Consider the following 64,985-nt stretch of genomic DNA (forward strand, 5'->3'; position numbering starts at 1 on the left):
TCAGACGCGGTTTTGCGTCATAATGACTTCTTCTTATTGTGATGTTTTTAATCGACTCTCCTCGACGGCACCCATTCACTGCAGAGCATCCATCGCTGAGACACAGAAACACACTCATCCTGAGGTCGAGTGCACTTTTTGGGTGAATTATTTCTTAGCAAACAGGTATTTTATGGGGTGTGGTCAGAACAAGTCACGTTTGTCACATTTTTGGCAACACGACACACACACAGAGGACAGAAAGACATCATGTGATCCGCAGAAGCCTTGATGTTTCGCTTCAAACTGAACACGTACAGATGCTAACGCACAAACAAACAGACAGCCTGATTGATATTTATTGGTGTTTGGATGTCTGCAAACGTGTGGCCTGTAAATGATGTGCTCTTAGGCCGCTGCGATGCAGTTGCTATGGCAACCGTGATGGAAATAGCCGTGCATCTCCACAGGAGCGGAGCGCGGGGTTATTATTGTGGAGCGGGGGGCTGGGGAGCGTCATGTGACCCCAGCTGTTATAAAATCAACCGTAACCGATTGAGCGGTCGGCGCAAGCGGAGCGTCTCCGGTACCGACCCATCCGACCGGTCGCCACGCTGCCCAGCCAATCAGAGCGGTCCACTACATATGCCTTCAAAGAGTTAATCAGCAGCATCTGTGAGCACACTAGTCCAAGTACACTACACTAGCACACTACACAAGTGTGTTTGGAGAGATAATTGAGTGCAGATGCGGCTTTATGTTCCCATCCAGACCCCTAAACCCAGACACGTGATCAGATCGATCAACTTCTGCGCGGTTTCGCCGTTTTCTCCGCCGCCGTTAGTGTGCAGTGTGCTGCGTCGCGTCAGACGCGTGTGCGTGATGGATGCGGCGCGCGCGTGAGGGGGGCGGGAGCGCGTGGACCGCTCGAGCTCCTCTCGTTCGTTTCCTGACGCGAGAAAGACAAAAGAAGAAGAAAAAAAAGAGAAGAACGGCAGAAGAGGAACGGACTGGTGTTCGCGGAATCTCAAGGCCCGCTCGGTTCCGTGAGGCGGCTGTGCGCGGCGGGAGAGCCGCGGCTCGGTGCAGGCGGAGCGGCGGAGCGCGGAACTCGAGGCCGGGGATCAGACGGGCCTATCCGGTAAAGAAAAACATCGCGTTATCAGGCGTTTGTGATGGTTTAATGTGGCGTCTCCAGCATCAGTCATCACTGCGTGCGTGATCCGTTCACCGCGTTCGTGATTTCTCGCCTCAGAATCGCGTTTGTTTTCTTTCACCGAATGCGATATGTGTCGCGTTCTGACGCGTTTGTAAACGAGCGGATTGTGCGTGTAAATCCAGCGTTTCTGCGCGAATCTGAGCCGTGCTAAAGGGCTAATGCTAACGTGCTGCTGTGATGGAGGCAGTTTGATTTCTAGATTGTTCCGAGTCTATATCATGTCGGAGCTCCATCATTATTAATAACAGATTTTGATTTCGCCTCATGAACGAACACACACACACAGAGTGATAGTCAACGTTATCACCACCATCATCATGGTTGTTGTTTGTTATTGTTTTTCAGCGTTTCAGTAATTCTTAGGTAATGACAGATGCCTGATTACGCTGTGAAGAGCATCATCATTTCTGACCTCACACACACACACACGTTTGTTTTTGTGAAAAGTGGGGACTCTCCATAGGCGTAATGGTTTTTATACTGTATGTGCTATTGTCCTACACCAACCCTACACCTAAACCTACCCCTTACAGGAGACTTTCTGCTATTTCAGATTTTCAATACACTCCATTCTGTGTGATTTATAAGCGTTTTGAAAAGTGGGGACATGGAGTAATGTCCTGAAAAGTCACCTTCTCCTTGTAATACCTGTCATACCCTTGTCATTATACACATCTATGTCCTGATTTGTCACAAAAACGCACACACACACACACAAACGACTGAGAGGATCATCTCAAGCGGTTTGTTTAGTTAGCAGATCCATTACAGGACTAGTTTGACTGGAGAAAGACTGCAGCCGTAAACTCACTGCTATTGTGCGAGAGACAATAGACACGTGTCAACATGACTAATGATCCCATTAAAGTGCTTGGGACCCTCATTAAAGACTCGTCTAATTAAACACCCATACCATAGATGGATTACGTCTGTCTGTGCTTGCCACACATTCAGTTTACGAGACGAAGTCCCCACGGATGCTCGCGCTAGTCTGTGGAATACAGTAACTTTGCAAAAATCTTTCGTTTATATCCTGATATACCACATATACATCACCGAGACGTCTATGTGATGTCTGCAAGACGTCCCAGATAGCACACAGACGTCTGTTAAAGATCTCTTGATCTGCGGTGTGCAAACATCTGACAGACGTCTTTAATATGTCAGTTTTACATACATTATAAATCATAAACATCTCAAAGACATCTAATATACGACTATTTGACATCTGATAGGAAATGTCCCATAGACGTATTGCAGACGAGCAAACAGTCTAAAAATATGTTTTGTAGATGTCTAATAGACGTCTCTGTGATGTACGTGTGCTGCAGATGTCAAATAGATGTCTTTAAGATGTTTATGATTTAGAATCCTAAAGACGTCTGTCAGATGTTTGTACACCGCAGATGCTTTCCAGATCAAGAGATCTTTAACAGACATCTTGTTAGATTGCGTGCGCTTAGTCCGTGCAAACGTGAAAATCCAGTCGTCATGTTTGTAATCAGAAGATTTGTGCTGTTTTCTTCGACTCGAATATTTGAAGGATTCCTCGCAGAGGCCGATTCTAGTTTGAATAACATCGGTGTAATCTAGGTCTGTTTAGTCCGACTTCACAAGAGCGGACCGCTGCAATTTAGCTCTTGATGTTACATTTGAAAAAGACTAAAAGCTGCTTTAATCTGACGGAGTCATCAGGGAATGTCAATAGACCCCTACCATAACAGTCGTCCATATTTGCGGAACTATTAAATCCATTTAATTATATATCCCCCCTCAAATTCTGTGTTTTTTGATCATTTTTTCTTGATTCTGTTTTTGTATTTAATTTGTCATGAATAGCCATGTCTAATCAATTGAGTTCATCAAACCTATTAACACTAATAGGCCTAATTTATTATAATTTTAACAATAATAGGACCCTATGAAATCCTATGTTTTTGCATTAATTCCATTTTATTTTTCCAAAATTGTTGTGTATATATCCCACCCCCCAAATTTTGTGTTTTTGGTTAAATCTTTTCTGTTGTCTTTTTTTTTGTAATTAATTTGTCATTTAAAAACCATTTCTAATCAATTGAATCCATAAAATATATTAAAACTAACAGTTCATTGTAATTTTAACAGTAACAGGGCTGAAATCCTATGTTTTTACATTAATTCCATTTTATGTTTTATATATACACCCCCAAATTCTGTTTATTTTTGGTTAAATGTTTTTCTGGATTCAGTTTTTGTGATTAATTGTAGTCGTTAAAAAGCATCTCTAATCAATTGGGTTCATAAAACATATTACAACTAATAATTTATTATAATTTTAACAGCATTAGTTCCCTATGAAATCTAATGCTTTTGCATTAATTCCATTTTATTTTCCCTAAATTTAAATTTATTTATTTTAATTTTTTTCTCTGTTTTGTGATTTTAATATGATTTTGTCATCAAAATATTTGAGCTGATATGTTGAAAGAACACGCATTATACGAGACTCCTGAGACTTGATTGGCAGAGGCATTTGCCGGAGATGGTTTGAACAGAAAGTTGTGCTAGTTGTTGCTAGCATCTCTCTGTGGTTCTGATGTTTACACCAGACGTCATGTGGCATTTATTTCTCTCAGCGTTTCTGTGCGGGAATAGCAGACGTAGTCATGACATACTGTTTAAAACTCTTATGAATATGAGACGTGAATGTAAAAGGCCACTGTTCTGCTCCGCATCTTTGCTTGGAAAATAAGCATCGACGCTTCATCAACCTGCTGTTACAAATGCACAATTAATGTTTTGATATTTCAGAAACAAAATGTTTAATAGTAATATCTGAAATATTTGGAAGGGAAAGCATACTATATAAACCTAAAATCACCAGCAGTGAGTCATTCATTCAGCTGATTTGTTCAAACGGCTGACTGATTCGGTAACGAAACACACTTCTGCTGTGGCTTCGTTCAAAAATATTTTCTTCTACAAAATAGACCAAAAACAAGAATTGTTGTCTAAAATGCTAGTCAATTAATATTAACTTGTTTATTGAACTGTTTATCAAATCAGTGTTTGCAGTCGTGCTTGTATATGGAGAAAAACTCTACTCTTTGTGTGATATTAACTAAATCAGATAATATAAATATAAAAGTCATACGGGTGCATTTTTGCCCCCTCATCTTGAATTTTGGGGGAAATCTAAATGTATTTTAATAGACTAAATCACACAGTGAACGCGTGAGCTCTAAATGTGCTCGTGACGTAGTCTAAATCAGGGGTTTTCAAACTTCATAGAGCCAGGAACCCCTTAATTATAACAGTGTTTAAGGCTAAAGTTTAATGTGTGTAGGAGTCATGAACATAATATGGTTGTTTTATTGGTGCAGATGGTCCCCATTGTATATGTAGGCTACTTTTTAATACTACAGCATAATAAAATTAAGTGTACAGTAGAAGTCGTATTTTACTATTACTTCCTGAAATAATGTAAATATACATTAAGAAGCTTAACAAACATTATAAATGCTATAAACATGTAGGCTAGCTACTTTACTTCCCCTCACTCCAAATCATTTAAATTTCGTGGCATTCAAAACAGAACAAAAATAAATACATGTGAATGAAACAAAAATCAATTATAGTGCCATTCATTACAAACAACGTTTATTTGAAATGCTAAGTAACAATCTTAAAACGAAACTGTAACTGAACCTCATGGCGGGCTCGTTTCCATGAGTGCATCGTTAGACGCGATGTAATATTTGGTTGCTAAACTATTATTCATTATGTAAAGAAGGCTTTGCTTTGTTCTTCTCTCGTGTCCTTCACATGCGCAAAAAATGTGTTTGGAGAAACACCACAGCATGACGATGCTCGCGCTGACAGGGAAAACCTGCGTAACACACAAACTAAATTGAGTCAGCAACACCTTTTGTATGTTTGGTTGTCTCATTTAATTTGATGATGATGAGGCTGTGATTAGAGATGCACCGATACTGAATTTCTCTGCCGATAGCCGATTATTCAGAATGATATCGGCCAAAACCGATACCGATAGTTATGTGCGAGTTCAAATTTGACGTGGAGCAGTGCAGCAGGAGTAAGATTTCTGATCCCGTGAAGAAACCAGCACGTCCACTGCAAGAAGACTTTGACTTTTTAATTTTACTTAACATTATTTTATTTATCTACACTGAAGAGACCTTTTTGAAGGATATTGTTTTTTGTTTTTGCAATTTTGAGGTGTTTTTTTTATTATTTTGGTTTTAGCAAATAAGCGTGATTGCTCTCCTCACAAATCTGCTCTTTCTTGTTTTTGTGTTTTCTGTGCCTTGTCTTGGACTTCTATGTCACTTCCTGTCTCCCGTGGTGCTTGTAGTCAGTTTGTATCTTATCTTGTTCAGCTTGTTAGCCTCCTGTATACTGTATATACAGCCCTAGTGTTTCTTTAGTTCTTTGTGAGTTGTTGAATGTAATGGTTGTCTGTTTGCCCATCATTCTGTTGTTTGTTCCCTGTGGTTTTTGGCTTATTGTTTGTTCTAGTTTTTCCATGAAATGCCTGCACACAGATCCTTGTCCCTGCCTGTTTTCTCCAGCTTCTCCACAACGTTACAGTTTTTGACTGGCATGTCTCTTTGAGCCTATATTTAGTAGAAGTAAAATACTTAAGTACTGTTAAAATCAGATACTCTAATACTTTTACTCAAGTTGTAGTGGAGTAATTTTTACTGTTAGGTATCTGTACTTTTACTCCAGTATGGTTTTCAGGTACTCTTTACACCTCCTGGGGGCGTACTACAGAAATATCCTAACTTTAAAATCTCATCTTATCTGTTTGGTAACCATGGTAATTTCAGTTAGGACCACATTTAGGACAAAAGCTATTACAGAACAGTATTTCCTAAGTTCCTTATCTTATCTTTAACTACAGATAGGAAGGGTATTACAGAAACCTCCTAAATTGACAAAAAACCCTAAAAACTGTCTTAACTTTAGGACAACCCCACAGCTGTCCTAACTTCAAAATTATTTGAAAGCTAACTGAAAAAAAAAACGCTTACAGTTGCGCTGTCCAAAAATGCTGTTGCATTTATTAATAATTGAAAATAAAGAACGGAGATGTTTAATGGTAGAAAGACTCTTGGAGGACCCTGAAGATGTTACATTTTGGTGACAAAACACTTATGAAAGTAATTACAGACTGCCGCGCAGCAGGAACTGCAGCCAGCATTACAGAGACCAACAAAAGCGTCACAAAGCATTGCTGGTTGTAGTGCAAGTGACTAATGCCTTATGTTTTTTTGCAAAAGGCGATTTTCAAAGTGAAGTAGCTTTTGTTTACCTCATCAGTTGCGCAGTGTTGGTTGCTTGGTAACAGACCTGAGAGCGGATTGTCGAACCTGATAATGCCATTTAAGATTTCCTAACTAGAGCTAAGATACGATAAGAATCCCAAATCAAGTTAAGATTAGCTTCTGTCATACCAATTTGCTAAAAATCCTAACATAACACATCATATCTTAGGTCTTAACTTAAGATAAGAAACTTTCTGTAATACGCCCGTTTGTAGCCTACTGTTTTGTTGTTGTGCTTTTCAATTAAGAATAACGATGAATCCATCATTCAATCATTTGTTTTAGTTTTAAACAGTGACTAGATGTAAGCAAAGCAGACGATTATCTTTTCTTGTAAAAAGTGTCCATGCTATAACTAATGAACTGTGAACAGCGGAATAACTTTGCTGAGGTAAACGTCACTGTTCACAATCTGTTTTATTGGCATCTTTCCGCGGTTGAAACACTGATTGAGTGATTACATTAGACAGACATGATACATTTTGGTAAGCCATACTGTATCTGTCAACATCTTATGATGTACATTCATGTGTATTTTGCGCCATAACTTATTAAACTGGAAGAGAACTGAGGTGCAATAGCGATCTGTCACGTCACATTTAAAAGCGTCAAAACAGCATTCATTGTATGTATTTCGTGATAGAATGAACAGGATTTGAAAGCTGAGAGTTTGTTTCTAATCAGAAGAAAGACAGCACAGAGCTCTTTGTGATTATTGGATGCGAGGCGTGCTACAGATGTTTGGTGTAGAGAAAACCTGCGGATCTGGCAATGCTGGCTTGAACTACGGGTGATTCAGCTGGTCAAATAGAGCCTGCTTTAATGTCGCTTTTTTTAACTGTTAATGCCTTATTGTTACATTAATTTTGACAGCCCTAAATTCAACAGAGGTTTTCTTCGCTCACAGTTTGAGTTGCAGTCTGACACGTTTTTCCTCCGCCTTTTGATTGACAGGATATAATCGGCCCTGATCATCGGCTGATTTTCACTCGATGGCCGATAGTGAGATAAATTGCTTTTATTGGCCGATACATCGCTGCATCTCTAGATGCGATGTCAAGTTTGCAATGCTAGAACTGATTATTATCGGTGCAAACACTTGGGTCCCGTTTACACTAGTGAGTTTTCGTTTTAAAACGCATAACTTTTGCTACGGTTACGCCTATCGTTTACATTACTCCGGCATTTTCCACCCTCCAAAACAGACTTTTGAAAACGCTGCAGACTAGGGCTGGGAATCATTTCAGATGTCCAGATTCGATTCCGATTCTTCATTTGATTCTCTTTTTTTTTTTTTTTTTATGATTACATTCAGTGAATATAGTTTTAATACAAATGCAACTGATATTTCTAAAAAAAATTAACCGTAAACATCAGTTTACAAATGGTGAATTAATAAAAAGAAATTAAGAACCACAGGCCTGTATTTTAAACCTATTCTTTTTTTTGTATAAGGTCCTTTTTTTTTAAACAAAAATAGGTCCCTATAAAATGTTCTTCTTAATTTTTCTAAAACATTAATTTAATTTATCGTAATCAAAATGATCATTTATTCTAAAAATTAAACCCCTTTATTTTTGGCAAACAAAGTGCTGCACAACTATTTTTAAAAGAATAATATTTATTAGTAGTAGTAGTAGTATTGTTGTTACATTGAGTCTTAAGACTGCTCAATAGTAGTATTTCTTTCATGTTAAACTAAACTTTTATTTTGACGGGTTAATTAGCTTATCTATATAGAAATAAATCACAGATAATCACATTGCACCTGCAAAATGAGCATAAACTTTAAATGTGTTCAATGATCTGAAGGGAGTTATTTTTATTGTACAGTAGTCAGTTTGGCTTGATCTCTTTGTACTTCATATGTTGCTGGATCAAGTAAAGCTGCCCAGTCTTAAAGTCTTAGGCCAGCGTCTTTGTGTTTTTCTGCTTCTTCTGCTGTTGTAGGCTTTAAGGCTCTTGAAATTAAATTGTTTGGTGAAGTGATGTGGAAATGTCATGCTTTTAAGACTAGGAACTTCTTCATAGTCTTGCAGTCACACAAACAACACTTTGTCTGAATGCCTCTCAATCGATCCTTCGCACTTAGTAGTGCTTTGGTGTACGTTTTGATGAATGAATGAGCATTTTAACTTCTCAAAGCTAAATGTTGGTTAATGTTTGGAGAAACATCAATATAATGTTGTAGAAGATCATTTCTTCATGAACACAAACAAAGATTTTTAGAAAAATAATCCACGGAGTCCATATAATGCAGGTGCAACAGATCCCTGAAGTTGACACTTCAAAAAAATGCAAAGTCAACATAATGGTAATCCATACAACCAGAGCTGATGAATCAGTGTCTTTTGAAGCAAAACAATAGGGGTGGGTGAAAAAAAAATACCAATACCCATCACCTGATTGATGAGGATTATTTTTCTAAAAATCTTAATTTGTATTCGTCTGAAGAAAGTCAGTCATATACATCTGGGATGGTATGAGTGTGAGTAATTGATGAGAGAATTTTCCTTTTTTGGTGGAGTATCCCCTTAACTTCTCAGAAAATCAGATTTAGGATTTCATGGCCATTTTAATGTTTGTATGTAGACTGACCACAGACGAATAGCCTTTAGACTAAGTGTACTTGGGATGTTACTTAGTTGTTAAAATATGAATGTAACACTAAAGAAAAGTTCTCAGTTAATATGTGCTGTGTTTTCCCTCTGTTTTCAGAACATCTCAAGCTTCCTGATTCCAGAGAGAGAAAGATGCTATCATATTGAGAGGATCGGATTAGAAGAGCAACCGGATGGCATGGACTGACCACAGAAAACCTGAAGCTAGGACCAGCTACACTGAAAAACACCTTACAGTAACGGGCAAGGATTGGACTATCAAAGAAAACAACTAACTTGATGGACTGAATAATTAACATGGGAGAAGACAAATGTTTGGATACAGCTGGAAAAAAATTGTTGGCAAAGATCTTCATGAAACCTGGCTTGAGCACGTGCCGAAAATCCCCGTTACACAGGAAATATGAAAAAAAGTCATGATCTTGAAGTATTGATCTTTCTCAAGCTATTTTCAGTGTCAGTGAATACATGTGCCAACTGGAGAAAGATTTTTTTTGTTTGTCTGTTGCAAACCTGTTACTGAACTATTATAATTCTACTGCATGGCTGCTATCCACATCCGTTCGCACCGTTACCAAATGGCAAGGAGATTTTTCACACTACAGAATCAAGATATTGACATTCTCTTGATGAAACTTAATTGAGTTGCTATTTTGGTGGAGTATTTTTACCTCTTGGCTAATAGACAATTTGTGATAACACTAAACCTTCATCATCTTTTTACAGAAATCTTTGGATCTAGTGCCAAACCACATAGTGGCATTTGTGACACCGTTTCTGTGAATGAATGTGTGGCTGCTGCATTTCCCATCTTCACATTGTTTTTACGTTTTAACTCAAAGCAGCAAATTGAATCTCCTGGCTTTCTAAATCTCACTTAAGACATTTGCTGGGGCATCCTGTATTGCTGCTACAGATGTGAGTTTAGATTTCTAATACTAAGCATTCCAGTTTGCCATTTGGATCCTTTTGATAAGAAGGGTTGCTAATAGCAGTTTTGCAAAACTCTACACACAAAAATGCAGAACTTTCCCAACAGTCCAGTTCCTCTTCATCCGGCGTTTAGCCGGGGAGGAAGTGTCGTCGGTTCCCCGTATCAGCCCCACCCTTCGGACCTTCAGATATCTCCCAGAAACTCAGAGGACTATGCGGCCATACAGCAAGCTCAACCTACCCTGCAGAGTCATGGGCAGCACCTGCACCTGCGGAGCCAACAGCATCTTCTACACGCTCCTTCTATACACGGCTATGGATCCAGAAGAACAACTGGAGAGATGACGCCGGGAAACGCTCACAGTGGAGGAGGAGGAGGGAGCTCTTACCGTAAGGACAGTGTGGATTATTATTTTTCAGTGGGTGGACGAGAAAGAAGCAGAAGAGGTGGAGCAGCATATGGCGCGGGATTTAGATACTCAAACGTGGATGGACATGCGCCTCATCAGTACCACTTACCTGGTTCAGGGTCATCCTCTGGAATGATTTCTCCCTACTCTATTGATTATGGCTCCGGCAGTGCCTCTGCAGTTGGGAGTAGTAATAGCAGTGGCGCTGGTTCGTTTTCTCCTTCCCAGCAATACAGTTTGGCTCATGCTGCTTCAGTACAATCAGGTGCTCAGATGCATCAACGGCAGCATGGTCAGAAATATCAAGGATTGCACCAAGGTCAGCATCAGCGGACATACCCGCTTTCTGGAAACAGAATCCCCCCTCAGTTTGGACACTACGCCCCCCTTAATGCAACCTCAGGCTCTACTGGAATGTATAACTCCCCACCGCAAAGATACGACGCGAGCAGCAGCAGCAGCAGCAGCACGGATGCCAAAATTAATAACTCTCCCACTCAGTCTAATCCAAATACTCATACAAGTTCGTCTGCTTCAAACAGCTGTGAGAATATGGGACAAAGCTACACATCGTCGGCATATTCGCCACAATCTCAGTCCCTTCACAAGCATGCCCCCCATTCCCAGCGTCCCTCTCAGCACAGCACTGGAGCAGGTTATGACCTCTCCCTCAAAATGCAGCACCAAGGACACTTGCACACCAAACTGCCCCATTCCTCTGTGTCCTCCAGCCCTGCTCTGCCTTCACACCCCTCTCAAGACCTTGCCAAATCTCCTATGCACTCCCAAAGTCAACAGCCTCACATTCATCAGAACTTCAGTCCCATATCTAATCCTTCTCCTGCTCCGTCTGCCGTACAGTCTCCGAGCTGCAGCTCCTCTTCGTCTCCACTAATGGGGAGTTCTGAAGGAAACAGTGCCGCTACTCATCTGCAGCCATCGTCACACCCCTCTGTTTCAAATGCTCGCAGCAGCCAAAGCCACGGACGTCTTCTGCAGGCCGTACCTCAGCTGAGCCCCACTCCCAATTCAAATAGCAGCATCAGTAGTTGTGGTAGCGGCGTAGGCACTAAAGCAACTGTTTTGAACCACGGTGCAGGGGGTGGTCATGCTGCCGTGAGTCAGAACCGTATGGGACTAAGTCTTCGGGGCGGTCCAGGGGAAGATGGCTCCCTGTACCCTCATGACAAAGTCTTGCAGGACCCTGGTCTAAATAGCCTCAATGCTCTGACCTCTCAAGTGGAGAATCTACCTAATACAGTGCAGCACATGCTTCTAACAGACACTGTGCTGCCCCAGAAGAAGAGCAGAGACAGTGCACATCACCTCCAGATGCAGCAAGGTTCTCAGTCTTTACCTGTCAACCAAAACAAATCTGGAAATTCCAGCTCCAGTGGTCAGGCATCAGTGAATGAAGAGAGTTCTGAGATGCTGGAAGCAAAAGGGCTTCAACAAGTAGAACGTAAGAGAATTAGGCAGGCAAGTGGAACAAGCAACGAATCTGAGCCACAAAGCTTCCCATCATCACAGAGTCAGATGCTGTCGGAAGCGAGTCAAAAAGTATTGGATCTCCAGGTCAACACTGGAGTCATTTCAACAGCTTCAAAACAACCGTCTCAAGCAAAAACACCAGAAACCCTGACTCCCTCCTCTTCTTCACCTCCGTCAATTCATCCTTCTGCAGAGCCCAGCCCAAAACAACCAGTATATCCCCCTGCTCCGCCATCTCCTATTCACTCAGCACATCCAAACTGTGTGGCAGAAAAAGACCTTTGTAATGACGATGATAATGGAATGAAGGGATGCCAGATCAAAATGATAAAAGATGAAGAAAGTGAAGTTGAAAATGCAGATCCTTCCTGTGATAGAGAGAATTCAGAGAACAGACTGTCAGTCCCACCCACAAAGGATGAAGCAGAGACCGATGCACAGCAATTTGAAAGTCTGAGTAAAAATGTGAATGTTTCAGAGCAACATAATGTTGGGGGTGTTGGAGTTATTGTCTCTGCTCGATCTGAAGTGAATACTGAATCAAGCAAGCACACAGGAGCCAAATCCCCACGTTATGGTGTTTCTCATTACTCAAACAAACACAGAAATCCTGGGGACCACCGTGATGTGAATGTCTTAAGAGAGACTAGAAATCACAATGGAGAAGGGGAGATGTGCATGGAAACCTATGTGTCACAGTATGATATTTCCCCTAAACAAGAATTTGGCCAAAACTCTCAACCCTCTATTCAGTCTCACCCGGCATCGTTTAAATACAGTAATCCTGAGGTACATTATAATGCTGCAAAGAGCAAAGGAAAGTTAGGACTAGCGAGTAGTATGGGCACAGATAGATGCCAGAATTATCATCAGCTGCAGGCCAGCTATGGGCCTATTGGCAGGAAGGAGATTGGTGTTTTTGCTATGGAGGGGGGGAGGGCTATCGTCTCAAGAAGTCAGGATAGCAGTTCTCAGTTTCAGCAATCGTTTCCAAGTCTTTTGCAAGAAGTGCTCCAGGGTCATCACTTAGATAGACGCTATGGCCGTCCCGACCAGACATCTAGTGTTCACCAACAGCCTCAAGATGCATCGCAGCACCGTTATCAAGCTAGACTACCTTACAGTATGGTTGAAAATTTGAGTTCACATGCACTTGGCTCTCAAACACTTATAAGTGGACTTAATATCAAGTTCAGTCAAATGGCCTCTGGAAAACCACCAAATTCAAGCCAAAATCAGGGACCAGATAATGATATTGTTTTAGGCCCTCCTCATCCCTCTTGGGATTCTGAAGCACATAAGCCCAATGTGACTCATGGGATCTCTTTGGAAAAAGGCAAGACCAGTCTGTCTCCCAGCCAGTCCTCCCACATGCAGCAGTCTTTAGATCTCACAACAGGAGTCCCTTCAAAGCACATTAACTTGGCTGACTATTCTTTGCAGCACAGAAAACCATCCAGATATGGTACCTCTCCTTCCGCTGTGGAACAATTGCTTTTACAGGAAGCTGAGCCATTGGCATGCGGTGTAGGTCCTATCAGTCACACTCAATCTCAGACATCCTCAGGAAGGCGCTCCGTAATCTGTGATGTGTCCCCTTCTCGACGAACAACACCAGAAAGAGAGAGAGGACACTCTGGGACCTCTGGACACTCAGTCATTCAGCAGCCATTTTCTTCATCTGGATCCAATGAGCAAGAAGGTTGCAAGGAAGAAATAAAAGCAAAGAAAGCACAAAACAAGGAGGATTCGTTAAAGACTGAAACTGCAGGTCAGAACACCGATGGTTACTGCAGCACGCCACCCAGTAAGGAATCTAATAAGCCCCTTCATCCCCCTGTAGGTGTTGATTCTGATATAGAAAAGACCAGCAGTGCCAAAGGCAACAGTGAAGCCACCAGCAACCTGCCATATATTTTGCAAATGTCCTCAAATCCCTTGTCCTCACCACCAAGGCACCAGTCTATCTCGCAGGCTGTTGATGGTTTCAGAGCATATGGTTTCAGTGACACCATGGATGGACCAAAAATGATCTCCCTTCCTACACCTCATCAACCATTCCACACAGTATCAGCATATTCTAAAACCACACAGTCTACTAACAAGTTACAAGTGTTTCCACAGAGTTTACCTCCTCACGAGAGACCCGACTGGACTCCTGACAGACAAAGGCTAAGAGGAATGGACAGGCACATTCCTCAGAGACTTTCTGAACAGAAGTGTAAATCCCAAGCTTCAAGTGATATTCTGCCTAGTCAGCATCACCTATCTCGACAGCACTCTTATCCCGGTTCACACTTTGACATGAAAATGTGGGACACTTATCCTGAAAGAGAGGGAGCTGGACAACCCACTACAGTTCCTCATGAGCATGTCGGTTCTCAGCCAGTCACAAATGCTGGCCCCAAACTTGGAGAAGAGGACATGTCAGATAAGAGTGTGGATGACACGGCCAAATCTTTCCATTCACTGGCTCCAGTTGGTGCTATTAGCCCTGCTGGGCACACTAGTAAGACTAACCAAGTGATTCAGCAGGGGCAGAGAGCAACCAAAACTGGAACATCGGCTGAAACCAACCCTTTAATCATGAGAAGGAGAGTTAGGTCTTTTATTTCTCCTATTCCAGCAAAGAGGCAACATCAGGATGTTCCAGGTCAGCGACCAGGATCAGCTTATCATTCCCCACTATCTCAATCCCACTCTGATTCTAGACTTGCAACCAGCAATTGTTCTGGCAGTACTGATGCTCAGCCAAAATTGCCATCTCCCAAAACACAACATTCTATATCCAGCGCTAGTTCACCTCCTCAGTCCAAAGCAAAGTTTGTGCCCCCAAGAAAGGGTCATGGTCTAAAACTTGAGGCGATTGTGCGGAAAATTACTCCCGGTGTGAAAAAAAATGACTTCAACAATAGTCACGTGGAATCTGACTTCTCTGAGGGATCTCATTACACCTCTGATATGCCAGACACTGAGGGTGGTACATCGTTTTCCAGTGTTCCTCAAGGAGAGGAGGCATGCTTATCTTACCTTGATGATTCTCATACTCTGGATGATCTTATGCCATACAGAGCAGTTGAAGATGCGTTCTCCTGTGATTCTCAGACCCTCAAACCAGGTGCAACAGCTTCTAGTACTAGTGCCCTCAGAAGTTTGCCAAAAGATTTTGACTTTGGATTAGGTGCTGCTGGATCTTCAGGGTCATTGGGTGAAAGCGATAAGGATGATTTTACTTTGTTAGGACCCCTTCCACCAGCTCCTCCATTACCTTGTCCTGTACAGGGATCCCCTCCTCCATCTTCTTCTGCACTGTCTGACATACAGCAGTTCACAAACACTTATCAACAGCTGGAAACTCGACGAGGTGAGCAGTCGGCTGCTAACCTGCTGAGACAGAAACTTCAAGAGACTGGCATGGGCTTTGATGATTACCCAGGTGGGGATTACTATGGAACCACCACTGGCCATAGTCAGAGCCCTGGACACCACCTTCTGTCCAGAGCAGCTCAGCACCAGATGACTTCTCTCAGGTTGACATGTTCAGAGTCTAAACCATCAGACAGCCTTGTCCCCAAAGGTTATTTTCCATCAGGTAAGAAAAAAGGTCGCCCAGTGGGCAGTGTGAATAAGCAGAAACGTGCCCAAGCACAAATTCAGAATGCAGCAACAAGCATACCTGCAGCTTCTCTTCCCTCACCCACAGCTGAACCTCAGTCTGTCCCAATCCCAGACACTGCAAGTGAAGTGACCCAAGTATCAACTCCACCTGACCAGAAACCCTGTCCGTCTTTGACACCTCCTGCTCAAACCCAGGTGGTGAAAGTGGATGTAGAGAGCGAGGAGACCCAGCCGGAGTTAGATGTGAAGCCTGCTAGACATAGACAGAAAAAGGGGAAAGAGGACAACGAGACTCCTGGCGATCAGAGAAGGAGAAGAAGAGGGATGGCTTCCAAAGAGAAGCTGGACACTCAGGCGAGCAGTAGGGGAAACATCAGCCCGTGTGGAATTTTCTCAGATGCCAGGAGTAATGTTTTTGCTCCTTACATACATGTGGAGAAAAAGATTGCAGAGATTGGGGCTGTCTGTACAATCATTAACGCAGATGATGAAAAGTCTAAAGGTGGGGGCAAAGCTGGTCACTTGGCGGTAGATGGCCCATTAAATACCCCTGTGTCATCTCAACTTGTGAGAAAAGAAAAGGAAAATGAAAGGACAAAAGAAAACTGGGTTTCAGAGCCAGTTGATTCTGCCTTGCAGTCAGGGAAGACACTTCCTACGTCTGGATATGTTCTGCCAGGACCTGTGATATCAGAGACTGGACAAGCTGGTCGGCTCCTTTGCTGCCTTTGCCAGAAATGGGCCAACTACAAACATCTCGGGGATCTCTATGGTCCTTTTTACCCAGCTGAGTATGCAGCCAAGCTCCCTAAGAATCAACCTCAAGTGCGACAAACCTTGTCCTATCATGGGGCAGCTACCACAGGTTTCAGTATGACATCCATTCCGACAGAAACGACTCCCCAGGATACGATATTACAGGACCCTCAGAATGTCAAGTCATCTACAGATAGCGATTGCACAGTAAGTCAGGCAACAAACCCAACATCCCCAGCCACCACCATTGGCACAGTCTCTCCCAGCGTGGGTGAAGAAATGCCTTTCCAGAATGCTAAGACAAGCAGCTCCACCTCAAAGGTGATGGCTCACACCTGGGATCCAGCTGCAGAACTGACGAGCGGGCTGGGTACATCAAAAGCTCAAGAACTGGATGCTGAAATCATACTGAAGCAGTTGCACGTTGAAAATACACAGCAAAGGCCCCAGCACAGAAAACTGACATCCCATCCACGCTTCAAACGAAGACACAAGTCCAGTGAAGATTTACCTCGAACTGTCCCCATCAACAGCAAAGCCTCCCTGCCCTTCCAGCCCCCGCCGCCCAGCCTGGACTCTCTGGGCCCCATGGCCCAACTGGCCCAGCTCCCACTCGTGCCTCTGGACCCCGAGGAGCTGTGGGTGCACGAGGGCTGCATCGTTTGGACCAGTGGCATATACCTGGTCAATGGGAGACTGTATGGCCTTCAGGAGGCACTAGATGGTGCTAGAGATACAGTAAGTGGAAAGCACTGCAGTTTGTTGGCTTGCTGTAGTGCTGTAGTGCTGTTTTATATATTATAAAATAATTATTATTATCTTATTTTATTTTTTCTGGACAAGAATTGCATTTTTAAAAAACAATTTTCCTGTCCTGTCAGCCATTATACTGTGATCGTAGCACATGATGTTCAATTGCACACACAAATGCGCTAGTGCGCTGTGTATTGTGACTTGTGAGAAAATACGATGTGTGTGAGATCCACGTCACTTTTAGCAGCGGCAGTATGGAGCGAATTTTGTGCCAATATTCATCAAACAAATCCAGTGTTTTGCAAATAAACACAATCTGCTTTGCAAAGAAAACTCGTCTTTCAAACAAATGCAAACCGATTTGCAAATACAAAACTATTTGAGAGAAAATGCAGAGGTATGGACAAATGTGTATTGTGTGTTACAACTGTGAGACTCATTTGCTATTTTATGAGGAAATGTGACTTGATTTTCTCACAAATGCATGCAGGCGGATTTTCTCACATGTATCCAAACAGATTTTCTCACGTGTGCAAACAGATTTTCTCACAAATGCAATCTAAAAACAGCAGATGGCGCTGTTGGTCAATTTACGCTAGTCTCTCGGGACCCAAAACACCTTTTCAGGGAATACAGCAGACCAACATGAGTGGGAAACAGGTGAGTTTCTGTCTTACTATATCTATAATTAACCATTTAGCCTAGGTGTTTTCACAAAGTGTCCCCACTACAAAGTTAGTGAAATTCACAATAAGTGCTGTAAAGTTGTTAACATGATTGTTTAGTTCAAAAATCAGTAGTGACATGGTTAAACATTTAAGTAGTTAGTCTTTCCTTATAAAAACTGATCCATTCTCTTTACCTCTTATCCTCTGTTGGATTGCGGATATAGAATATATAGGCTACATATGTTGATACAATTGTTTAACATTCAAAACAATGCAGGGGTATAACAATAAATTGTGTCACAATATATAGTAATTTTAAATGCAAATGTATTATGGATAGCGACAATATTGTGTACCAAAAATGAAAGCTTAGACAATTTAATTTAGTATCAGATATAGTAATATCACTCAAGAGGTCATTAATTATTAACAAAAAACTTTTTAAATGTTATAACACTGTGCAATTCTTTGTGTCAAAAATAATTATGTAATTTTGTAGCTAAGCAAAATGATGAATATTTCTCTTCTGGTGTCACTCTTGTCATGTGAATTGGGGAGAAGTTCACGCTGATATAATACTAAATTCAGCGTTTTAATAAACATTGGTTTACCAGTATTTCAGAATGCTTTTAACAATGGAATGATTAGAAAAAAAACTTTGGGGTCGAAGGCCGTGGGTTTTGTCACGTTTTCATGATGACCACGAAAATAACTACAAATACAGATACGAGCATTGCATAGTTGTAAACTGCAAAGGTTCTACTTTTATTTGTGTATAGTCTTAATAACAACAGATCAATGTGCTTTTTGTGTGGGAATTTTCTTCACTGGCACATTAATAAAACAACCTGAATCTCAGTGAAAATATGCCTCACATACATGATACATATATGTATAGAAAGCTTGACATCTCTACTTTTAAATAAACCAATTCAAATTGAAAACAAATATTCTCTGATTAGGCCTATATAATCTGTATGAAAGTAAGGAGAGGGACAGTTTCTCCTGTAATGTGATCCCGCCTCACACTGAGCGCTCTGATCGCATGTTAATGATCTGAGATCAACCAGATAAACATGTAGATGCCCCTGAAAAATGGCATCAAAATGTCAAGCTTCATCATAGAATTTAGCCTACTTTCTTTTTTTGTGCGTTGGATGATGGCACGCTACACGGGTGAAGACACACTCTGGACAGCGAGGACTCTTCTCGGAGTGACTCAGATGACGAACGTTTGCATTTTGAAGAGCCACTAATATAATTCCTGACAGTAGCCTTTTATTCTTAACTTCATGAGTTAAAATGTTGCTCGGCCATATATAAAAAGCTACATATTTTGAGTTGGGCTTTTCCAAACAAGCTATCGTCAGATTAAAATCTTCCAGTATTCAGAGTAAAATATTGGTTGAAATATGAAATATCTCCTTACAGGCCACTTTTAGTTTTAAATGTTGTACAAGGCATGTATATAAACTACTGTATTCTATACAGTATATAAACATAAATATGATAATAAACTATGATATCCCTTACGAAAATTAAAGTTGGTTTTACTATAGTAAAAGTGTGGTAACCATCTTTTTTTTTTGCAGGCTACTATTTCTGTAATGGCAGCTTTTCTGCAAATACCATGGTATTTATTTAGTAAAACCATGGTTAATTTTCGAAAGGGATATCGATGTTTAGATAATATTTCGGTACATTTATATAGTTGAATCACAATAAAACTCATCTGAACTTAAACTAGTTTGATTATAGTAGCCTATTTGTAATTAGTTTAGCCTACTCCTTTCAGTAGGTTGTCTATGTGTAGTTTTATACTTGTTTAAACTTTTACTGCAGAGGTAGCTTACACCATTTCTCTCCACTGTAGGCTATGTCACATCATATATAGCAGAATGACAATAAATCTTCCTTGACCTAATGTAAAAATAAAATTCATTTTTGGTACACAGTTGTCGCTATCCAAAATACATCTGCATTTTAGTATTACAATATATTGTGACAATTTATTGTTATACCTCTGCATTTTTTTGAATGTTGAACAATTGTATCAACATATGTAGCCTATATATTCTATATCCTGCGATTCAACAGAGGATAAGAGGTACAGAGAATGGATCAGTTTTTATAGAGAAAGACTGCCTACTTAAATGTTTAGCCATGTCACTACTGATTTTTGAACTAATCAATCATGTTAACAACTTTACAGCACTTTGTAGTGGGGATGCTTTGTGAAAACACCTAGGCTAAATGGTTAATTATAGATATAGTAAGACAGAAACTCACCTTTTTCCCACTCACGTTGGTCTGCTGTATTCCCTGAAAGGGTGTTTCGGGTCTCGAGAGACTAGCGTAAATTGACCAGCAGTGCCATCTGCTGTTTTTGGATTGCATTTGTGAGAAAATCTGTTTGGACACATGTGAGAAAATCCGCCTGCACGCATTTGTGAGAAAATCAAGTCACATTTCGTCATAAAAAGGCAAATGAGTCTCACAGTTGTAACACACAATACATATTTGTCCATACCTCTGCATTTTCTCTCAAATAGAGTTTTGTATTTGCAGATCAGTTTGCGTTTGTTTGAAAGTCGAGTTTTTCTTTGCAAAGCAGATTGTGTTTATTTGCAAAACGCTGGATTTGTTTGATGAATATTGGCACAAAATTCGCTCCATACGGCAGCTCTTAAAGTGATAGCAGCCAAATAACCTAATAACCAGCTGCTGTGATGTCTGTTCTTCAAACAACAAAAGAAAAAAAAAAAAAAGTAAATGAATAACTTTTGTAGCTTTAAGGATTCGTCTATATTTAATTTAGAATTTAATGTGTTTAACCCTCTGGGGTCGACGCCTGCGGCGACGCGTTATGTGGCATATTTTCCTGATAAGGCCGAAAAGAGCTTGAATTGGTCTACTTTTATTTGTATACACTCATAATAACAATTAACTTTGTGCTTTTGAAAAATAAAGCAAACAGGGTGCGTTCTCAGTCTTCACTCTCTCCGCGAACTGCTTTTTGAAACTATAATACTGTAAAGTTGGATGGCTAATTGTTAAATATTAGGAAAGAAATCTATTTCAAAGAGACGTCAGTTTTATTGGTATCCGTGATACTTGCTTTTAGTTATAAAAATATGCCATTAAACATATTTCTTTTAAACTAATGGTAGGTAAGATTAATCGCAATTAATTTCAGGACAAAAACTGATTTAGTGCGAATTTAGTTGTTTTTTGTATTTTTTTTAATTTAATTTTTTTAATCGATTGACGGCACTAGTGAAAATTCGTGACTTGTCTCAAGTATACGGACACTGTTGTTTATTTTACCCATAATGCTTCTGATGTTTGCACTCCTCAGAGCTGCTCTCATTGTGAGATGGTGGGCTCCACACTTGGCTGCTACAGTAAAGGCTGCACGCTGAGGTACCACTACCTTTGTGCCATAGAAGCAGGTGAGACGTGGCATCACCTTGGTCTACACTCGTTTTTAATAAAGCAAAATATGACAACCATGAGTGACTGACAGCCAGTGCTAAATCTTTCTTATTCTAACCTCAATCTAGATTGCTCTCTAAATGAAGACAACTTTTCTCTGAGGTGTCCAAAGCACAAGGTAAGAGAACAAGACTTCACATCTAATGTGGAAATGTCAAGAAGCACCAAGATGGATATTTGGAAGGCATTTTTATTTTTCATGGAGCCTAAATGTATATCGTAGTTTCTGTGAGACGGTAGCACAAAAAAAAACAAATTCAGGTACTAGGGCTGTAACGGTACACAAACATGACTGTTCGGTGCGTACCTCGGTTTTGACATCACAGTGTGGTATGGTTTCGATACTGCAGAGGGAAAACTAAACATAATTGTTTTTTTTTGTTTGTTTGTTTTCCATTAAACAGTGTTTTACTGAACAAATGGCTCTTTCTTTAAATAAATTCAATTAGAACTAAAAATTTTCTTAGGGAGAAAAATCTACCTCAGCTTCGGCTCTAAACTATAGGGAGCCCTTTTACATTATTACAAGGTTACAATGAACAACAGAGCCCCAGAACAATTACTCTTTATTTTTAAATATAATAAACAATCAAAAAAAAGTGTATGCAATAATGCATATAATGCAGTTTTGCAATTAACATCTAAATTATAACATTTCTATTTATTGCTGAAATATATTTATTTACAGTGGCTGTCATAACTTGATTCATAACAGATTTATTTAAACATTAAATAATTAAGACATCACTAACAGGTAAAGTAAAATATAATGAATAGTCTATTTCATTAAATGCTCTTTTCTAGACTTAATTTCTCTAGTGAAATAACGAAACATTTTATTGGACTGTCCAGCTTTTAATGTATGTAGAAAACTCTTTTATGAAGTGAAGTGTTTAGTACAATTTTGCCAGAAAAAGTTTTAGAATTTGTCATCATATGTTAATGTAAGGAATATTGTGTAATGTAACTTGTTTATTTGTTTGCTAGTTTTTATTGTATTTGTTATACTTGTATTTTTTTTTTATTGTTTTTGCCATGAAAATAGCCTAAGATGCTGACATGGCATTAAATAAATATATACTACTACTAGTGAACTAACGAGCTGTAGACACTGATGGCTTCCTGAGCTAAATGAAATGCTACATGACATTTTGTTTTGACATCTCTCCGCAGTTTAAACACTCGACTGAGTGATCACATGAGGCATGAGATATTCATTCATGTTTATTCAGTGTTATAACTAGTAGTAAAGAGGAAGGGATGATCATGAACAGATGCGTTTATACAGCGATCTGTCACGCCACATTTAAATGTTTTAATTTCCTGAAAGAAATGGGCATTATCTAAAAGATGAGACTTTGTTTCTTATCAAAAGTAAGAATATATAAAACTGGAAGTTGCTAATGCAGTTTCACTCGTTAAAACAAAGCACATTGTTTGCCTGCACACTGTTCTTCAGAAAAGTCCTGCACGTTCTTTGGTTTTCCAGCATCTTCTGAGCTTTTGCCATCAGGGACTGATAGGTGCAAGTGAATTCTTTTATAGTCATCATGTTCGTTAAATGCTATGTTCTAACACAGTCAGAGTCACATTTGCAAACATTAAAGTGAGTCTTCTATAGTTTTCTTAAGCTTTATCTTTAAACTTCATAGTTTTGATAGTTCTATACTAGGGGTGCAACGGTTCTCGGTAAAAAAAAGGCCACCCACGGTTTGACTTAAATCTGACAAGGCATCTGTAATATGGTTTGTTATAAATAGCAACAGATAAAACAGAGAGTTTGGCTAATGTATGTTTCTGTTGATGGATTCGCATTCTGGCTTCCAAATACATACAGTAACAACAACAGCGATTGTTGTTTTTGTTCGTGGACAAACCAGTCAGTCTTTGTTCAATGTGTATTCCGGAATTGAGCCAAAAACTCCTCACCAAACACCAGTGACTTGTACATACTGTATGGATACAGTCATTTTAGACACTTCCAAAACTGTTACAACAGAGATGGAAATGCAAGTTTTTAAATACAAGAATTATGTTTCAATCTTTGTCGCCACAGTTTTGGAAGTGCCTTCTAAAGAAGGGGGTGCCAATACTTTTGTCCATAGAGTGTTTGTACAAGTCATTGATGTTTGGTTTTGGCTCTTAAAGTCACAGCAGAGGCTTCTGCAGACCAGTCAAGTTCTTCCACACTGACTCAATCAATCATTTCTTTTTGAACCTTGCCTTATACACAGAGGCATTGTCATGTTAGAATAGAAAAGGGTAAAACAGAAAAGCACACAATTCCCTAGAATATCATTTGTACTCATGGAAGTAGTCAAACCTGTTCATCAGAAGGAGGTGTCCCAATACTTTTGGCAATATAGTGTATCTAAAAATTCTTGAATTAAGATGCATTTATTTTACAAGTTAAATAACTTAAGATATGTCTTGTTTTCTGAAAAAAAGAATAAATTTTGTTAGTTTTTGCTTAAAAGCCTTTCCTGTCTAATGAAATGGGTGTCCCTCAGGGATCCATCCTGGGGCCTCTGCTTTTTAGTTTATATATAAATGATTTACCCTCTGTTTGTACAGCGTGTGATGTTCTGATGTACGCAGATGGTACTGTAATTTATGTCCATGCAAAAACCAAAGAACAAGCATTTGTGTGTCTGGAGAAATCTTTCAGGTAGTCTCTCATGTTAAATATCTTGGTATTATCCTTGATTCCACTCTATCTTTCAAAAAACAAGTGAAGAAGGTATTGCAAATAACTAAATCTAATTTGCTCATTTTAGGTATATAAGAAATTGTTTAACAACTACAGCAGCAAAATTATATATAAATTCAATGATTATTCCTCATTTAACATACTGTATGACAACTTGGTCTCAAGCTAAAGGAACAACACTAAAGCCTATTCTCTCTCTGTACTAGCAGACATATAAAGTATTAGATAGAAAACCCAATACTTACCACCACTGTAATATTTTGGGCAAATATGATATTCTTAGTTGGGATAATTTAATAAAATACAATGATGCCTGTCTGATGTTCAAGATTTTAAATGGAAAAGCTCCTCCACCACTTAGTATTTTTAAGCAGAAAAATGTAAACAACAGATGTACTCGGAGAGGAGACTGAATTAAGAAAGTGTACCATACATCATTCCTTTAGACGAAGTGTTAAAGCCTGGCTGTTAAAAAAGCAGACATGTGATCATTGTTAATGTATAAAATCTTACTGCTAATTTTACTATTAATGTCGGGTATTGTTTAATCCGCTGTTAACTTGTTCCATGACCGTTGCTCGCTGTCAGGTGGCTAAATGTGTGTTTTGGATTGTTTTATTAATATTTTACTAATTGTCTGGTATGGCGTCTTTTGTGCTTCATGTATGATTGATGCTTGCATATACCTATTGAAGGTTGTGTGTTGTCGCTTTACGTGCTTGATTGTGTGAAAACGTTGATTGTTGTCACAGTGTTCGTACTGTTGTCATGATGCTTTAGTGTTCTTGATCATTTTTAAAGGGTTTTGAAACATCTTGCCAAAGGTCCGCTGATGAGATTAGCCGACTGGCTAAACATTGGCACATTTACAGAAATGTTGATTAACGTGTGTTGTATAAATAAATAAATACATATACATACATAAATATCTGCCAATGGGGCAAGAAAAAATCTAGTCTATCCTTTGAATTAAGATTATTTTTCTTACCCCCATTGGCAGATACTTCTGCTCGTTTTAAGCAAAAACTTAAAGTATCTTGTCTAATATCTTAAAGTCAACTTGTCAAGTAAACGCATCTTGATTCAAGAATGTTTAGATATTTATATTAGAAAACAAGGTTGTTGTTTTTTTTATGTAGAAAACTCTTTTATGAAGTGAACTCTCTCTTAAAGAGTTATTAGTATAATTTTGCCAGAAAAAGTTTTAAAAATGTTATCATGTTAATGTAAAAGGTCTTGTGTAATATAACTTTTTTTGTTGGTTTTTATTGTGTTTGTTTTTTTTTGCCTAAGATGCTGACACGGCATTAAATAAATATACTACTACTGCTGCTAGAAAACAAAAATACGAAGAAATAATTTTTTGCAGTGAAAGAACCTGAAAGTGGGTGTTTATTTGATCAGTGTCTTGTCTGTGTTTGTGTGCTCAGTCGTAGTCGGACCCAAGCGGAGCCGCGAGTGCGCTGCGGCAGCCCTGTTCTGTGCAGTGTTTGATGTCAGTCTGTCTTGTGTTTGGACAGAGCAGCAGAGCGGTCAAGCCTGGAGCGGCGGTGGCGTGTCTGGAGCAGTCGGAGCGAGGATGAGGATGAGGATCTCTCTGCAGACTCTGAGCTCTGTAATCAAGCCCTGTGCTGTGCGTGGCTCCGGCAGAGACGGTGCGAGCTCAAAGACTTTCTCTGAAGAACACTAATCACTCATTCATCAGCTGTTCTGTGGAGCGCACGGTGCGTCAGAGGGAACTGCCTTTCATTCGGCTCGCCGTCATCTGTTATCTGTCCTAGTGTCGCGTCGGGAGCAGCAGAACTGAATCAGAGAGGCCGTGTATTTACACCAGTTATATGTAGTATTTTATCATAACTCGTATTATCATTATTTTAAACCTCACTATTGTTTTAATCAGTATTTTACCCTTAGAATGAGACAGAGTTCTGAGCGTTTTTCCGTACCAGGACCAGCCGCCGTTGTGACATCACTCGATGACATCACCGCCGTTGCCACAGAGACGCTGTTGTCATGGCGACGCACGTATATTGCCTTCGAAGGTGTGCCTGTGTGTGTGTGTGTGTGTGTGTGTGTGTGTGTCTGTTTTTGCTCCTTTGATAAGTGTTCTTATTTTCCACCTCCGAGGGTTTTGTGCTGTAGATGAGAGAAGGACGTGCATTATTTTGCGCAGGAAGATGGACTGCGTTCTGAACCGGACTCCTGGCTTTCGCAGGATTTATCGTGAGAATCTCGTAGCGCTCGAGAAGGGGTCGGCCGTTTCTTTCCAATGACGGCCGACGGAGACAAACATTCCGGCAGCGTTCGGAGGAGAACGCAGGCATGAGCGCAGAACTCCATTCACAGAACAATCGCTGTCATTTTTTAAAAAAAAGAGTCTTTTAAAAACAGAAACGCGGAGAACAGAATCACCATATGAAAACATGTACTAGAAAACTGTCCATATGCTTCTGACTCATGAATACAGTTATACAATGGAGAAGCGCTGGTCATGTTCATTGCTGTGTGTCTCTCTCTGCTGGAAGCCTAACTCTAACACATCCTTCTACACGATATCTTCACAGCCCAGCTTATCGTTAGATGACAAGTGCTCGTTTACAGTCGGGGATGTTGTACACTTTCAGAATGCTACCTAAACTAAACATGGAGTTTTATTCTCATATCAGAATTTAATAACTACTGATTACAAGAGGGTTTTTTAATCATTGCTAAATCGTCTGGCGGTCATTCAGAAGTAGCCTTGTGTTCTCAATAAAAACTGTGAGAATATGATATTTTTTCAAGCAGAGTTTAAATGCACAGTCAGCAGCTTTTGAACAGTGAGATCTTTAATGTTTCTTTTAGCCAAGCCTGCATCTATTTGATCCAAAGTACAGCAAAAAATATTACTATTTAAAGCAGCTGTTTTCTGTGTGAATATGTGTTAAACTGTAATGTATTTCTGTGATGCAGCTGTATTTTCAGCATCATTACTGCAGTCTTCAGTGTCACATGATCTTCAGAAATCATAATAATATGCTGATGTGCTGCTCAACAAACTTTTCTGATTATTATCAATGTTGAAAACAGCGCAGTAGGATTTTTTCAGGTTTCTTTGATGAATAGAAAGTTCAGAAGAACAGCATTTATCTGAAATAGAAATCTTTTGTAACATTATACACTACACCATTCAAAAGCTCAGAGTCTGTTTATATATGGGAAAGAAAGTATAGAAATTAATACTTTTATTCAGCAAGGATGCTTTAAATTGATCAAAAGTGATGATAAAGATTTCTATTTCAGATAAATGCTGTTCTTCTGAACTTTCTATTCATCAAAGAAACCTGAAAAAAAAAAATAATAATAATGTTTGTTGAGCAGCATATTATTATGATTTCTGAAGATCATGTGACTCTGAAGACTGCAGTAATGATGCTGAAAATACAGCTGCATCACAGAAATAAATTACAGTTTAACACATATTCACAGAAAACAGCTGTTTTAAATAATACAAATATTTCACAATTTTACTGTACTTTGGATCAAATAAATGCAGGCCTGGTGAGCAGAAGAGACTTCTCTAAAAGAAACATTAAAGATCAGACAAATAGCAACAATATTGTGGTCAATAAAACAAAATGCATTTGAATTCTGATCAACATGACGATGTGTAGAAAGCTCCTGTTTATTTCTCCATATCTGAGGTTCTGGGTTGTGTGTGTTGTGCTTGGTGACTGATATTATCCGGAAACCAGGCTCTCAGCCGAAGGACAAATAAACAAACAGTATTTTAAACATTATTTTTCATCCATAATCAAAGCTAGTGTGTCCATTTAATTCAAAATCCATATATTATATATTTTAGAATATTACATAATTCATGAATGCCTGTTTGTCATGTAATACACCAGCCAATCCTGATCTGGCACAAGCTCGGGTTTCATTGGACAATAATGTGAAGTGCAGCGCTCATTTTCTCTTCTTATTCATAAACTGGTTGAAAATTACTCGACACAGACGAGCTTATATTTGTGGAGCGATCGGGATCTGCGGTTTGTCTTATTTTATAAATCAAATTACATCGCTGAGAATATAGATGCTAATGACTACAAAAGAACGGCACAAAACTGTGCAGAGCCAAGTCACAATAATGGTAATCTTGCGTGTGTGTATATTGACACTGTTTGGTGAAACTGTCATAGTTAACGAAGCCCGAGTGCCACCTACAGGCCTGTTCTGTGAAGTGCAGGCTGGCCGAACGATGACGAGAAAGGATTTTATTATATTACCATTTTTGATAATTATGCAGCATTATGAAAGTGTCTCATGCTCATCAAGCCTGCATTTATTTGATCAACAATACAGAAAAAGCGGTAATATCGTGAAATATTTTTACTATTTAAAACAGCTGTTTTCTGTGTGAATATGTGTTAAACTGTAATTTATTTCTGTGATGCGCAGCTGTATTTTCAGCATCATTACTGCAGTCTTCAGAGTCACATGATCTAATATGCTGATTTATAATCAGTGTTGAAACTGTTCTGCTTATTAATTTTATTATTTATTTTTTTTGGAAGCTGTGATACTTTTTTGGTTCATTGATAAAAAGGTAAAAAGAACAGCATTTATTCAAAATAAAGATGTTTTCTAACAATAGAAATCTTTACTATCACCTTTTCTATCAATTTAACAAATCCTTGCTGAATAAAAACTAATTTCTTAAAAAAAAAATGGAAAATTAAAATACTGACCTCAAGCTTTTGAACGGTAGTGTATATTGTTACAAAAGTTATATTTTAAATAAATGCTGTTCTATTTTAACTTTTTATTCATCAAAGTATCCTGACTTTTATAATAAATCAGCATTGCATGAAATATATTTTAAAGTATATTGAATTTTGGATCAAGTAAAATGCAGGCTGATGACCATAAGTGTCTTATTGCAAAAATAGTAATGTATCCAAACTTTTATATATACACACAATTAGATTATTATTATTATTATTATTATTATTATATATATATATATATATATTATTATTATTATTATTTTTTTTTAACTACATTGCCTCTATTTTACATTTGAGCCTCTGTGTGTGTGTGTGTGTGCATGAAAGTGTGCCCTCTGCTGGAGAAATTCCTCTGGACGCTCCTGTTTTTTTCCCTTACACACACACACACACACACACACACACACTCACTCACTCACTCACTCACTCTCTCACACACACACACTCACTCACTCACACACACACACACACACACACACACTCACTCACTCACACACACACACACACTCACTCACTCACTCACACACACACACACACACACTCACTCACACTCACTCACACACACACACACACACACACACACACACACACACACACTCACTCACTCACTCACACACACACACACACACACTCACTCACTCACACACACTCACTCACACACACACACACTCACACACACACACACACACTCACTCACTCACTCACTCACACACACACACACACACACACACACACACACACACACATCAGCTGACAGCAGCTGAAAATGTGAATCTCAAAAGTGTGTGCTGAAGCATTCATAACTCTGGACAAATTCAAAGCTGACGGAGTTTACTGGGCTTGTGCACTTCACACCATGTGTGTGCCTTTTATCAGAAGAAAGAAAAGGTCTTTAAATGTGTTTCTGTGGCAGACGTGATTGAGATCTGTGCGCTCAGCGTCCTGCACTGCTCTGCTGGTCAAGCACGAGTCTGACAGATACAGTCAGACGTTAGAGAAGTGCTGACCTCTAACTCTTCTGACCTCTTCCTCACACGAGACCGCTTTAGAGCTGGGCGCTACACGATATCAGTTTATCGCAATATTCATTTACAGTTAATGGGGAAAGAAATACTTCTCACATGTGTGTTGGACCTTGAGAGTAAATGTAAACATAACTTTGTCCACAATTAAGCTCTGCAGAGTAACATAGCTTTTAATATAGGCACTCATGAAATCCTTTTTACTTTTAGAACGGGTTTGAGTTACATGAGGATGAGAAAATTAAAACAGTGGTTTTTGGGTGAATTGTGCACACTGTCGTTCAAAAGTTTGGGATCAGTAGGATTTTTAATGGAGTCTCTTCTGCTCATCAAGGCTGTATTTATTTGATCAAAAATACAGGGAAAAAACAGTAATATTGTGAAATATTATTGCAATTTCTAATATTGTTTTCCTGTTTTAATATACTTTCAAATATAATGTATTGATCTTTCAGAAGTCATTCTAATATGCTGATTTATGATCAGTGTTCAAACTGTTGCGCTGATTATTTAATTTTATTTTACTTTTTTTTTTTGGAACCTGTGATGCTGTTCTTTTTAGCTTTTTATTCATCAAAGAAAAAAAGTATTTATTCAAAATATAAATCTTTTTCTTTACTAACAAGTTTTATCCATTTAACACATCCTTGCTGAATAAAAGTATAAATTTCTTTAAAAAAAAGAAAGAAGAATTTACTGACCCCAAACTTTTGAACAGTGGTGTACGTATATTGTAACACAAAATTTTCATTTTGAATAAACACTTGTTTTTAGCTTTTTATTTATCAAAGAATCCTGAAAAAATATCACAGGTCCCAAAAAAAAATATTTATAACATTGATTATAAATCAACATATGAGAATGATTTCTGAAGATCATGTGACTCTGAAGACTGGCGTAATGATGCTGAAAATACAGCTGCGCATCACAGAAATACATTACAGTTTAAAGTATATTAAAGCAGGAAGTAGTTATTTTAAATTTCCCAGGGAAAGCAAGAGCTGATAAAATGTAAAAACTGTAACTTGAATGCAATGTAAGTCGCTTTGGATAAAAGCGTCTGCTAAATGCATAAATGTAAATGTAAATGTAAATGTAAATTTCAATAATATTTCACAGAATTACATTACTTTTTTCTGTATTTTTGATCAAATAGATACAGCCTTGATGAGCAGAAGAAGTTATTTGCTACCTACTAAAAGGATCTCTTGAACAGCGGTGTGTGAGGGTTTAGAGTAGATTAATGTGTATGATGGGTCTCTCTGCTTTAAATACGATATTATCATCCAGCTGCAGTGTGTGTGTGTGATTGAAGGTGATTGTGTGAACAGATTGACAGATTAGAGCGCAGGTTAATCCCGTGTGTGTGTAAGAGACTCATTCAGTGCTGCTTCATTGTTTCTGAAGGAGCGAGTGTGTTGGTGAATCGGTCGGCTGTAAGCATGTCTGTGCTCTCGCTCCTGCGCTCTCCGCGGCTGTCCTTCCTGCAGACGCTGCTGTCTCTGCTGCTGTCTCTGGTGTCGCTCTCGTCCTCACACTGGTGCGTGGGCCAGCAGAAGGTGCCCAAGCCGCTGTGCTCCGCGGTGCGCCGGCTCAAGTGCACTCCGGTGAACGGCGTCTCGGACGGATCCTTCTCCTGGGAGACCGGCGACGACCGCTTCATCTTCCCCACCTTCCACGCCGGCCTCTGGACCACCTGCGAGGAGAACATCTTCACCGACGCCTGGGGTGAGGGGTCAGGGGTCACGGGGGCGCTCGGCTACACCTCAAACCTCTTCTGCTTCGCTTCATGTTTGTGCGGATCGTTTGACTTCTGTACAGTGGTTTGTGATGGACTGTGATTCTAAAATGCATTAAAACGGTGTTTTAAAAAGACCAAACTCAGCAAACACATTATTAATAAAGTATACTGTATATACAGACAAGCAGATATAAGTCCAGAATAAGAACACTTTTGATTACGTGTATTTTCAAAAATGCATTAATCCAATTTAAGTGCTTTTAACAGTTTTCGATTGCGTTCTTATTCTGGGCTCATCTGCTTGTCTGTAAGTAGTATACTTCATTAATAATGTGTTTGCTCTTTTAAAACACCGCTTTAATGTGTTAAGTGTTTTTCACGTTAAGTGTTTTAGCATGTCCCACTGAGAGACTTGTCTGACACGTTGATGATTCCTTTACAGTAGAATTCAGAAAGAAGGTTGTGATGTAGTGAGACTGTAAAGGTTTTGTGATGGAGCATGTTTGACGTCGAGGAGTAGTGTCTCTGCAGATGAGATTCATTATAATGACAGATGTGTTTGTGTGAGAGATTGAGAGAGATCCTCTAAGAGGATTATTATTTCATACAGCTTGGGAATCAAACTGAGGGACATTCATATGACAAAAATCAATAGAGTGAGAAATATTCTGTGTGCAGTGTTGGGGAGGAGCTAGTTACATGTAACGGAGATATGAAATTTAATTACAAAATTAATATAACTATAATCAGTTACAGTTACTGAGAAAAAATGTGTAATTCAATTACTTATGAAAATGTTAATGATTACAAAGGAGGTTATATCTGAATATTTTCGCACACATACAGATTTAATTGATTTCTATCAAAAATTGCATCGACTGCTCTAAAATACAAGACATTAATTTTTCAGGAGTTTAGGACACATGCTTATTCAATAACTTTTATTTCATATTCGGGATGCTTTATTTTTTAAGATGAACTGTTCCTGATTCCAGTGTTTTCTGTCATAGCTATGCAAAGATTTGATTTCAGAAACAGCATCATAGCTATTAAACTATATCTTGTTATGATTTTTATATTATAAACTCACTCATTTCAAGTGATGAGTGATTCTGAAAGTGACAGTAATCAGTGTTGAGTTCTACTGTAACCCGGTACGCTTGACATGTCTCAGAATGAGTAACGTTAGAAAACATTAGAAAAGTAATCAGTAACATTACTTTAATAGAGTAATTGAAATAGTTACATTTTAAACAGAGTAACTAGTAATCTGTAGCCTATTACATTTCCAAAGGAACCTTCCCAACACTGTCTGTGACTTACAGGACGCTTTAGCAGCTTTAAACCGGTTTATGAGCCTGAAAGGTGTTTGTGTGTGACTGATCAGACGTGAGTGAGCGAGGAGACCGGGCTGAGGTCAGGGCTGTCAGCTGGACGCTGGTGCTCTTCTGTAGCTGTGTGTGAGGCGAGCTCCGGCTCATGAACACAGGAGATCATCTTAGAGGAACTCCTCTCTTTTGCAGGGGAACCTCCGCTGTGATGTTGACTGTGTTGATGTCTGTCTGTCTGTTTCAGAGGAGAAGTGTCGCAGTTTCATGGCTCTCACGCCTGCATCAGAAAAAGGCAATGACACACACTCACACACTCTGAGTCTCTGTTGAAGCGCTTGTGTGTGTGCATCTCAACACGTGAGTGTGTGTGTGTGTGCAGGGATCATGTGGCTGTATGTGGGGATGGAGCTGCTGTACATCTCTCTGTTGAGCATCAGTTCTCTGCTGTTGCTGCTGCAGCTGTGTTTGTCCTCCTGGTCTCCTCCACAGCAGCGCTGGCCTCACTTACTCAACGCCTTCGCCGCCGTCTGCACTGTTCTGGGAGGTACACACACACACTATTAACACACTCACACGTAACCAGAGATGGCAAAAGTACACACATCCTTCACTCAAGTAGAAGTACAGATACTCGTGTTTAAAAATACTCTGGTAAAAGTAGAAGTACTGGCTACACTTTTTTACTCGTTAAAATAGAGAAGTATTGGCTCTGACATGTTCTTCAGTAAGAAGTACCCATTACTACCTGTTTAGTGTCACGCTGCTGACTGGACCTCACGTCATATTGACATTAATACAAAATATCTTGCATGTTAATGTTGTTAGCTGATGCATGGATCAAGACTGAACAAGCATCATGTAGAACAGAGCAGGACGGGCACAGGTTCAGTCTGGGAAATCTCACTCATCCAGGCCATACACACACAACACATTCTGACACCACGGACAAGCCTATTGTTTTGTACGCCATCACATTTAAAAAAAGGTTTAAAACCTCAGGCTGGAGCCGTGCAAAATAATTAAAGTCTCTCTCTTGAGCTGCACCTTCACTTTCATTCTCCTTTTCAGTCTCTTCATTTTCCATTATATCTCTCTGCATCTCACTTTGTGTGTGTTTACTCTTTCCACTAATTAGTACAATAATAATTACATCATGACAATATATTTAAGGAAACATCCTAATACTGAACATGTTATTGCATTATCATGAGTCATATTTTTCTCTTACCAAAGTCAACCATGGTTTATTACAGTAGAAGTACAGTAACTATGTTTTTTGTTGTTGTTGTTGTTGTTGTTTTTTTGGCAGATTGATTACAATCTGTTTTAATTTACAACCATAGTTTTACTACACATGTCATGGTTAGACTATAGTTAGTGTAGCTACACCATGGTTAATGTGTGGTTACCATGATTAAGTATAACCAGGGTTTTTGGTTTGTGTAAGGTTTGTGTTGTTATCTGCCCGAGCTCCCTCTCCTCTAAACGTGACGATGTTTTAAACATTTGTCTGCTAAATTACTACTGTAACTTTACAGTAGATAACAATGATCATACAGTATTTTGAGTGATGATAGTAATTTAGTTTAGTTTACAGTATTATTAATGATCTGGCTGCTACTGCTAAGAGTTGCTAGCAGTTTAATGCTTAACGAGGTAAACAAACACAAAACTACAGCAGCCTGTTTACAGATGAAACTGACCTGCACTTGAAGTCCTGAACAGGTCAGTGGTTTTGCGTCTCTGATCCACTCCATCCTCGAGTCTCCTGCATTGATTACTCTGAGAGAAACCCATAGAAACCGTTTGGTGGAGACGCGGAGCACACATGAGCCGAATCACGCTACAGTCAAGAACCGATTCATGATTTGTTATAGATTTGTTATCAAATGGCAATCCACCAAAACTAAAGTAGCGAACCTGGTTTGAAAAAGTAAGAAGTAGAAAGTACAGATATTTGTGTAACATTATAAAGAAGTAAAAGTAAATGTAGTCAGAAAAATAAATAGTGAAGTAAAGAAACCAGAAAAATCTACATAAGTACAGTAACAAAGTATTTATACTTTGTTACTTCCCATTTCTGCACATAACACACTCACACAGTAACTTCTGGGGCCTGTTTCATAAAAGAAGTTTACCAAACAAGCCAGGCTTATTTCAGTTAGTCTGACTTAATTTGAACTAAATCAATGAACTTAAATACTGAAATAAACCTGGCTTATTTGGTAAACTCGTTTTATGAAACAGACCCCCGTCCTGTCTGTATGTACTCAGCTGTTGTCTCTCTCCCTCTCTCTCTCTCTGTCCATCTGTCTGTCCCTCAGGGTTGGTTGGGATGGTCGCTCACATGATGTATATGCAGGTGTTCCAGGTGACGACCACTCTCGGCCCTGAGGACTTTAAACCTCACAGTTACGGCTACTCATGGGCCTTTTAGTGAGTACAACATGCATCTCAGTGTGTGTGTGTGTGTGTGTGTGTTGAGGCTGGAATACACTACATGTAAGTCTGCAGATTGTCGGAGTCGATGTTGTGTAGTGTATGATGGACAGGACTGCCGATGGCCCGGCGAGGGATATCTGACGAAATCGGGCCAGTGCTGCATCAACGCGAATGTTTGTCATTTGCACGTTTAATCCTTGTCAATTTAAACATTCAATCAATTTGTGACCCTGGATCACAAAACCTGTCATAAGGGTCAATTTTCTGAAATTGATATTTATATAAGCTGAATAAATAATCTCTCCATTGATGTATGGTTTGTTAGGATCGGACAATATTTGTCTGAGATACAACTATTTGAAAATCTGGAATCTGAGGGTGCAAAAAAATATAAATATTGAGAAAATCACCTTTAAAGTTGTTCAAATGAAGTTCTTAGCAATGCATATTACTAATCAATAATGAAGTTTTGATATATTTACGGTAGGAAATTTACAAAATATCTTCATGGAACATGATCTTTACTTAATATCTTAATGATTTTAGGCATAAAAGAAAAATGGATAATTGTGACCCATATTGTTGGCTATTGCTACAAATATACCTGTGCTGCTTATGACTGCTTTTGTGCTGCAGGGACACATTTTATATCATTTAAGTGCTAGAAGATGCAAAAGAACTTAATTTGGTTCTCACAAACATTGAATTGAGTTCTCTTTTGCATCTTTTTGCGCTTGAACGGACAAATACATACAAAATTGTGTCATACAAATTACCCATCTTGGCGAATATCCTCGAAAACAGTCAGTTATGTCGTAAGTAGGGCTGTCAGTTGATTAAAATATTTATATTTATGTTTATAAATATCGCAATTAATCGCATGATTGTCATGAGTTAACTCGTGATTAATCACAACTTAATCGCACATTTTTATTTGTTCTAAATGTACCTTAAATTAATACTTTTCAAGTTTTTAATACTCTAATCAACATGGGCATGGACAAATATGAATGCTTTATGCAATATATGTTTATTATTATTGAAACCATAGTCAACATAGAGCATGAAGTCTAGACAAAAGGTCAGATGTTTTTCAAAGAACTTGTTCATGTCTATTAGACACATGAAAAAATAAATAGCAGGTTCCCATTACTTCTCTTTCTTTGCGCTGAGCAATTTACTTGCACTAATGTATATTGTATCCCTCCAATAAACACATTCTCTGAAAAATTCTCATCAAATTTCCTAAACCAGCTCCCAAGCAATTTAAAAACACCTTTTAATCTCTCACACTTCAAAAACAAATGCTCTAAATCCTCTTTTTCCCCACAGAATCTACGTTCCCCCTTTACAGCTGCATTAAGGTGTGCCACATGTCCGTCTGTTGCTATCGCCCCATAAATAATCCTCCACTGCAGATCCCCCGAACGGTTCTCTACAGGGGATTTATATAGGGCTCTCCACCTGTCTCTTATCAGGAAGTCTGGGCTCAACAAATCTGGCCACTTGGAAATCTTTTGTTTTCTCAAAGAGTCTTGATGGATTGTCTTTACTGTGATGTTATACAGTTCTTTCTTTGACGTGCTTTTAAAAGAATAAAACTGAGGATTCTTGAAGGATAAAATGGCATCCACCACTTCTTCTTCATCCTCCTTTATTGCTGGAGAAATTACCAGTTGCTTCTTGAAGTTCATCACTTGATTTCCATCCATCTTCATTCAATAAATGATCCAACTTTACGATTCCATTCCTTAATAAACATTGCCGTATCGTCACAGAAGACAGCAGTCTAGTTTGAATCAGTGGATTAAAAAAAAGTGGCTCCTCTGGTGCCCAAAGGTCCAGATTGTCCATACTCCGTTCTGCTTTTACCACAGTTCTCCATGTTTGCAGCACAGCTCTATAAAAAACAGTGAGCTCAGACAGGTTCATCTCTTCAAGCTTAATTAAAAACAGTTGTTTATCAAGTCCAAAGCCACCAACTCTCCTCATGATCGCACTTGCAGTTTTTCCCCAAAGCACATCTTTATCATACAGGAATCTCTGTGCAGCTTGTAGCCTGAAGCCACGGATTCTGTTTCTCACATCCACCAGTCCTTGGCCACCCTCTTGTACTGGTAGGTATAATACTGCAGCACGCAACCAATGTTGTCCATCCCAGAAAAAGTTCACTATTGTCCTTTGTATATTGGAGATCAGCTCCTCTGGTGGCTCCATGACTACAGTCCTATGCCACAGAACAGAAGCAGCCAGATTGTTTACTACCAAAACCCTTCCTCGATATGACAATTGTGGTAATAGCCATCGCCACTTCGACAATCGGGCAGACACCTTTTCTATCAAACCCTCCCAGTTTTTCTTTTGAAATGGTTAATTTCCAAAAAAAATCACCTAAAATCTTTAGTCCGTCTTTCCTCCATTGCAACCCTCCTGGAAGTTTTGGAAAATTTTCCAACTTACCTATCATAAATCCTTCACTTTTTGTCCAATTAACCTTAGCAGAGGAGGCTTTTTCATATAATTCAATAGTTTTTGTTAAAATTTCAATGTCTTCCTGTCCTGTAATAAAAACTGTAATGTCATCTGCATAAGCTGATAAAACCACATTAGAATGACCATTAACATGAGGGATTGAAGTCCCATTTAAATTCCTCCTCAACCTACATAATAAGGTTTCAATAATTAGGCTATATAATTGTCCAGAAATTGGACAACCTTGCCTTATGCCTCTTGTCACCGGTGTTGGAGCACTTAAACCACCCCCTACTTTCACCATCACATACACATTAGACTACAACAACTGAATATAAGAAATAAAAACATCACCAAAACCATAACTCTTTAACACTTTAAATAAATAATCATGATCAACACGATCAAACGCCTTTTCTTGGTCTAATGACAGCACTCCTATATCGTTCTTATTATTCTGATTAAAATCAATTATATCTCTCACTAAGAAAAGGCTATCTATAATAGATCTCTTAGGAATACAATATGTTTGATCATTTTTTATCAACAAATCCAGACATTGCTTGAGTCTATTTGCTAAAACCTTAAAAAATCTTATAGTCCAGGCACAACAGAGATACTGGTCTCCAGTTTTTAGCAGTCCGATGTCTCCTTTTTTTGGAAGCAATGACAAAACTGCTCGACGACAACTTACTGGCAGTGAATTATTTTTGATGCATTCTAAAATTACTTCATATAAATCTGGACCTATTAGGTCCCAGAATTGTTGATAAAATTCCACCGGTAATCCATCAATTCCAGGCGATCTCCTTTAGATAGTTGCCGCATAGCCTCTGTGAACTCCTGAAATGTGATTAAATCGTCCAATGCTTGCTTTTGTTTCTCTCAAGCTGAGGTAACTCTTTAAGCAAGTCTTCAGTACAGTCAATGTCACAACTCTCAGCTGTATATAATTGTCTGTAAAAGTCTCCTGCCAGTCTCCTCATCTCTGTGGGATCTGATGTAACGGATCCATCCGAACGACGAAGATGGCACATCATCTTTTGTTGGACATTTTTTCTTTCAAGGTTAAACAAGAAAGTACTTGGAGCATCCATTTCTTTTATGGAAGAGTATCTTGATCTTATCAATGCTCCTTTTGCTTGCTCATGTAGGAGAAAACTCAGGTCTTGTCTTTTCTTATTTAACCCATTACAGTTTACAGCTTCTTCGTTATTTACAACTTGTCTCTCAATGAACTCAATATCACTTTGTAAAGCTTTCACTGTTGCTTTCAAAATAGTTGATGAGTGGAAAGCATAGTTTTGACAAAACATTTTTATATTTGTCTTGCCCACATCCCACCATTGGCTTAGGTTTTCAAATGAATTTTTCTTCAATTTCCAAACATCCCAGAATATTTTAAATTTTTCACAAAAAAAGACATCCTGTAATAACTTAATGTTAAAAATCCAATAATAATTAGATCTGGTTGTCTTCTTCAGATTAATATCTAATATAACCATGTGATGGTCTGAAAAACCATTAGGTCTAATAAAAGTATTCATCACCTTATTGTTCCATGTCTTTTTTAAATAAAACCTATCCAATCTTGCTCCACTAATTCTATTATCAACCACTCTTAGCCATGTATACTGCTTTACTCCTTCATTCCTCATTCTCCATACATATGTTAACTGGAATTCATTGATAACTTTTTTTAATGCATCACTTGACTTATTATGGGGCTCTTCTCCATTTCTATCCACAACAAAATCTATTGTACAATTCCAATCACCTCCAAGTATAAGACAAACATTATCATCATATTTCTCAATCACATTTCGTAATTCCATAAAAAAAACCAGCCTTTCTAGACCATTATTAGGAGCATAAACATTAACAAATACAGATTCTATTCCTTTATACTCAATTTGTGTTAATAGTAATCTTCCTTTAACAATTTCTTCTACCTTTAAAATATTCACACTTTCAGAAAATAAAATAGCTACCCCAGCACTATTTCTTGTGTCATGACTCAAGGCCAAATTTCCTTTCCACCATAATCCCCATTCAACTTCATTATCAGTGTCTGTATGCGTTTCTTGTAAAAACAAACATTAACCTTTTCTAATCCTAAAACTCTGAAATCTGTGCTAATTTATTCTTGTCCCTACCTCCATTAATATTTAATGATCCCACTCTCCACACATCCATATAGAGAAATAAGAAATAGACAGAAACTGAAAAGAAAAAGCACAGAGTAAAGAACACCACTTGTGATTTGTTCATTTCAATTTTTTTGAAACATTCACTTTTTTCCTCCTCAATTTCGTTATCATCTTTTTCAGCCGGAATCTTTTCTTTTTATCCAAAACTTCGTAGCTCACTGTTTTTTGCAGCCGCAACACTGATATTACAAATTTGTCCACATCTGGAAAAAAAATTCTACCTTTACAGCTTTACCAAATGTTGTATCAAGAAAATCATTAATTTCCTCTAAAGAGTACATGTCTTCTATCACTTGTGACCCGATGTCCGAAAACTCAGAAAGTGTATCTTCGTCTCTCATTTCTGCATCACCAGTATTCTCACTTTGACTAATTCCCACATAATTTTCTGCACTACTTGCCACATGATCCATATCCTCACTCCTTACATTGTTTACAACCATTCCTGTTATCTCATTATTCACAATCACACTTTCCTCAATTTGGTTGTCATTTTCATTTAATTCAACAACTTTCTCAGCTCCCTGAGGCTCGTTTCCCTCTACAACTTCCTCAACTCCCTGAGGTTCATTCTCTTCCACATCAGACTGCACGTTTTCATGATCCTTCACAGGATCAACCTGATCAGTGTGTCTAGCGGCTTCTACCGCAGCTTGAACTTGAACTTTATGTGGGCATGCTAAACGCTTATGCCCCACATCTCCACACTCAAAACATTTCATGTTCCCAGTATTTGCATAAACCATGTACGCTCGTCCTTCATGCCAAACTTTAAATGACACATCTAACTCTTGTTCGTTTAGGAACTTCATTTCACTTCATTTCTACATCCAAGAGGAACGGTTTTAATCGCGCTAGCTAACTTACCATAACGCAAAAGCTCTCGTTCTATTTCATGACTCTGGATGAAAGGCGGCACATTTGAAACGGTTACTTTAATAGTTGGAGCAACCAGCGGCAAAACAGTAATAAAGTCTCCACTTACCACTATTCCGCTGCTTATAAGACGATTCACTTGGTTCTCTTCTTTTACAAACACAACCACAGCTTTATTCATTCGCGAAGCAGATGAAATGTTTTGATAGCCGATCTCCTCTCCTACTGCAAGTAACACTTCCTCCACATTCACACCGTTCGCCGTCACACACATAACACCATGGCGGAGGGAAACAGGTGGCGTAAGAGACGCCATCCCGCTCCCAAAAAACGAATCCTCAAAATACTCTTATCACTACAAAATTAAGTGTAATCAGGAAAAAAGAAACAAAAGTTGTAGAAAAGTTCGAAAACAAACGTTCACCCTCCCCTCGTGAGAAAACTCTCACGCACCCAAACAATCCCAGCATGCACCGAGAGAGAGAGAGACAGAGAGAGGTGTGTGCGCGCTGGGACAGCAAGACCTGCGAGTCTCAGAAACTAAATAAGGTTTGGCCAAACCCTAAAGATTTGTTGCTAGGTGCCTTTTTGAAGAGGGAGGAAAAAGTCGCTAAAGGGGTCTGCAAAGTCGCTAAGTTGGTAACACTGTGCATCTCCATTTCTCCAACTACAGGTGGGCCACGGGTCAAACAGAAGATGCGCGCTGCGTTAATCACGCGTTAATGAAATTAGTGCCGTTAAAATGAATTTGCGTTAACGCGTTATTAACTTTGACAGCACTAGTCTTAAGTGAACTTGTCTTTAATCATGTTTGAACTTTATATTTTCGTTTGGCTAGTATTTTTTGCTGTAGTAAGGAAGTTGGAAGCCAGAGTTGTAAAGTGAGCTGGTATCTAAAATGATGGCGTCATAACATCTTTATTCAGTAGAATTGAAGATTACATGGGTCAAACCAATAAAACAATGCCTATTTAGTTAGTTAGTGATGGGACCAGTGAAATTATGAACCGCTTTCCCAGCAAGAACAGTAGAAATATCCTTAGCGTCGAGCCGTGGGCAGATCACATTGTGCCGTGTGGTGTTTTCCAGTCTTGAATCTGCGAATGTGAAGATGTTTTCTGACGTGGTGTCTGGTGTTTTTAGCGTGGCGTGGGTGGCCTTCACCTGCTGCATGTCGTCCGGCGTGTCCACGCTCAACAACTACACCAAGAAGTTTCTGATGGTGGGACCCAAACACAGGAGCGTGTTTTACCCCTGCAGGAACTTCACCTTTCCTCCGCAGCCGCAGCCTCCGCTCTCGCCTCTGTCTCCGTACTTCTCTGCTGCGGTCCCGCCTCCTCCTCCTTCGCCTCCTCCTCGCCCCGCCCCTCTGTCTCCATGCCCCACCCACCAGCCGCACAGACCCGCCCCTCTGTCTCCATGCCCCTCCCACCAGCAGCACAGCCCCGCCCATCTGTCCCCATGCCCCGCCCCTCACTCCCCCTGCCCTGACTCTCTTTTGCCATGCCCCACCCCTCCCTCATACAGCCCCGCCCCTCTCTCGCCCTTGCTCTCTGCTCTGCTTCTGTCTCCGCTGAGCTTTGTGTCTCAGTGTTCAGACGAGGAGTTCTGATCGTTCTTCACTCTGTCCTGTGTTTCTGTTTGTGTCTATTAAAGGGGTCATCGGAGGCTAAATTCACTTTACAAGTTGTTTGAACATAAATGTGTGTTGGAAGTGTGTCTGCACATCCATCCTATAATGATAAAAATCCACCCAGTGTTTTTTTAAAATTGTTATTTTAAAATCCCCTTTCTGAAATCAGGCTGTTCTGAGATTCCTGTCAGAATGATGTAGTTCTGCGCAGGCCCCTCCCACGAGAGTTGATTGACAAGCCGTCTTACCTTAGCCCCGCCCTGAGTGAGCTGAGAGCTATCGACTCCGGTGCAGGGAAGACAAGATGTAAGCGATTGAGGTGTTTAGTTGTTGGATGTAATAATGAATATAGCAGTCGTCATTTACTCCCGACATCTGAGCCGCTGAAGACGCAGAGGGTTAACGTTACTTTCACTTTGAAGGGAACGCGCCGATCCCCGATCTACATAAATGTGTCTATGTTCGCGCGAATCATTCATGATCCAGCTTCATCTACAGAAGAAGTGAGTATAAGGGTTTTTATGAGTCTTTGCAAATCGCCTTTCCTAATAATTTCCAGTTTCACAGCTGAAGTTTGCAGTCTGCTCGTCATGGAAGAGAGGGGCGGGGTCAGCAGAGCTCATTAGCATTTAAAGCAACATGAACTAGATCAGCATGCTGAAGAACGAGCTGATTTTGACTAGTTAAAATTTCTCAATGGTAGTGTAAAAAACACCTTTTTTACCCTAAGTATGTTATAGACTTTTCATTAAGACCCTAAAGAATCATATCAATTTGTGGAAAATGGGCATCCGATGACCCCTTCAAAGCACGTGTGGCTTCAGCTCAGATGTCCAAACTGAATCTGAACGCCAAGTCTTTGTGAAAACATAAATGTATTGCAGTGGGGGTTTTCTTGTGATGTTGTGATTTGACCTTTGAAATCTTCAGAAGTTCCACTTTGTTTTGTGTGTTTTGTGCCAGAGCAATAGACTGTGTGTTTTGATATTTTCCTGTTAATATTTTAATTACTGCTAGTGATTTCGTCCTAAAACTCCAACAGTAATTACTGTCTGATGATCACTTTAAATTGATTCAAGTTTTAAACCTTAACTTTAATAACTTATTCTACATGTTCTGTCTTCAGTTAATAAAACATGCTAAAAATCATGATTTTTTCTCTTTTTTATACATATATTGAGTTGTGGAATAGATTTTTAATTCAGAAACACATTTTATTGTAATAGAAAGCTGTTTGAATACCAGTTTCTTTAGCAGATTTAAGGAGTAGTGAGATGTGATTACCCTTAAAGATGCTTTTCTTTCAAATACAATCAAAATGTTCAGCATATATGTCTTATTTATTTATTTATTTAAAAAAAAATCTTATGTCTTTCAGAATTTCTTAAATTATGACCAGAATCGATCACTAAAACACAGGATCATTACCAACTCAGTGCACATCATCAGTGAAAATGTCTCTAAATCTTGGGTCTTATGTGTTGTGAAGTGATTTAATTTAAAAAAAAGCAACATCATAATAATCAAATTGTTATTTCATGTCATGACGGTAATGATATTTCGCAGTGACCAACATGTATATGGGTAAATTGCCCAAATCCACTGTTGGGTGGATCAGATCATTAGTACAGGACACGTGATAAACATTTGAACAGAAACAAATCATCAGGTAGTCTAATGAAGAATCACCCGTAACAAGCTCGATGGGGCTCATCGTGTCAGATGAGCGTGAAACAGCCCGAAGCAATGACTAGACATTACATTTACAACAAAACAATGACAGATTTAAACACTAAGATTACATTCAGCTGTATATAATGGATAAGATATGTTGATCTACAGACGCTTTGAGACACTGGAGGCCGACCTGAGCAGTTCTGAGATCAGAGGATGATCAACAGCTTGAGTGTTTAAACATCTGCTTGTGTGTGTGTGTGTGTGTGTGTGTGTGTTCTTCACGCCGTCTTCTTGCGCAGGATGCAGTAGGTGATGCTGGAGATGAAGGTGAGGCAGACGGAGATCCAGGCCAGGATGAAGGAGGCTCCGTACCAGCCCGAATCCTGTTTATGGAAGATGTCTGTGTAGATGGAGGCCGCGATCATGATGCACAGCCCTGAGGAGCACAAACACACATGAGCTTCACACACTGACAGCTGTAGGTGTGTGTGTGTGTGTGTGTGTGTGTGTGTGTTTCTATTCAGGTGGGGACTTAAACCTGAATACACACAGACTCATGGGGACTCGTGTCACGGTGGGGGCCTAAATTGAGGTCTCCACACGTAAACAAGCTAATAAACCAGTTTTTTGAAAATCTAAAAATGCCTGTAGTCTCCTGTAAGGGGTAGGTTTAGGTGTGTGTGTGTGTGTGTGTGTGTGTAAGGGGTAGGTTTAGATGTAGGGTTGGTGTGGGACTATAGAATATATGGTCTGTACAGTAGAGAAACCATTACGCCTATGGAGAGTCCCCACAAGGATAGCTGACCAGACGTGTGTGTGTGTGTGTGTGTGTGTGTGTGTGTGTGTTACTCGTACAGGCCAGCAGCTGGAAGGCTCCAGTGAACAGGAAGCGTCTTCCTTTAGGTAGTGCGTAGAGCTGAGCCACGAACACGAACAGGCCCAGGATGCAGAAGATGCACGCGAGCACAGAGCTGGCCTGGACCGCCTGCAGATAATCTGAAAACACACACAACACCTGAGTGTCTCACAAACCACCGAAGAGCCACTGCAGATACACACAAAAACTAACAGCAACAGGAGTCAACAGCAGTTTAAAAGAAGCATTCGAGAAAACCTGCTGTTGCAAACTTTGTGAAATAGAGCTTAATGTGGATTAGGAAAAGTAAACACAGCACAACAGCATGAAATGGCAGCCAGTTGTAATACATTTGACTTTAGAAATGAGAATGAGATTTCAGACCTGAGAGATTGATTAACTGATTAATATGCATGAGTTCTGACCTTTAGGATAGTGAGCAGGAATCTCAGTGTTGTTCCAGTTTCCACCACTCAGAGTCCAGCGAGACCAAATATCAGTGGACAGATCGTTGTTCATCCACCAGGCCTACACACACACACGACTATATCAGCAAACATACAGTTCACTAGCTCAGCTCTAAATGAACTTCTGCCGATTATACAAATTAATACTTTTATTCAGCAAGGATGCTTTAAATTGATCAAAAGATGGCGTTACAAAGTATTTATATTTCAACAAATACAGCTGCACATCACAGAAATAAATTACAGTTTAACAGATTCACATAGAAAACAGCTGCTTTACATTCTAATAATATTTCACAATTTTTACTGTATTTTTGATCAAACAAATGCAGCTTTGGTGAGCAGAAGAGACTTCTTTAAAAACATTAAAAATCTTACAGTTCACAAACTTCTGACTGGTAGTGTATATAACTACACTGTAAAAAGTGATGTTGACTTAACTTTAAAAAATTGAGGAAACCAATTAACCAAAATAAATGGTCATTTAAAAAAATAAGTGAATTGTCAACTTCACTTAACTTTCTTTTTTTTTATTATTATTATTTACTTAATAATTTTAAGGCAACAGGTTTCCTACATTTTTCAATTTTTCAAGTCAACTTATCACTTTATACAGTGATGATAAACTTAAAATTTTAGTATATTAAACCATAATGCTTTATCAATGAGTTCAAGAAGCTTTGAATATCTTTTAATGTGAAGGTTCAGTCGTATAAGTATTGTTTTGTCCTGTTGTGTAACGCTTGCTCAAGGTTTATTTTGTGCTTAATTCTCCCACAGTTTCCAAACACTGCACTAAATGCGGACATTATTGTGTTTGGACTCCATTCCTGCGAGTGACGCATGTTCCTAATCTGCTGTGATCACGTGTTTGCCTGAGGATCCCTGCCTGGATAAAGCTGAGGTAAGAAACTGTTTGATTAGAAATGAACGAATAATTCATGAGCGAGGCCCCGCCCCCGGCCCCGCCCCCTGGCTGTGATGCGTGTCACTCACGTTATGGATGGTGGCGGTCAGCAGAAGACAGATGCAGGCGATGTGGAGAAGAAAAATGGCAGCAAGTAACAGCAACATGACTGACAGAGAGAAAAAACACAACATTATCAGAAACTTGACCTGAACTGATCTGAATAATGACAGTATAGAGCTGCTTTATAGCTGAATGGAGTTCGTTTGTGAATGAATTGTGTGAAACTGACACTGAACTGACTGGAGCTGAATAACAAAAACATCCAGTCATCAGCAGAGCTGATTAACAAACGAGGTCCTTAATTAACTTTCACCGGCCCACCGCTGGGCCCACTTCTCAATCACACGATTTAAACAGTAATATCTTAGTCTAAACCTAAAGTAATCTTGACAAACTCTAATATGCAAGAAGAGCACTCATCAGAGTTAGAGAGCGAGTTCTGGCCTTTACTTTGATGCACATATAAAATCATGAAATATCATCATCATTAAAAAAACTCATGTCAAGTGTTCATAAGATAACACCTATTCTATTTTTTGAGATAAAAAGGTCTGAAAGTGTTATTAAATATAAAGAATAACAATAGATTCTCTATGATGGGATGTGGCATGAACTATAATGCAGGGTTCTCACCACATGTTGTTATGTGTTTGCTAGAGGTTGAATTGAAATCAAATACTGCCATACTGCCCTTAATGCTTCTGAATGTGATGTCTACTTCATACATATAGAGAAAAACATGTTTCAGATCACGCACGACACGCATGGAAACGGGGCGCCCTTACACGGTTACTAACGGGGTACTGCACCCAAACAATACTCACTCAAAGCTCATTTTTTAAGATATCAACCTCAAATCTGGAGCACCGCTCATTCAGATTTGTCAGGATTTTAAAGCAGTTTTAGAGTTCAACGTGTTTTGTAAAATATATATTTTAGATAAAATATGAGTTTTTACATTTGATATTTTCATAAACTTAAACTTGTTATCATTTTTAGAACTTTTCTCACTTCTATAATAATCTACCAAGTGTCTTCTTTAAAAAGAGAGCAACCAAGCATTCGAATTTTATAGCAATTTAAGTTGGAAATATCATTTTCAGCTCTATGCTCATAAAGTGACACTGAACAGATTAATGGACTTTACATATGAACTGAATTGACATGATCTGAATAACCACACTTTATTGTCTGGTTATTGTCCTTTTGGTAGCACTTTATATTAGGTGGCCTTAACTACTATGTACTTACATTTAAATTAATCATTTGGTACAGTGCACTTATTGTGTACATACATGTTCTTACATTGTACTTATATTGTTAATAATACCTTTCTGTAATTAATTGATAATTACACTGTTGACCCATCCCTTAAACCTGCCCACACCACTTAACCTGTCCCTAACTTCACCCGTATCCCCCTCAACAGCAGCAGAAGTCTTCTGCAATACAGTATGAACACAATAAAGAAACAAAACAAATGTGACTTGAGTGAAGTGTAAACGCTTGACAGCTATTTGAGGTGGTTTGTTAAACGCGTTTGAACAACAGCTCATGAAACCTGTGTGTGTGTGTGTGTGTGTGTGTGTGTGTGTAGCAGCTATGAATGAGCGGATCCAGTGTTTTCTCAGCTCGATGGGTTGAAACTTGTCTCAGCATTGCACAGAAATGCCACTCCCTCCTCTCAACCCCTTCAGACACACTCATTCCTCCATGTTCCTCAGGATTTATCATATTTATACAGAAGAACAGCAGCTGAGCTGTAGAAACCCCACACAAACTAACACCTAACAGTTTGTTGAATCCCCTGAACAATGTGAAGAGTTTCAGATCTTACCTGCAGAGTAACAGAAGGCTAATCACTGGACGACAGCAGCTTCTCACTTCCAGATGTGATCTGTGTGCGACTGTAGATCTCTACACTGAGCTATCAGTGCAGCTGCTCTCTGCTGGCCCCGCCCCCGCCCCGCCCACAGCCCGCCCCTCGCCCCGCCCCTCACTCTCATTCCTGCAGTGTGTGTCTGTGTAAGGGTGTGGCGTTTGGGAAGGTCCTGACAAGCCCTTTTCCCGCCGGCTCTCTGAAAACTCTGTGAAAGATAACTTTACCAGTGGCTGGCTCTCTCTCTCTCACACACACACACACACACACACACACACTCTGAATGCTGCTCCTCTGTGAGTGTGATTCATGGGTAAACACTTTGTGAATACAGATGCTCCACACCCTCTGACAGACCATCACTCAAACACTGCTTAGATTTACATCGATTTTCTATCAGGTCAATGATATTTAAGGCTAGATTTACACCGAACACATCTTAACTAGTGAGGAGCATTCAAACGCTTGAAGTGTTTCACAATAGAAGTGAGGACATCTGGTCCAAAACAAGTGTAGTCAAAACACACACACACACACACACACACACACACAGCTCCACTGGCGGGATCTCAATCAGTTCCAGCTGAAGGACGCGAGACGAGCGAAAGAGGTTCATTACATCACTGGACTGGCCACATGCAGCTGATATTTCGCTGGTTTTCTGAGAAAAAGATCGGAATGATGTGATTTTACGATTAAAACAGGAACACATACTGTATCTGCCAGCGGGGTCCAGAACACGAGCTTCATTTGAAGGGAAACTAGCCGCTGTCTCTGCTGTTGTTCGCGGTCAGAACTGACCGGAGGCCATATAATCCTGGAATCATTTCATTTTTGTGAAATTAATATACCATGTTTTTCTATTTTTGTATAAAATGTTAAAAAAAAAATTATAAAAAAATATTTTATATGCAGTATTTAAGTTAAAAATAGAGCTAAAGTATTTAAAATGCATTTAATTGAGGCAGATTTGTTCCACCTTATGTAAAAAAAAAAAAAAAATAGAGAAAATCATCTGTAGCACACCATAGTGTACACATTAGATGGCTGTATAGCCCATATATATATATATATATATATATATTCTGAGAATTGTTTCTAAACACATTACAAATGTTAGAAATGTATTGCTGAAACACATTACAAAGACCCTGAACTATGTAGCACTGAATTGTGGAGTTAAACCGTTAAACAGTTTTTCACCAATTCTGTGTTCAGGATTTTTTGGGCGGGGCTAAAACGGTGGCTCGATGACGCAATGGAGCCACCGCGCATGGCCCCGCCCCTAACACTATAATAACTATGTTGAGAGGTCAAGCTCTTAGTTCGTCTTTTTGAATGTCTGTGATGTTAGATATATAGATTCTAGGCAGGGACGGTTCTAGGGTGGTCTTAGCCCAGAGACATCAATATGTGGCAGAATATATACAATTTAAAAACATGGAGCGTTCACAATTCGCATCTAGAAACGCATGTGCTTGTGCTCTCGTGGTGTGTGCCGTTGCTAAGCAACCATGAGCCACGCTCTCCTTGACGACAAGAAGGTTTCACCTCACTGCAGCGCTGCCACGCGTCTATAATTAAATAACGAACTTGCACGCTCAAACACGTATAGCTGTATAAATCCAATTAAGCTACTAGAGGTAGCATCAGTAGCATCCGGTCAGGTTGTAGCGGTATTTGACTTTGAGCGAGACGGCCGCTTTCCCGCGAGTGGGCGTGGTTTCAGCGCCGACAGCGGACACGCCCCCCGCGTCTGAGAGCAGAGAGTCCTGCTGATTTTTCCAAGATTTTGATAACTTATTTTAGTTACATGGCGGTTTTTTTATCATTCAGATTTGGCTGGGTGGTTAATAACACATTTTTCTGTTGTGTGACAAACTCCGAATACTTTAATATCACTTTACACGGACTTTAAGTTTTGTCACCCCTTCATTGCTGTGCACTTTTTTCTGTATTGTGTCTGATTTGTAGATTGTACAAAAAAACCCCACCTTTGTATTTTCGTATATATTTGCCCTATTTTCACCGAGCGAAGTTTCGTACCATTCCGACGAAGTAGCGATTTTTAAAATTTCCAAACATCTTCTCCGTCTAAAATGACCGAAACACCAGCAGGTTAAGATTTTTTAAAATCAGTTTCTCAGGAAACAAGACGTCTATGCACCTCGCATCGCTATTTAAAAATGTTTGTACTAGAAAACAAGACACGTTTATTAAAGTTTTTCAGATTTTGGGAAAAGAAACCTCTAGATTCTGGTTTACTCAAGGACTTGACTTTACTTTAAAATGACTAATTTGTGTCTTTTTTGATTTCGCCAGTAATGTGAAACGCCCTGCACACACATCCCAGAATGCCGTTCACTGACAGATTGACTTTAGGTTGTGTTGCACATTAGGACTGTGTTTATTCTAGCGTCTGCTAGGACTGTCCTGATCTTCATTACGTTTGGACTTTCATTAGCGTCTCTTTGGGAAACAGTTTGAGGAAAAGAGCTGTAAATGCGCTTCAGATTCGTCTGAGAATTAAAGCTGGTGAAAATGTTTGGTTCTTGCTGATGTGTTCATATCGAGCGAGTGGTTTTATTCGGCTAGACATTCCAAAAAATACCAAACACTTCAAATAATGATGGATAGCGCCTGGTTTTTCAGTCTTTGCTGTGGTTTTTTGTGAAACGTGTTGCTGTGAGTTTAGTGTTGGACTCTGAGCGAGGAAACAAACACACACCCTGTGTGACAGACACACACCCAAATCAGAAGAAGAACAGAGAATTCAGAATGTTGTTCAACCAGATTTCACCTGCAGGACAGTTACAGCCTCACCTGTGAACACACACACACACACACATGCTCACACATGCACTCAATAACGTCTTTGTGCAAGAACAACAAAGTCCTACAACAACCGTGTGTTTAATCTGTCATGATCTGTGTTCCAGTGCCTCCTATTATCCACCTTCTGTGTGTGTGTGTGTGTGTGTGTGTGTGTGTGTGTGTGTGTGTGTGTGTGTGTGTGAGGAACATCAGACAGCATTTTGAAATGCATCTTTATTGTTGAATGTTTGTGTTGAAATCTGGATGGGAATGTTATGGACACTCCCATATTTCAGTGCTCAAGCTCACACACACGCACACACACACACACACACACACACACACACACACACACACACACACACACACACACACACACACACACACACACACACACACACACACACGCACACACACACACACACACACACACACACACACACGCACGCACACACACACACACACACACACACACACACACACACACACACACACACACACACACGCACACACACACACACACACACGCACACGTACGCTCCTGTCTGTTTCTCACACACTTTGAAGGCTAAACGGAAAGCGTTTAAAGCACCTGTAGTTCAGCCAGAAATCACAGCTCAGTCATAATCATGTCATTACAGACCTGTATGCCTTTCTTTATTCTGTGGAACACAAAAGCAGATATTTTTGAAGAATTGAGATCCAAACAGCATTGTCCCCCATTGACTTTCATTATATGAAATTTGCTTTACTTGACTCTTTTCCGTTGGCTTGTTTGAAAAGGAATGTAAGCTACTGTTACATAACTTTATATCAAGTGTAGTGATGTTCTTTATCATGTTATTGTCTGCATGACTCAGAATACTGATTATCATATTTCATTGGTTGTGTAGCAGAAACAGCCACAGTCTCTCTCTCTCTCTCTCTCTCTCTCTGTGTCAGTGTCTCTCTCTCTTTCTCTCTCGATGGCATCCAGACGTTCATTTTTGGCTCCAGAGTTTGAAAGAAAACAACTGCTGTTGCTAGGCAACCCAACATGCCGTGAGTCACCCGGGCGCGCCCTCCACACAAACACACAGCCGCTGCGTCACTTCCTGCTCCCGCGCGTGAGAGAGAGAGAGAGCGGATGCAGGAGTCTCTCGGAATGAAACAATGAGTCACAGTGAGTCCGGTTCATACAGTGTTACACTTCCATCCGCCGCCTGTGATGTGCACAAATCATTGGTGTTTGAAGGAGATGTTTTTATTAATTTATTTCGTCTCCGTGCTCGTGCGTGAGTCTTACTTCAGTGTATCTGGCGTGAGTGACCGCACACCGGGTCACTCTGAGAGAACAGCGCTGCCGCCCTCCAGCGGCCGGACCCGGTACTGCACACACTCCGCCGGTCACGTGTTTAAACCAGTCTCCTCTGATCACCAAGCCTGCTTTTATTTGATACAAAACACTGCAAAAAGATTACATATTGAAATATTTTTACTATTTAAAATAACTGCTTTCTATTTGAATATATTTTAAAATGTCATTTATTCCTGTGATTTTCAGCATCATTACTGCAGTCTTCAGAGTCACATGATCTTCAGAAATCATAATAATATGCTGATTTACAGCTCGAGAAACATTTCTGATTATTATTATGTTGAAAACAGCGGAGTATTTTATTTTATTTTTTTAGCTTTCTTTGATGAATAGAAAGCATTTATCTGAAATAAAACTATTTTGTAACATTATAAATGTCTTTATCATCACTCTTGATCAATTTAAAGCACCCTTGCTAAATAAAAGTATTAATTTCTATAATTTATAATAGATTTATTCTATAATCTATATATATATATATAAAAAAAAAAGATACTGACTCCAAGGTTTTGAATGGTGTAGTGTATAATGTTACAAAAGCGTATTATTTCAGATAAATGCTGATCTTTCTATTCATCAAAGAGCTTCGGTCACAGGAATAAATTACTCTTGAACAGATATTCACATAGAAAACAAAAATAAACAACTGTTGTTGTTTTTATCTGCCAATTTGATTTGCTGTCTTGTCAACAAAAAGAGCAAATAAAATGGTTATTGTTACAATTAATAAAATAAATCAAATTGAATTGTTAGCATTGTTGTGATGTTGAAGTCTGTGTGTGACTCCAGCGCATCACCACAGATATTAAACGATTATATCAACTCAATTAAAAGCTTCTCAAGGCGTTTATGAAGAACAATGAAAGTGTAAAAGATAATATATATATATAAGTAATATATAACCTACTTTAAAAGCATGTATTTTAACCCACATAGCCTATGACAGCCCACAATATTACATAAATAATTTAAAAAATATATGCCACATAACATTCATGAGTCTTGAAATACCATTATGATTAGCTTCCCAAGGAGCAAAAAGCCACGTGATATGAATTAGGCTATATTCTCAAGAGCTGAATAAACTCTGGAAATTAGGCATTCAAACCAACCGCAGCCAATCAGCAAACAAAAAGCATTCACGTTAATTTTTCTAAACAAGAAAAAGCATACTGTGATAGTTCAGAAAAAACGTTGGGTTATTTACTGTACCCAATATCTGGGTTAAACATGTTGGGTCGCTTTGTTGGGTTATTACTATGTTTATTGGGTTATTTCAACAACAACGCAACCAGTTGGGTTAACATTTAAATCCCAACGGTCGATTGGTGCAGCTGCGACAGATGATACAGTGGTAAATTAATATGTGTGCGTAATGTTTTTCGTTACAAAGTGTCTTCATGCCCTGACACAATAATATTTCTGTTTTTCCTACGAGTTTGTTTACATCTCCTCTGTTGACTGAAACTTTAATTAGTTTTTTCTGCACTCTTGACTAACGACACGAGCGCTTGTAGCAGATCGATTTCAAACGTATAAAAAACGTTTTCCTTACTTTTTCTGTTCGTCTCGACAATTTTGGGGATTTTTTTTTTTTTACATAACTTACATTTCCGATATTAGGCAGAAGCGCTCACCTTGAAGACCAGCGGAGCCTCTTTCGTGGTGTCCACTCTGAGTGAAGGTATGGCGCCATTTTATTCAAATGTAATGTCCTTTCTCCAGGAAACTACAGTGTAAAGTTAAAACACTACGAAACACGCAGAAATTAAGCATTTTATTCTCTCTAAGTTGCTGGTTACCAGAGCAATCATGTAGTGATTATTTTCACCAACAGAGGGCGCTGCGAGCTACACTGATTACACGCTTCTTCAGCCACGAAGAACTGAACATGGAAGAGAGTGGGGCATTGTTATCATCAATTATCAAAAGATACCGTTATCGGTTTCAAGGTATGGTCACACACAAACTGTTAATGTTCAATTAAATTAATACTGATTTTGTGTACTATATTAGGGTCTGAACAGGATGCTGGATTTTATAAAATTTTTACTATACCACTTGGATGAAAGTGCACTCTGATGTGGATAAATGAAAATACAACTAAATAATTGGACATGCAACTATTACATTTTCAGAATGTAATTACATTTTATGCTAAAAAAGAAGCTTAAATGCAAAATAATAAGGCTAATTAAAGGTGAATTTCCAAAAACAAACAATCACATTTGAAAAGTTAAAAAAGTTTGTATTATATATGCACTGCATGTAACAGTTTGTGAAAATGAAAATATGATTGTACACTAGAACTTGTTTAACATATTTGTTAAGTAGTTTATATTTGTTTTATTTATCATGTTCTCATATTTATTTTTGTAATGTGTTTGTGTGAGGTCATAACCTTGTCATAATGTAGTACTGTTTTAATCTGTTTGCTATTTGGAATGATTTATGTTTAATATTTTTCATAGTGTGATTTTTGGTGTACTGTATTAAAACCAGTTAGTTAATTAGAATAATATATGGAACCCACAAAACCATAAAAAAATGCATGTCTCTGTTTTTCAATTGATAGATAATAACAAGTGAGATTTTAATTATATTTTGAACACTGAAGTAGGAAATGTAGTCATCTTATGTTAATGTTTGACTTTAACTTCCATTTCTTTGTTAATTTTAGATTACTCTGGACTAAGGTATATTATACCCACATGTCAGTGATAGATAGACTTTGAGCTCTAAAGGGCATGGAGAGATGAAGAGAGCCTTGGTTGGATCTTCTGGATGTTTCTTCTGGTGAGAAAACCCTGCTCTGTATTTCATGCCAAATTGTAATATTTTACATTATGTACTGACAAGCACACCAACACACACTTAAAGGGTTATTTCACCCAAAAATACAACTTTTGTTCTCATTTACACAAAATGTATATTTGAACACAAAATATATATTTTACTTTCATAGTATTAATAAAAACACATTCTACAAAATCTTTTGTGTTCAACAGAAGACAGAAACTCATACAGGTTTGGAACAACTTCAGGTTGAGTAAATAATGACAAAAGTATTCCTTTGTGCAATTGCACACAAACAATAGTACTGTGACGGTGTTTTACATAGCTGAGTTAAAGGAGAAGTTCACTTGCAGAATAAAAAATTCCTGATAATTTACTCACCCCCATGGTGGCCAATGGTATGAAGGTCCAAACTACAGTTTAAGTGCAGCTTCAAAGGGCTCTACATGATCCCAGCCAAGGAATAAGGGTCTTGTCTAGCGAAATGATCAGTCATTTTCTTAAAACAGTAAACATTTATATACTTTTTAACCACAAATGCTCGTCTTGAACTAGCTCAACCTCACACATTACATAATCACACATGCATGACATTGGTGGAAGTACCGACCCAGTGTTTACAAAGTGAACGTGCAAAGAAAATCAAATGCCCTTTACAAAAAAGGTAAAACAACAATGTTGAACGATTTTGAAGTTGGAGGAGAAAATGAGATGGAGTTTTTCGCCCTACCCTAACTTTTTGAACCGGAGTACACACATGAAGAACTAACCACACGTGACCTTTTTTCAACATGATTACATAATGCGTGAAGACATACATGCGCATCACAGAGCTAGTGTAAGACGAGCATTTGTGGTTAAAAAGTAGATAAATGTTATTTTTTTTAAGAAAAATTATTCTTATTGTTCAGCTGGGATTGTGTAGAGCCCTTTGAAGCTGCATTCAAACTGCAATTTGGACTAGAGGTCTGCATTCCCGCGGCCAGATTTCTTGCGACGCGGGATTAAATTCCCGAATAAAACGCGGTTGCGGTCGGTAACTCTGGTGCAATTTGAACGGGAGCGGGCGGGTGCGGATATAACCTCGCGGGAGCGGGACTTAAAAAACAGTCCCGCGCAGACCTCTAATTTGGACCTTCAACCTGTTGGCCACCATAGAAGTCCACTATATGGAGAAAAATCCAGGATTGTTTTCCTCAATAAACGTAATTTCTTTGTACTTAATTTGTATTCTGAAGTGGACTTCTCCTTTAAGGCTGCTTGTGCCAGCTCAAAATTCTCTTTATAGATGCAATGCAGCATAAAAGGTAAACTAAATTCCAGCTCTGACCCGTTTCATAATCTGAGTATGCACTTGTAATTCTGTAAAGGCATTTATGCCCTGAGAGGCATTAAACAGTATTGTAAAGACACATAAATGCCACTTTCAGAAGTGCTTTTGTGCCATCTTTATAGTGTGAATTTGGCATTAGACTCTAGATCATGTATGAGGCCACAGATAACCACAGCCTGCTGATATAGAGTCTAACAGCACGATTACGAGTGATATAGCTTTTACATAACTAAAATTTCATTCAGTATGTCATTGATACACTCACATTACCACCCACTAGTTTAACAATGTAACATGCAGAAAGAGTTCAAAATTCACACACCTGTCTACAATGATACAAACACAACTCTTGTAACACACGGCTAATCAAATTGATATATAACAGACATTAATCCATTATTACAACAGTAATAAATCAAATGAAAAACTGCTACCATGGCTTAGAAAAGACCCCCTTCCCCATTCTTGTTTGGAGATTAACCCATTGTTTTTTTTCTATTTAAGTTGGTCTTGGAGATTGCATTAAAGTTGCAGTAAAACCCTGCCCGATATCCTCCTTCATTGCCATACAAAGTGGGTAAGTCATTTATCCTTATTATCATTTATCCAAGGCATCATTTATGACAATACATTTTTGGGTATTATTTGATCCGATGTATGTGTGCATATTTACCATTTTAAATTTCTGTTTAAAGGTTGGAACAAATTTCATTCTGTATTTGGAGGAGGAGGAGCAACCAAGGCAATTCCCTCATAATCAAGCCTTCATTATTGTGGGAGAAATGGCACTGAAGCAAGGCCGTCTTTTTTACAAGCAGTTGATACATGCTTTAAATTATTTTACATTTTGAACATTGAGTATCCCAAACCTGTTGCAGCTGTAATTGCATTGTCTGTACTAGCTTTGTTCTGTTTGTTTGTTTGTGAATTTATATTTATCTTGTAAACTGAAACAATTGCATATAACCTAATGTGATAAGGAAATAATTAATAACACAATTTCAACCAGTCATTTAATTTAATAGAAGTATTTGCAAATGTAATGTAATGGAAATAAAGCATTTTCCATATATTTGTATGCTGTACATTATTATTTATTTACATAGCAATAATAAGAATGATAATAATAATAATAATAATAATAATAATAATAATAATAATAATAATAATAATAATAATAATAATAATAATAATAATAATAATAATAATAATAATAATAATAATAATAATAATAATAATAATAATAATAATAATAATAATAATAATAATAATAATAATAATAATAATAATAATAATAATAATAATAATAATAATAATAATAATAATACTTTTTTTCCTACTGTGTTGGCAGCAAAATGTTAAACGAATTTCGTGTCTTAAGACACAAAATTCGTTTAACATTTTGCTGTCAATAAAAGACTCTTGACGACGAATAAAATAACAAATACAATTTTGTGCAGACTACACTTTTATTTGTTAGCCTATTTGTCTTTCTTTCAGTAGAGGAAATTTAAATGTGTGATTCTGGAAACAAGATCTAAATTTAGCGGGAACGGTCGGGTCGGGAAGAAAATTATTCAAAGCGGACAGCGGGTGAACAAAGAGTGAATATATCGCGGGAGCGGGCGGGTGCGGGATATAACCTCGCGGGAGCGGGACTTAAAAAACAGTCCCGCGCAGACCTCTAATTTGGACCTTCAACCTGTTGGCCACCATAGAAGTCCACTATATGGAGAAAAATCCAGGATTGTTTTCCTCAATAAACGTAATTTCTTTGTACTTAATTTGTATTCTGGAAGTGGACTTCTCCTTTAAGGCTGCTTGTGCCAGCTCAAAATTCTCTGTATAGATGCAATGCAGCATAAAAGGTAAACTAAATTCCAGCTCTGACCCGTTTCATAATCTGAGTATGCACTTGTAATTCTGTAAAGGCATTTATGCCCTGAGAGGCATTAAACAGTATTGTAAAGACACATAAATGCCACTTTCAGAAGTGCTTTTGTGCCATCTTTATAGTGTGAATTTGGCATTAGACTCTAGATCATGTATGAGGCCACAGATAACCACAGCCTGCTGATATAGAGTCTAACAGCACGATTACGAGTGATATAGCTTTTACATAACTAAAATTTCATTCAGTATGTCATTGATACACTCACATTACCACCCACTAGTTTAACAATGTAACATGCAGAAAGAGTTCAAAATTCACACACCTGTCTACAATGATACAAACACAACTCTTGTAACACACGGCTAATCAAATTGATATATAACAGACATTAATCCATTATTACAACAGTAATAAATCAAATGAAAAACTGCTACCATGGCTTAGAAAAGACCCCCTTCCCCATTCTTGTTTGGAGATTAACCCATTGTTTTTCTATTTAAGTTGGTCTTGGAGATTGCATTAAAGTTGCAGTAAAACCCTGCCCGATATCCTCCTTCATTGCCATACAAAGTGGGTAAGTCATTTATCCTTATTATCATTTATCCAAGGCATCATTTATGACAATACATTTTTGGGTATTATTTGATCCGATGTATGTGCATATTTACCATTTTAAATTTCTGTTTAAAGGTTGGAACAAATTTCATTCTGTATTTGGAGGAGGAGGAGCAACCAAGGCAATTCCCTCATAATCAAGCCTTCATTATTGTGGGAGAAATGGCACTGAAGCAAGGCCGTCTTTTTTACAAGCAGTTGATACATGCTTTAAATTATTTTACATTTTGAACATTGAGTATCCCAAACCTGTTGCAGCTGTAATTGCATTGTCTGTACTAGCTTTGTTCTGTTTGTTTGTTTGTGAATTTATATTTATCTTGTAAACTGAAACAATTGCATATAACCTAATGTGATAAGGAAATAATTAATAACACAATTTCAACCAGTCATTTAATTTAATAGAAGTATTTGCAACTTTTGTAATGGAAGTATTTGCAAATGTAATGTAATGGAAATAAAGCATTTTCCATATATTTGTATGCTGTACATTATTATTTATTTACATAGCAATAATAAGAATGATAATAATAATAATAATAATAATACCAGGATGGTTAAAGCATTTTAAAACATTTTGGCCAAATAACCCAACAAATTAGTTATTTTATAACCCAATGCATTGGGTAAAACATATTACCCAATCCATTGGGTTAAAATAACCCAACATTAGGTAGGTGCTATAGTAACCCACCATTGGGTTATCTGTTGGGTCATTTTTAACCCAACTATTTTTAGTGAGTGTGAACTAGCGTGCGGTCATCGAAGCTGCACACAGATCCTGATTATAATCAGTCCTTCAGTCTGTCGACAGGTTGACAAACTGATATAGAAAGTGTGCTTTGATGCGTCCAGTGTACTGCCATATCATGTGTGCCGTACCATTTTCTTTCGCAAGTTTCAGCTCATACATCTCGCCTTAACCAAACGCCCCCCGATGCTCTCCGTTGAGAAACACTAGTCTAGATAAATCTCATTTGACAGCAGCATCGACACACCAATCAGCACAACCTGCGAACACGAGGAAGAAAAAGACCCCCACCTACAGCCCAACACAACAGTTCAGAGGAGGAGGTGAGTGTTTGATCGTCTCTGTCGTGCTGTGCTCAAGTCATTTTGGTGGATTTATTTAAAGCTTGTCATGTGCTGCTCATTCTGATATTCTTGGCTTGAAATCATGTATCCCCATGCTATATCCATTAAAAGAGAACATTTTTTAACACTTTCCATCTCTCTTTCCAAGTTTTTTTAAATTTTTTTGATTATTATTAAATTTTGCGGACATATAAAATGTATTACCTCAGTTACTAAATGAAACAGGATGTGTGATAAGAGGAAGAACAAGAAACAAAACCAATAAACACAACAACAAAACCTCCCCCCACAACCCCTCCCAAAGACCACACCAAAACAAACAAAAACCCATTAAGGTCTGGTCAAATGGTCCCCTACTAAGACTCTACTGAGAAGGTCCTGATGTAACAGATATGTTCTCGATAGTACCCAGTATAGGGCTCCATATTTTGTAAAAGGATCTCAGTGATCCTTTGGAAGAGTGGATGCATTGCAATACCTCTCTCATCCAATCCTCATGTGATGGGGAGAGACATGTTTCCATTTAAGAAGGATGGCACGCCTCGCTAATAAAGTGGTAAAGGCAATGACGCAGTGCTCTGGGAACGATGCAACTGAGTCTGGAAGAAGGCCAAACAGAACAGTCAATGCATTAGAGGCCATGGTGGTGTTAAAGGCCTGCGAGAGGGTTCTAAAAATGTCTGACCAGTAGTCCATTAGTCTCGGGCAAGACCAGAACATATGAAGATGATCAGCTGGAGATTGTTTGCATGTGTTGCATGCATCACTTCTGTTAGGAAATATTTGGTAACACTTTCTATGAAGCCCGTATTTATATTACATTATAATGGTATTCTTAAGGCATTATAATGCATGCATGATACAACATTTTATAAAGTTATTTATAATGCATTATCTCATGAATATTCATAAAAACAGTTTTAATTTATTATAATAGTTACCTATTAGTGATTATAGCTTTTAAGAGTAAGATGATTTATAACACACAATGAACATGATCCATCCGCTTAAATTACAATGGATTATATTTCTCATAGTTACTTAAAGCAGACAAAGACCACTTATAAGTAATAATAATAACAATATATATATAACAATATATCTTAGTGCCGCGTTTGACACTATTGACCACAACATTCTTTTGAAAAGACTAGACAATTATGTTGGCATTAGTGGAAGTGCCTTAGCATGGTTCAAATCGTACTTATCTGACCGCCATCAGTTCGTAGCAGTGAATGAAGAGGTATCATATCGATCACAAGTGCAGTATGGAGTACCTCAAGGCTCAGTACTAGGGCCGTTACTTTTCACGCTCTATATGTTACCCTTGGGAGATATTATCAGGAGACATGGTGTTAGCTTTCACTGTTATGCTGATGATACTCAGCTCTATATTTCTTTGTGACCCTATGAAACATACCAATTAGCAAAACTAACGGAATGCATAGTCGATATAAAAAACTGGATGACGAGTAATTTTTTACTGCTAAATTCTGAAAAAACAGAGGTGTTAATTATCGGACCTAAAAACCCCACATGTAATAACCTAGAACATTATCTAACACTTGACGGCTGCTCTGTCAATTCTTCTTCATCAGTCAGGAACCTAGGTGTGCTGTTCGATAGCAATCTGTCATTTGAAAGCCATGTTTCTAGCATCTGTAAAACTGCATTTTTTCATCTTAAAAATATATCTACATCTCTTTAGCCTGGCTTACACATAACACACTAATACGCTTCTAATATTCAAATCCATTAAAGGATTGTTAGGCTGCATTAATTAGATCAACCAGAACCGGGAACACTTCTCATAACACACGATGTACTTGTTACATCGTAAGAAGAATGGCATCTACGCTAATATTAGTCTGTTTTATTCATATTCCAAGGTCACTGTAGCCACCCGATCCAGTCCGTATCCAGATCAGATGGTGGATCAGCACCTGAGATGTCAGAGGAGACAAGGACATCTAGATGTGCCCCAGAGACTGATCCCCTCTGAAGATGGCCATCAGGACAAGAAAAATGCCTGCCATTCGAGGAGGAGGTTTGGAGGAACAATCCCTGGAAGACATCCTGAAGATAGACAGCAGCTCCCCTTTCAATGCTGACTTACTTAACCAATGGTTAGATGATGCAAAGTCTGAACTTAACTTATTGAATAATTACACCAAGACACTGAATGAGATCAACGTTGACGATTCTGATGGGCTCCACACCATCCTTCTTGATCCAGATATTGATGTAGTACTGTGCTTGACCTTCACATCTCTAAAATACAAAGACCCATATCTTTTAACAGAGTTTATAGAATTTGACAAGTTTAAAGAGCTAGATGGGGAAAAAAAAACCCTGCTTTCTGTGACATCACATACAAAGTGGTTCAAAGATCCTGATGTCATTGCAAAGATGAGGGAGTACCTATCACTCTTCAAGAGGTTTTCAGAGGCTAATTAAAATGAGAAGAGTATCCAATTCATTATTTCTGCCATTCTCCAATCCCTCCATTCCAGGCTCCTCCATCTATTTGTATGAAAATGGGAAACTGACAGACACCCATTAGGTGTATTAGGTACACAGTGGGGATAGTACTTACTAACAAAGGCATAATCAAGATGACATCACTCATCTGTGGGTGATAAGCGTGAGAGATGGTCAGGGTTTTGCTAGGTCTGTGTGCTCGCCATGCATGTATCCATTTCCCCTGCTGTGGAGTGTCTTTCTCTGAATTATTACTGTCACCTGTTTGAAAATTAACTTTAATTTTGTTCCACTGTTCCACCGCCACCCCTTTTTTTTTTTTTTTGCCAGACACCAGTATACTGTATGTGAGTGCTCTCTCTCTCTCTGGTTCTGTCCTAGCTGACACATGCATACCAACAGGGTTCCATATAATAACACAGACGTTAAGCAGCCTTGTTATCACACTTTATTTTACCTCAGTTGAGGTACCCTGCCATGAGTCCAAAGGAGGCTCCAGTTCATCTGTCAACCTCTGTAATTTATTTTTTTCAAACTTTTTTACCCAAGTGTAAGTTGCAGCTAAACTGATGGGAGATGCTCATTAGGGAGGGATGTTGGACTACTGCCTGCAATCTGAATATGCTTATGAGCAGTAGGTGCACTATTAACTGCTGCCATGTTCTTCAGACTCTGCCAGGCTGTATGGAGGCTCCCCTGAGTAAATGTTTGCTCAATGTTGTTCTATATTTCAGTTTAGCAATTTTAATAGCACGCTTAACCTCTCTCTTGGCCTCTCTATTAGCTCAGACCCAGTATAGAAAACTCTTTTTATCTTATTTAAAATTTCTTTGAGTTCCTTAGTCACCCAAGGCTTGTTGTTGATGAGATGGTAACCTTCTTAGTAAGAATAATGTTATCCACACAAAATGAGATATATGATGTTACTGTGTCCATTTGCTTATTAATATCAGTAGATGGAGCTATGAGCATATTCCAATCAGTTGTTTCAAAACATCCTTGTGGCCTGTCAATGCTATCATTATTCTATTGTTTAAAGGGGTGTTTGACTGGTTTTTTCTAAGCTTGATTGTGTTTTAGGGGGTGCAGTCTAACATGTGTTAATGCTTCATTTTTAAAAAACGCATTATTTTTCACATAATTTACCTTTATTCCACACCGCTCTGTCCCTTCTCCTCTAAACGCGCTGATCATTTCCTGGTTTTATGAAGCCCCTCCCTCAGAAAAACGCAATGGGCTCAGATTGGTTAGCTGGTCCAGTGTGTTGTGATTGTGTTGTGATACCGCCTCTAGTGCGCATCTAAACGTCCCGCCCCTCAGCTCAGCGACATGTGCTCCGGTTGTATTGTAAACAATGGCGTTGTCAATATTGTAGATAAAAGACTGTGAAGACACTGTAGCATCAGAACGAGTCAGACAAAACTAAGATTCGATCAGGACATCGAAACATGAGGAGCCGAAATTCCAGGAGAACATGACAACGTCGTAAAGATGCCTATCTCCGACCTCTGGAGCAAGCCTAACCAACAAGCCTCTTCCAGAACAGTTTGCAACATTAAGACAAAAGAACACTTATTGATAAGTGTTCAACGCAGGAAGGAGATCGTCAAATTTGGGGTAAATAATCAAGATTAATGGTCAAAGAGATGGCCATCACATGTGTTCCACGAGAGAAATCACAAGCTTCTTTAGATTGACTCTTCCCCCACACATAGAAGACAAAGAACCAGACGGAAATCCTTCTGTCCAAAGAACATGTCTTTTGGTCCCCACAGATCTACACAGAGACTTTCTTTTTCATATGCATATAAAATCATCCTAAAAGGAACTTTTCTAGGCATAACACTATATTATGTATGTAACCACACATTAGACTATCATGTTTTAAGCACATATTATGTATGTCTTTCTAATAACTATTGAATGACTTTAAGGTTAGTCGTGTTTGGTATGTATGAGTTTGACATTTCTAGCTTGAAACGTTTCTTCCAACTGATTCTTTGTCAAATGTATCATATTCTGGTTATAGAAATCACATCCAAAATTATACTTTGCAAGAGTGTGTAAAATTCAGACCATGTGACTGATAACATGCTGATTTATGATGGAAGGAACAACCCTAGCTAAGATAATAGCCTATCTAATTGGTCAAGACACCAGATGGGATGTGTCCAAAAAGCCGAGTTTAAAACCTCAGGACACCATCAAATCGTCCCTTCTTCTCTCTCATCTCTTCTTCTTCTCGTCACCGTGTTTTGACGCTGCTTTTTAG

At 38.8% G+C, this 64,985-nt stretch overlaps 3 protein-coding genes and 1 long non-coding RNA gene across 11 annotated transcripts; 3 read left to right on the forward strand and 1 right to left on the reverse strand.

The window, feature by feature from the left end:
* The first annotated feature begins 662 nt into the window (after positions 1-662).
* On the forward strand, positions 663-25,892 carry tcf20 (transcription factor 20). Of its 2 annotated transcripts, none has more exons than XM_058769394.1 (5): positions 663-1,120; positions 9,247-17,095; positions 21,137-21,230; positions 21,342-21,391; positions 25,414-25,486. In XM_058769394.1, the coding sequence occupies exons 2-5, from the start codon at positions 10,169-10,171 to the stop codon at positions 25,417-25,419; spliced, it is 7,077 nt and encodes a 2,358-aa protein (XP_058625377.1). In that variant the 5' UTR covers positions 663-1,120; positions 9,247-10,168; the 3' UTR covers positions 25,420-25,486. The 2 variants fall into 2 exon arrangements, with proteins under 2 accessions (XP_058625377.1, XP_058625376.1); XM_058769393.1 differs by lacking the exon at positions 25,414-25,486 and adding an exon at positions 25,504-25,892 and having other exon boundaries at positions 664-1,120.
* LOC131536535 (germ cell-specific gene 1-like protein) lies at positions 25,665-43,628 on the forward strand. Of its 3 annotated transcripts, XM_058769536.1 has the most exons (6): positions 25,665-25,804; positions 25,898-26,025; positions 33,091-33,138; positions 33,226-33,390; positions 35,171-35,282; positions 41,990-43,628. In XM_058769536.1, exons 2-6 carry the CDS (start codon positions 25,899-25,901, stop codon positions 42,456-42,458), a joined length of 921 nt encoding a protein of 306 aa, XP_058625519.1. In that variant the 5' UTR covers positions 25,665-25,804; position 25,898; the 3' UTR covers positions 42,459-43,628. The 3 variants fall into 3 exon arrangements, 2 of the variants coding, with proteins under 2 accessions (XP_058625519.1, XP_058625518.1); XM_058769535.1 differs by lacking the exons at positions 25,665-25,804; positions 25,898-26,025 and adding an exon at positions 29,453-31,502; XR_009269995.1 differs by lacking the exons at positions 25,665-25,804; positions 33,091-33,138; positions 33,226-33,390; positions 35,171-35,282; positions 41,990-43,628 and adding an exon at positions 26,111-26,465 and having other exon boundaries at positions 25,890-26,025.
* Positions 43,629-43,809: 181 nt separating this feature from the next.
* LOC131536573 (epithelial membrane protein 1-like) lies at positions 43,810-48,388 on the reverse strand. Its single transcript, XM_058769605.1, has 5 exons — positions 48,287-48,388; positions 46,476-46,555; positions 45,438-45,540; positions 45,012-45,152; positions 43,810-44,592 (listed from the first exon to the last, which is right to left on the reverse strand). Exons 2-5 carry the CDS (start codon positions 46,551-46,553, stop codon positions 44,435-44,437), a joined length of 480 nt encoding a protein of 159 aa, XP_058625588.1. The 5' UTR covers positions 46,554-46,555; positions 48,287-48,388; the 3' UTR covers positions 43,810-44,434.
* On the forward strand, positions 44,509-57,634 carry LOC131536588 (uncharacterized). 5 transcript variants are annotated; one of them, XR_009270004.1, is made up of 7 exons: positions 45,549-46,383; positions 52,085-52,304; positions 54,123-54,183; positions 54,337-54,451; positions 55,180-55,295; positions 57,133-57,205; positions 57,324-57,634. It is a non-coding gene; the product is annotated as an uncharacterized LOC131536588 (long non-coding RNA). The 5 variants fall into 5 exon arrangements; XR_009270003.1 differs by adding an exon at positions 44,509-44,634 and having other exon boundaries at positions 46,260-46,383; positions 52,085-54,451; XR_009270002.1 differs by adding an exon at positions 44,514-44,638 and having other exon boundaries at positions 46,260-46,383; positions 52,085-54,451.
* Positions 57,635-64,985: the final 7,351 nt, after the last annotated feature.

Source organism: Onychostoma macrolepis, chromosome 03 (genome assembly GCF_012432095.1).
Source record: "Onychostoma macrolepis isolate SWU-2019 chromosome 03, ASM1243209v1, whole genome shotgun sequence".
Classification (NCBI taxonomy): domain Eukaryota; kingdom Metazoa; phylum Chordata; class Actinopteri; order Cypriniformes; family Cyprinidae; genus Onychostoma; species Onychostoma macrolepis.

What these genes read in the sequence shown, in the direction of transcription:
- LOC131536573 (XM_058769605.1), bottom strand. Translation starts at nt 46,553, where the DNA reads ATGTTGCTGTTACTTGCTGCCATTTTTCTTCTCCACATCGCCTGCATC. An exon ending in TGACCGCCACCATCCATAAC is followed by an intron (nt 45,541 to 46,475) that starts GTGAGTGACACG and finishes GTGTGTGTGTAG; the next exon opens with GCCTGGTGGATGAACAACGA. An exon ending in AGCCTTCCAGCTGCTGGCCT is followed by an intron (nt 44,593 to 45,011) that starts GTACGAGTAACA and finishes TGTGCTCCTCAG; the next exon opens with GGCTGTGCATCATGATCGCG.
- tcf20 (XM_058769393.1), top strand. Translation starts at nt 10,169, where the DNA reads ATGCAGAACTTTCCCAACAGTCCAGTTCCTCTTCATCCGGCGTTTAGC. An exon ending in CCTTTGTGCCATAGAAGCAG is followed by an intron (nt 21,231 to 21,341) that starts GTGAGACGTGGC and finishes ACCTCAATCTAG; the next exon opens with ATTGCTCTCTAAATGAAGAC. An exon ending in TGAGGTGTCCAAAGCACAAG is followed by an intron (nt 21,392 to 25,503) that starts GTAAGAGAACAA and finishes GTGTTTGGACAG; the next exon opens with AGCAGCAGAGCGGTCAAGCC.
- LOC131536535 (XM_058769535.1), top strand. Translation starts at nt 31,217, where the DNA reads ATGTCTGTGCTCTCGCTCCTGCGCTCTCCGCGGCTGTCCTTCCTGCAG. An exon ending in CACGCCTGCATCAGAAAAAG is followed by an intron (nt 33,139 to 33,225) that starts GCAATGACACAC and finishes GTGTGTGTGCAG; the next exon opens with GGATCATGTGGCTGTATGTG. An exon ending in CGTCTGCACTGTTCTGGGAG is followed by an intron (nt 33,391 to 35,170) that starts GTACACACACAC and finishes TCTGTCCCTCAG; the next exon opens with GGTTGGTTGGGATGGTCGCT.